This window comes from Henckelia pumila, unplaced genomic scaffold, assembly GCF_033568475.1.
Source record: "Henckelia pumila isolate YLH828 unplaced genomic scaffold, ASM3356847v2 CTG_461:::fragment_3, whole genome shotgun sequence".
Classification (NCBI taxonomy): domain Eukaryota; kingdom Viridiplantae; phylum Streptophyta; class Magnoliopsida; order Lamiales; family Gesneriaceae; genus Henckelia; species Henckelia pumila.
Window position 1 is genome coordinate 10,621,931 of NW_027331831.1, and position 68,732 is coordinate 10,690,662.

The 68,732-nt window shown below is 36.0% G+C and overlaps 5 protein-coding genes and 1 long non-coding RNA gene across 6 annotated transcripts; 3 read left to right on the plus strand and 3 right to left on the minus strand.

Moving 5' to 3' along the window:
* Positions 1–1,582: 1,582 nt before the first annotated feature.
* Positions 1,583–3,812, plus strand: LOC140871424 (pectate lyase-like). Its single transcript, XM_073273923.1, has 4 exons — positions 1,583–1,951; positions 2,151–2,796; positions 2,921–3,163; positions 3,257–3,812. Exons 1-4 carry the CDS (start codon positions 1,746–1,748, stop codon positions 3,485–3,487), a joined length of 1,326 nt encoding a protein of 441 aa, XP_073130024.1. The 5' UTR covers positions 1,583–1,745; the 3' UTR covers positions 3,488–3,812.
* Positions 3,813–3,822: 10 nt separating this feature from the next.
* On the minus strand, positions 3,823–7,358 carry LOC140871425 (uncharacterized). The gene is made up of 8 exons (XM_073273925.1): positions 7,086–7,358; positions 6,889–6,944; positions 6,064–6,226; positions 5,835–5,923; positions 5,403–5,535; positions 4,900–4,992; positions 4,519–4,621; positions 3,823–4,420 (listed from the first exon to the last, which is right to left on the minus strand). The coding sequence occupies exons 1-8, from the start codon at positions 7,257–7,259 to the stop codon at positions 4,122–4,124; spliced, it is 1,110 nt and encodes a 369-aa protein (XP_073130026.1). The 5' UTR covers positions 7,260–7,358; the 3' UTR covers positions 3,823–4,121.
* Positions 7,359–7,471: 113 nt separating this feature from the next.
* Positions 7,472–22,030, plus strand: LOC140871426 (uncharacterized). Its single transcript, XR_012147707.1, has 3 exons — positions 7,472–7,712; positions 9,578–9,669; positions 21,660–22,030. It is a non-coding gene; the product is annotated as an uncharacterized lncRNA (long non-coding RNA).
* Positions 22,031–25,947: 3,917 nt separating this feature from the next.
* LOC140872162 (WRKY transcription factor 72A-like) lies at positions 25,948–28,327 on the plus strand. The gene is made up of 4 exons (XM_073274944.1): positions 25,948–26,110; positions 26,219–26,770; positions 26,883–26,996; positions 27,317–28,327. Exons 1-4 carry the CDS (start codon positions 26,027–26,029, stop codon positions 28,109–28,111), a joined length of 1,545 nt encoding a protein of 514 aa, XP_073131045.1. The 5' UTR covers positions 25,948–26,026; the 3' UTR covers positions 28,112–28,327.
* A 2,174-nt stretch (positions 28,328–30,501) lies between these two features.
* LOC140871888 (uncharacterized) lies at positions 30,502–33,206 on the minus strand. Its single transcript, XM_073274629.1, has 4 exons — positions 33,087–33,206; positions 32,546–32,988; positions 31,250–31,853; positions 30,502–31,060 (listed from the first exon to the last, which is right to left on the minus strand). The coding sequence occupies exons 1-4, from the start codon at positions 33,159–33,161 to the stop codon at positions 30,602–30,604; spliced, it is 1,581 nt and encodes a 526-aa protein (XP_073130730.1). The 5' UTR covers positions 33,162–33,206; the 3' UTR covers positions 30,502–30,601.
* A 4,585-nt stretch (positions 33,207–37,791) lies between these two features.
* Positions 37,792–47,953, minus strand: LOC140871844 (uncharacterized). Its single transcript, XM_073274582.1, has 4 exons — positions 47,825–47,953; positions 47,293–47,735; positions 38,445–39,048; positions 37,792–38,250 (listed from the first exon to the last, which is right to left on the minus strand). Exons 1-4 carry the CDS (start codon positions 47,933–47,935, stop codon positions 37,792–37,794), a joined length of 1,617 nt encoding a protein of 538 aa, XP_073130683.1. The 5' UTR covers positions 47,936–47,953.
* Positions 47,954–68,732: the final 20,779 nt, after the last annotated feature.

The following is a 68,732-nucleotide window of genomic DNA, read 5'->3' on the forward strand; positions in this document are numbered from 1 at the left end:
TCTAGATTTTAGGGCTCGATCGTGAGATTCATGAACACATATAAATGAAGATTTTATGCACAAGATGAAATGAAGCAGCCGCACAACACAACACAAAAATTTAGAAGAGCTTGAGCATGAGAAATTTGAAGAAGAAATCTGGGCAACGCGAAGAACATCAACTGGAACAAATTTGGGCAACGCGAAGAAATTTAAGCACTGAATCATAATTTCTAAACATCATCCAACTAATTCAATTGTGTGAAAGAAAAAGTTTAAAATATAACAAATGTAAACAAATATATTAACATAAACAAAACTCTAGAATTGGGGAATAAAGATTAGCTAGCATACAAGATAACAAATTAAATCATGAACAATATTACGCAACATCAACCAATCAGAATACAAAATAATCCTCAAATGTGGTTCGATCAAATTCAAAAGACTATTATGTTGTAAACCTCTGGAAGATTTCTTATCCGACAGACCTAATTTTATCGTCTTCTTCTGCTTTCTAACGCTCAGGATTTTCTTTGCCTTCACATCTTCAGTCGATTGCTTCTTAACTCTCGAAATTTTATCATCAAATTTTCTTGTACATCTCGGATTATTGGAAAAAAAAAATTATGGGAAAAGAATGAGAGTGGAAGACACAATATTGCCGTTATAAATGAGGAAGATGGTCAATTTATTCTTAATACATAAAGGTTATTTTAGGGTTTAAAATAAAAAATAAGGATAGTTTGGTAATTTATAATCTAAAAGGGAGTTGGAAAATATAAATGACATAGATCAGGGACTGCAGAATTAGATTGGCTGTCATGGGTACTGACCACAAACCGAAGTTTAGGTTTGGGGATTTAATCCCAATTTACCGTATTTTTGGCTATTATAATTAATGTTTTGAACTTATAGGAAAAATTTTCAATTGAGTCTCTATGTTTAAACGAGATTATCAATGATATATTCATATATTTCACAGAAGTTGAGTTCATATAGTTTTGTGATCTTAACGATCAACATGTACCAGGACTCCAGGAAATGTCATTTATTTGAGAGATGTTACGAAAATGGTGATTGCGGCATTGAGAAGAAAGAAGTAATTCTACAAAATAAGGAGATAACATTTTATATCTCATTAAATATATAAAATGTCATGATAGAACAAAATACTTTACAAAAAAAATTTATTACACAAATTTCGTAATTTTAAGTATTATGCTACACACGCGTTACACACGCAACGCGTGTGCCTCCGTTGCTAGTAATAATAATATATTAGGTCTCTTGTGAAAAGAGTTAATGATATCCATATTTACAATAAAAAGTAATAATTTTGATGTAAAAAATAATATTTTTTTATAAATAATATGAGTGTCATGAAATTAACTCGTAAAACCCATCTTTTTTTTTTTTTATCAAATTGGAAAAACCCTTCCCGTGCCATTTAAACGGTAACCGTTGGTTAACGATTAACTCCCAGCCTCTGTTTCCTATTGGTTCTCCATTGTTCCCTCCTTGTTTTCCTCAAAAGACAAGTTGCAGTAAATATTTATCCACCATTATATTCTTGCTTTTGTAGATTGTACATAAATATTAACCAATTTCTTTCCCAACGTTTGGGTCTTTTTTTTCCCTCTTTAGAAGAGACAAAAACCGAATCACTGGCACAAAATTCCCAGTGATTCGAGTTTTCTTGAAAATATAACATAAATAAATTTTCAAGAAAATTATAAAAATAAGACACATCTCTCATATATATAATGGCGCTAAGTCATTGTAAATTACCATTAATAATTCTCTTCTGCCTTGTTTTTCTTGTGGATAATGTACCAAAATCTGTAGCTAATATTGCAAATTACGATGAGTATTTGCAAAAGAGATCGGAGGAATCTTTCCAGGATTCATTGAGCGCATTTAACCCGAATCCCGAGGAACTTACGGATCAGTTCAACGAACAAGTTGGAGAGTAGGTCTATGATTTCGGTCCAACTTTATTTTTTAAAAATAATCATGGTTTATTTTTATTATTTAAAACATGCATGTAGTGTTAATTTTTTAAAAAATATATATATATTATATTTCATCGATGTTATTTTGCTTCCTGTCTACAAAATTTCAACTATTTGGCAATGTTTGTTTTCATATTGTTTTTTTTGCATGTATAGGGTATTGGTAAGCTCGAATTTGACGAGGAGGAGCCTCAAAGAAAGCGACTGCTCGGCAACGAACCCCATCGACAGGTGCTGGCGATGCGACCCCAACTGGGCCAAGGACCGGAAGAAGCTAGCTGATTGTGCTAGAGGCTTCGGCCACCATGCCACGGGTGGCAAGGACGGTCGGTACTACGTTGTGACGGACCCCTCGGATGATGACATGTTTAATCCGAAACCAGGGACCCTCCGGCACGCGGTCATCCAGCCGGAGCCGCTGTGGATCGTTTTTGATCATCACATGATCATCACGCTAAGGGAAGAGCTCATTTTCGAAAGCGACAAAACCATTGATGGAAGAGGTGCGGTTGTTCACATTGCCTATGGGGCTGGTTTGACCCTGCAATTTGTGAAGAATGTTATCATACACAATATTTGGATTCATGATATTCTGCCGTCAAATGGTGGCATGATTCGGGATTCACTGGACCACATCGGACTCCGTACGAGGAGTGACGGTGATGGGATTTCGGTGTTTGGTTCAAGCAACCTATGGATTGATCATGTGTCCTTGTCTAAGTGTAGTGATGGGCTCATTGATGCGATTGAGGGTTCCACTGCTATCACCATATCCAACTGCAAATTCAACAACCACAATGATGTAAGTTGGAAAATAACCTTGAATTGAATTTTCCCCCCTGATTTGCCTGTTGTTTCTTGAAAAACCTTAAAGGATATGATTCTTGAATCCCTGAATGTTCATACTTTAACACATTGTGCTGCAGGTGATGCTCTTGGGTGCCCATGATATTACTACCAAAGATTCAATCATGCAAGTCACAGTAGCATTCAATCGATTCGGAAGGGGTCTGGTGCAAAGGATGCCAAGGTGCCGATGGGGTTTCTTCCACGTCGTGAACAACGACTACTCCCACTGGGAAATGTATGCCATTGGTGGCAGCGCCCACCCCACCATTCTCAGCCAAGGGAACCGGTTCAGAGCCTCAAATGGCCCCTTCACCAAAGAGGTAAAAATAATAGATCTAAACACACGTTTTTAGAAACGCATATCAGACATCTGAACAAGAGTTTCTAAATCATAACATGCTCATCCCATTTAGGTGACGAAGAGGGATTATGCTACCAAGGACGAATGGATGAAATGGCAATGGCGATCAGAAGGCGACAAGTTCATGAATGGAGCCTACTTTGTTCAGTCTGGGCCTAAGTTCAAGCACTCAAAAAGTCCTTTGAAAAAGAGAAATATGGTCAAGTTCAAGCCTGGTACCTATGCAGGAAGGCTCACACGTTTTGCTGGTGCACGCAAGTGCATTGAAGGCAAACCCTGCTAATTTACTCGTACATAAATATTGTTTCATTCCCATTAGGATCTTGATGAATAAATAACACATTACAAGATTAAGATGGGGAAAAAAGAGAATGTTATATGTACAGACCCGGCTGCTGTTCTAATCTGTTTCCGGTTTATCTTAATGTGCTCTTTTTAATTGCAAGGGCATCCCATCTGGTGTTCTTCTCACCTTAAGCTTGGGTAGGATTAAATTAAGTTTTGCACTCCTTTTATCTGTAGGATTGGAAGGGCCCATTTGAATTGGCACCGTTATACATTTTTGTCGATAGTTGACATAATGTTATAAAGAGACTGCAGTTAAGTTATTCTAAGCTCATTTACCAGAAGTTCTTTCCATGATGTAAATTCCACTCCAAAGATCACATAAACACAATCACAAAAATTAAATCCATAGATGACACGAACCAGTGTACATTCATGTTCTTTGATCAAAATCTTGGTCAAATTCAGAGACCTCGTGAACTCGGGATGAAAGGTGAAAATGTCAAGAATAACCTCGTATAAAGCTTCAGAATTTTGGGTGAGGCCTGCAATGTCAGTCCTGTAGTGTTTTTCATTTTCTGGATGAACAATTCCTTATGTTGTGCCCTTCTTCTCTCCAAAGAGACAGCATGTCAAAGTCCTTCTGGAGAAGAAGCATCTTCATTTACAGTAACAGTCGATTCTACTTCAGCCAGATGTGGACAAGTTCTCCTGTTATGACCACTTTGACCACAAATCTTGCAATGATGAATCTTCTGTGCCGTGATTTTTTGGTCGCTTGTTTTAGGTCTACGACATGTTCTTCTGTTATGCCCCTTCTCACCACACAAACGACATCGGAATTGTCTGAGAGCAACTCTGACCGTAGATTGTGGACAATAGTTTCTCCTGTGACCCTCACCTCCACAATTATGGCAGTAAAATTTTACCCCTGCGAAGAGAACATTTATTGATCATAATAAAGAAATATAGAACTATAAGCTGCTTTGAACTCGGTGAAAATTGCTAGAAGGAATGAAAGAAACAGACCTTTCATTGCAATGCTTCTCTTGTGCCGATTCTCTGGATCACTAAAGTAATCTTTCATAGATTCAGAGGCACGCTTTCTAGCATCAGCAGTCCCCTTGGTTTTCTGCACAAGTAATACACATGCTCACTGAGCAATAATAGAATATTAAAGCATTAAACGGGGAATAAAATCATGCGCAAAGTTATTCACAACATAAAAGGCTTCAAGTTCAGCAAGGAACAAAAAATTGACAAGAGGATAATATGTTATGCAGGATGCACATTCCATGATTTGCACTAAATTTGAAACATCAGGTTTGGGAGAGAGAGTGGAGAAAGTCGGGAACATGAGTTCTTTAAAAAAATACGAAATATAAATGTAGTAAGAATCTCAGCAGAAACCTTGATAGCCGCCGCTCGTTGGGCACGTAGCATAGGATCCCCATGAATTAGCTTCATCCTTTTACTAAATATTCCAGTTTTCGCGTTTAGGCTCTGCAATCATGAACTAAACATGAAGATTAAATTTATGATCAGGAAAAAATTATTAAAAAAATCGTGTATTGATGTGTGATTAAATCCTATGCAACCATAAAGACACAAAGGACTAAACATCAGCAACATTTAATGGGAAACACTTGGAGTTAAGGAGTCTAGTTTTATGCTGAAATCCACTGCTACCTCGAAGATTAGATTAGTTACGTTTTATTGAGATAGATTAGTAGCTTCTAATTAACACATCCTAAAGCTTACCAGATAAAAAGAAAATAAAACACAAATCCAGGCATTCGAAGAGTTGCAATGAAGAGATTATAACAAGAAAATCGAAATATCTCGCAAGGAAGAATGCAACAAAGAGGATGAAAATTATATAATGCAGAGGTCCAAGAGAAAGGTCAACTAACTTTTAAGGATCTACTGATCTTCAAACTGACTTCGGGAGCAGTAGGGTGATAGACTCTCTTGGTTCTCCTTCTTACATCTAGCTTTATATCCAAGTTGTCAACTTCATCATCTTCCTTGACTTTTAGTGGAGAACTGAAAATGCATTCACATTAACCAGAACTACTCAAAACAAAAATTCTAAAATGTGATATTTGAACTTGTTAAAGAGTACCAAGAAAATGCAAAAACCGTGACAAACAGAAACCATCAAGTGGCTAACATAAGTAAGAGGAATCAATTCCGCAATCTTTTGAAAATGGGTTAAACTTCCAATTTTACTTGATCAATTCAAGTATAAGCATATTGTGTTACAGATTGAATTGAATCGTGCATGATTCATCAATCATGTGTACATACACAATGTAGGCTAGTAAAACATTGTAGTCATATACATTGAGTGGGCTTTCTCCCAAGGTTGTTCATCGATGTACTCCTCCCAGATAACACAATCCCCAAGGCACTGATTGCAAGTCACTATACCCTGTTACAAATCGACAATACAGAGTTAGCTAAACATCTTAGAAGGAACATTTGCAAGTAATGCAATTGACCACATAAACAATTTGTGCTGGCGATAGCCAACCACTGTAACATGTGTGGGTAAATCAAACTACCATTTACCTTTCCATTACATTTCAAACAATCTGATCGTGACCTTTCTACTCCACATTCGGTACATGGAGTGTAACCTCTTCCCCGGCAAATTGGGCAAGGTAATTCTCTAATGTATAGGCCATTTGGACCAAACCATGACCTTGGTTTGGATGTAGCAGAAGCAACCTTCCTATATAAGAAATTATAAAATAACTGTGATATAGTCACAAAGTGGAAGTATCCTCCCTATGAAATCCATTAACGTTCAGCACCTAAGGTTCACCATTTAAATCACTCGGTACAATAGATTCTTGCCTTAAGGGCCTTGATCTGATGATAGATTACAAGTTCCCATCTGTCAAATTAGAAATAACTATATTGATTTATTTAAAATTAAATCTCTTTCATTCTTAAACAAATCATATGTTATAAACACCATAAATTTGTATTGTATAAGCAAAGCATCAACTACAATTGCAAGCATCCCTTGAAAATTTACAGCACTGAATTTTTCTTGTTATACCCTCAGGCTCCATGCATTATTAAATCGCAACAGAGAATCCACATACCAACATAATTCAAAACGAACTCCGAAAATAACATATCTGATATTCCACGGCCATTATTTCCCTTGCCACGAAAAACATAAATTTTGCTAAACAATGTCCAACAAGAAATATAATTACTGTAATCCAGTAATCTAACTCAGCCAAAACCTTAGATAAAAATGGTTCATTTTATCAAAATTAATTATATTTTGTACAATAATGAGCAGATAGATGTAGAAATACAAAAAGCAAGAACGAACAAGATTTACAAAAATGAAACAAAACACCACGAATTTGGCAAGACCTTGATTGCAAATCAGCAGACAGTCCAAACAATTCTTCGGAAGGATCATAGCCCAACTGCAACAGCATAACCTCATATCATTATCACCCAAAAAAAATCAAGAGAAAATGCAAACAAAAGAACACATTCAATATTGTAAGAAACAAGATTTTGTTTTCTAAAAGCCCTGACGCTTGCTTTCTGGGTTAAGTATTTACGTGTGGTTTCGTAGGGGAAGAAGAATTATCATCGTGGATGGATGATGCGACAGGGGAAGGAACAAAAGTGGAGATTCTCCTAGAATGTGGCAAAATCCAGTAGCGGCGATTATCACGGTTGGGCCGCCATTGAGAGACTATGAGGCGGAGTGATGAGGACCATAAAGATGACATTTTTGTGACATTAAAAAGAGCAAAAGAAGATTACTTGACTTCCATGGATGGATTAGATTGCTCAAAGGTGACAGAGGTGATGAATTTGTGTGGCGCACAAGCGACATGGGATGTGGCCATTTTATTTGAAGATGAATGGTGGGGTCCCTTGATCTTATTATAAAGTCTCCAAATTAATAATTTATAATATCTATAATAAGGTTTGATCACATCATTTTGGTAGTTAAAAGTTTGACCCATTTTGCTGACTCTCTCGTCTCGTATATACCAATGAATTCTCCTCTCGAATTCCCTCTAGTAAACCTCTCCTCTTGTAAATCCACCATATCCACCCCAAATTATGCCTACCAGAAGAAAGAAAAAAACGCCCCTTTGATTGGTAAAGATATCTCAGTATATAACAGCTCAAGAACAACGTCAACGGCGACGGAGGTTCTCTGCTTATGTTTAACGGTAAAGATTTGATTTTGGCCTCTGGGTTTTGGTGGGCAGCTTCTTTCACCGCTTTCTGGTCTCTTTTATCTTATTTGAAGAATCGTTTTTGCCTGTGTTTAGAAGAGCTGATTTTAATTTTTAATTGAATTGTTGTGTTTTAGAATCAGAGTGTTATGCAGGTGGACTTTTCTGATTGAGTGTTTATGATTTTTTTTTCATTTTTCATTCTATAGGCATCAGGCATTTCACACTTCACGTGCTTTAGGTTGTGCTTTGGCTTCTAAAAAGCACTTCTCGGTTTTTTATTAATAAAATTTTTAAATTTTGTGAAATTTTCACTTCTTGGTTTTTTATTAATAAAATTTTTAAATTTTGTGAAATTTTGTTAAGAGAAGCTGACAAGGATTCCTAGAAGTTCTTCCAAACACCATTACTACTTTAATAGGCGCCATGAAATTTCAACAAATCGGGGTGTGTTGTTTGTCGGTGTTATTGGTAATTTTTCTTGAACTTTGTGCGGCTGAAGCTGCATTTGGCTTTCTTATCCTGGTGCATTCATAACCGTTGGACGGGAAAATTTACCCTGTATTGGGGGCCGGGTGTATCATAGTTTTAGCCGGCTGAAGCTTGTCTGAGTTTTGAATTTTCCCGTATATGTTGAGAAGCCAAAAGAAGAGAAATAATGAAATTCTGAGAATGAAGGCCTACGGGCCTATTCATTAAGCTGTCTAATTGAATCTGATTTTATCATAAGAATGGTTGGTTGCAATTTACCTCACTAAAGTCAAGGATTAAAAAGGAACCTGTTACGGGCTAAAGCCTAAAAGAGGGGGTGCCGAAGAGATAAGTAAGAAAGTTCAATCATAAAGTATGTAAACACTAGAAGGAACTAAAAATAGGGAGGGGGAATAAAATAAAAGTCCATCTATAGGAAGAGGGACTAAAGGGGTGAACCAGAAACAACAAGAAGGGAGACTTTACGCTCATCAGGAGTTCTTGAATCGTTGAGAGAAGAGACTCCGTTTCAGACGTGGAGAGCCGTAACACCTTCTACGCAAATGTGGATAAATCATGCGGGTGACTGTCTTGCCAGAAAATGAGGAAAAGAGCGTAGGGAAGCAGAGGAACAGCCATAAACTCATGTGGCTCAACTGAGTGTGGTACTTTGGTGCTCGCCCTTCTTTTAATCTCCTTTGCACACATGCACCCCCTATTTTTTATTCCTTCTAGTGTGTACATGGCTACATGCTTTATGATGAGTTCTAAGGATGTGACAGAACCCTTCCATATTGCAAGGATATCCAACTTTATGTAGTTTAGCAGGAACAACAGATACACATAACATAAATTTCATCCTTTAGAATCATGGGAAAACATGTAGGAAAAGTGTTTCTTATCTCTTTGTAAGGAATAGGATAAGCCTGTGTAAATTTCCCTTAATTTTGATAGGCAACGGGAGTTCAGGCTGGTTTTTGTGCGCTAAGTTCCTATGGACTTTTCAAGTTTGATTATGTCGCGCATCAAAAGGTTTCACGTGTTAATTTTGATAATGCTGGTATCCCTTGCACACATGTTTGCATGCATATTAAGTTTTAATAAATTTAATTAAGTACATTAAATTTTTATATAAAATGTAAGTATGTTAGTATACTTTTTCTAAATGTTAATTTTGAGCTTTTATTTTGTTATATTTTATTTTTGAAATAGATAGAATACTCACTTCAGTTAACCATTATTACTGATGGACAAACCAGAAAACATGCATTTGGTGACCATGAATGCCACACATCTTTAATATTTAGTATAGAGATATATCTGTTATGGTTTGTTTGCAATTTTTTTTATACCCCCTTGCTTATATCTGTTCTTATAAATCCCTGCAGTTCTTTTCCATACCTCTGAGGCTGGAATGCATTTACAAACTTCACGATACCTGGTGATACAAATCATCTAAACAATGTTAATCCTACATCAGGCATGAACAATGTTAATCTTAATCAACTTGACCATTTGTTTTGTTGACCTTTTTCATTTTCTTGTACACTTACCTGTTATTGGTGCACTTTTCTTTATTTTTGTTCCTTATTCATTCTTCACATTGTCACTACTAATGACATTGTGTTGTTATATGTTCTGATGACCAGAAAGTAGAAATAGGAATTTGGAAACTATTCTTTCACTGAATTTTACAATTTCAAAGTAATCATATCCCGTGTCATTTCCTATTGACTGCTATCAGATGCTATAGTTCAAATCATCAACTTGTGAATTGTAGCCAACCATGATGTCCTAATCTGTTCACCTACTTTAATACCATTGGCCAATGTTTTGAAAGCGTTTAACACCATAGATTAGTTATCGGTGTTAGCTACATAGGTTGAGGTGATTTTACCATTGTGGCCTGATTTTGACTCACTAAAAAGAATTGTATGTAGTTTTCGAATTCAATCTCAATTATATATTCAAGAAAATAAAACAATTAGGTCTCTTGAGTACATTCATCCGGGTTCTGGGGTTAAATATCATTGAAGAGTCATTTAGAAAATGCCCCTCCTGTTATCGCACGAAAGAGGTATTCAATATTTTTGGCTTAAGTTTATGTATTTGATAAGTGCATTTTGTGCACTTAATTTGTATATGATTTTTACTTGACTTTTGTGATTTATTGAGAGATATTGCGTGAATTGCTGTTGTTTTTGTATTGTAGGAAATAATGGACTTTGATGAAGATAAGTGGAATATGCCTAAAAGATAAGAGTTTAAAGGACGAATCAAGAGTTGAAAGAGAGAAGAAAAAGGCCAAATTCGAGGTGAAGGCGCGCCTGCGCCGAATGAGGGGCGCCCGAGTGCCGGATTAATAGTGTAGTTCCTATTGATCCTATTCAAAATCCACTCTTCCGAGTGCCGGATTCCAAATAAATATAACAACTCAATTTATGGCCAGTAAATTGAGAAGACATTCAATTCTAGAAACACAATTAATCTGCAGAAATTCAACTCATTAAAATTAAAGATTCATGAATATGTCTCAACCAAGCTACGTCAACCTCTAGACTAGAAAAGTTTAGTTCATACTCAAATTCAAAACAAACCAAATCATGTTTAATAATTCAAACATAATTCCACAATCAAAAGAAATAAATTAAGATGAAATAACAAATCTGTAGTCTTTCTTCCGTGTCCGGTTGAAAAGCTCCGTCTTTGTTCCAAATATTCTTCAATCCACGATCCAAAATCTTACAAAATAATGCTCTCAAAAGTGTTGTGTGTATGACGGCTAGATAGATTTTCATATGACCCAGAAAAACTCCTTTTATATGCCCTAGAAAACGTCCAAAATATCCCAAGAAAAACCCAAAAGTTTCCATAAAATCTCGGACTCCTCAAATCTGAAAATCCGAATGCGCGGGCGCTCAGTGGACACACGCGGGCACGCTTTACTCTCGCATATTCATTCTTCAAAAATAACCAGACGGTGCGGGCGCGCCTCTTCCTTGCATTTTCTCCCCAATTTCTTCACAAACAGCGCGGGCACCCCTCGTTCGGCGCGGGCGCGCCTTCACCTCGAATTTGGCCTTTTTCTTCTCTTTTTCAACTCTTGATTCTTTCTTTAAACTCTCATCTTTTAGACATATTCCACTTATCTTCATCAAAGTCCATCATTTCCTACAATACAAAAACATCATCAATTCACGCAATATCTCTCAATAAATCACAAAATTCAAGTAAAAATCATATACAAATTAAGTGCACAAAATGCACTTATCAAATTCTCCCAAACTTGTACTTTTTTTCGTCCCGAATAAAACTAACACAAAACTCAAAACTCCCCACACATATGAATCAACTAGAACATCAAGAATTATTATGGATTAATGGCCTCCGTATGGATTTCAAAAACAATTCAAAGCTAATCATATCCAACCTACTAACACTTGAAAAATTATTTATCATGAAAAACAGCTCAACCTTATAAACTCATAAACTCCGCAACTCACGTTTCAAAATACTCTTCTCTGAACTCAATTCAAACATTCACAGATCATGAGGACTTTTAAAGGTAACACATGATCAAAGTAAGGAAATTAAATCAAAAACACAAACAATCGGGTTAATTCAAATAAAAGTAGTGTGTGCGTGTTTCGATCAAAAATTCATACTCATTAAAAGTGTTAATCGACAATCCATAAGCTAGACTATCGCAACCCCTCTCCACTAGTATATTAGGCAACTGTGACTCGGTCAATAGGACTTAATCGGCTTATAATATAAGGTTTGGCTCATGACTACAAATAAAGTAATAAGAATTGAAAAGAGGGAGTAAATGATGTTCAATATCTAATTTCCTCTCCTTTTCATTCGAATTTCACACTTTTTCTTCATCCCATTGATTTTTTTTTCTTTTCTCAACTTTTTCAAGTCTTTTTCATCATTTTTTTTTTCACTATTACATTCTTCTTTTTCAATTCTTTTTCACCACACCATTCCATATTCACAAATATAAAATAGGAGCACATAAAATTCTAACATTCAAATTACTCCCTTAAAGATAGGAAATAGTGTTTAGGCTATTCATAGGTAGTTAATGTAGGACCTTGAAACGATGACGAACGAGGGTTTATCACACGTTTGCACGCATTCATTCGATTTTCAATAAGGCTCAAACAAGGTACTAGGGACAACATGCATCAAAAGGTAGCTTGAAAGGCACAAACGAATTTCAGAAAAATTGCCTAAATCATTCCTAATCAAAGTTATGCCCGTATTTCGCCTCGAGGGGTGTCCGAACTAGTTCTAGACAAGTCTCAATCCACAATTATATCATACAAATTCCAATCAGTGCAGAATAAATAATCATCAGCAGTAAACGATGATTTTCAACAAATTCTCAGCATGTACCTCAAGTACTCATATAATTCGTGAAAGCTCAAATGGGCAACTAGGGATAAACATTTTTCAACAAAATCAAGCCCAAAATCCAAACAATGCCTCAATCATCTCTATGTTTGTATGTTTCAAGATTCAGATGCAAGCACAAATCACAGAGTGCATAGGAGTTCAATCATTCACTTGGTTCCATTCATTCAAAATTTTGGTCAGATAAGTGGACAGTCATGAATTTCAGTGACAAAACAAAAATCTCACATCATTGGCCATCTTTCCATGTCATTCTTGATTTCTCGAAAGCATTCACCAAAAAACCAACTCACAACGCAACAACAGTTTTTATTTCAATTAATTTCATCTCACCACCAACAATACACAATATTTCCTAAAAATCAAAACAACTAAAAGAAAAACAACAAAACAAAAGCAACAAATTTTCAGATTTTACAACCCCCCAAACTTGGTACATTCATTGTCCTCAAGGAATAAAACAAGAAAACATAAAGAACATGTACCTTAGACGACGATCGTCAGTGGTCGTCGCCATCACCAGCATCATGGGCATCGTCGGAAGGGCCAAAAGTGGGTGGCCACTGTGGATACGGAGGGAACGGGTGAACCGAACTAGCAGCATGCGGAAACTGATGGCTCAAACCGCCTGTGAAATCCATCACATAATCCATAAATACACCAGTCTGCTGCTGAAAACTCCGGAACTCTTGTCGGTGCTGGTGCAACTCCTCCTTCAAAACAACAACACGGTCAGGTGCGACAGGGGTAGGAGCCGCAGGCCGGGGTGCAGGGCCTCTCCTTGCAGCGGCTCTCTCATTAAACTCTTTCCTTTCAACTCGCTCTCTCTGCTCAGAAGTAGAGATCATCCGGAATGGTGCATGACAAACAATAGGAGCGATACGTTTCTGCAGTTCTTCGTTTGGGCTCCACTCCACCCCTGCCTCTTTACATAGATCAGTGATAATAGCCGGCAAGGCAAACCCACCAGTCGTTTTACCAGCCACTACACCTTGAATTGTTTCTTGGCAAATTTGCCCCAAGTCAATAGCTTTTCCCTCCAAGATACAATACACCAGAATAACTCGTTCCTTGGTAACCTCATGCTCGTGATCTGTCGGTTTGAGTCGATCACAAACAAAATTTAGATGACAAGTGATCACGGCCCAATCGCCACTCCGCTCTTGGAATAAATATTCGGCTCAGAATCGCCGAATAATCCACTTCATTGGCTTTGTACTCCGCATACTCGTCATGGAACACCGGCGGAAGGTTATACATGGTATTGATAGTATGAGCGTAAAAAAAGACCAACTTCCCGCGAACTGGAATTTTGAACTGCATATGTTTGACCTTCAAGTTCGCATAGAATTCACGTTCCAATGGAACAACGGCATCCTGTGGTGGTTTAGCAAATTTTTGCCACTAACGAGCAACCACAGCCCGGCCAATAGTACTCATTAAATTATCGTTCTCAAATCCTATGACATATCAAAACCACGCTCAGGTAGAATATTTTTCCCTAACAAGCGTTGATAATGCTCTTCAGCAGTAGCGTTCCAAAAACGCTGGGGTTCTGGAGCCGAAGTGGAAGTAGAAGAAGAAGCAACAGATTTCAATTTTTTCTTTGGCGCCATTCTTCAAACACTTGATATGCACTCCAATCAACAACAACTGAAAAAAATTTTAACAACCGTTCTCCCCCAAACTGGATTAGAACCCACAATCAACAATTCACAACTCCCAAGCCAATCCACACGCCACAATGTTGTAATCAACACACACTTCAAAACTATTCCAAGGGCAAACAATTTAAACACCGATCACGCACAACAGGATTTGGACTTGAACAACACCACAAATAAGAACTTACGCCGGATCGTGATAGAGATAGACACTAGGCAATAGCTTCGGCCTGTTTAAGCCGACAAAAATCGACTTCTTTGAGTGCCCGGTGGAACTGGGTAACAACGACCCGCCGTGAAAAGATTATGGGAGAGAAGATGGAGGTTAGAATTCACGGACCAATGGAACAACGGCATCCTGTGGCGGTTTAGCAAATTTTTGCCACTGACGAGCAACCACAGCCCGGCCAAAAGTTTCCATAAAATCTCAGACTCCTCAAATCTGAAAATCCGATGGCGCGGGCGCTCAGTAACACGCGCGGGCGCGCCTTACTCTCGCACATTCATTCTTCAAAAATCACCAAACGTTGCGGGCGCGCCAAGGTCGGCGCGGGCGCGCCTCTTCCTCGCATTTTCTCCTCTCCTGCTTCACTTTCAACCAATTCCTCTCTACCCTAATTCTCTACATCTTTATTCCATCCTCACTCCGCCAGTTTCTCTGCTATTCAGAATTTACATCTCGGCTATTCCATCTCATCCTCCCATACATCTAGCCTTCATCTTCTTTCCCATACTCTTCTCAAGGAGGGTCGTGGTTACCAAGCTACACAGGGCGCTAGGGATACTTGAATTTCTGTGGGATAACAGGGGCAACCAGTGCATTGTCTTTTACTCTATCACGATCCGGCGTAAGTGCTTCGTTATTGAAATCTCAAATTCGAATTGTGTGGTGACTATCAAAGATTTCCGTCTAGTGCCGTGAATGGGTATTGAAGTGTTGTGTTGATTAACAAGTTGTGGCGTGTGGATTGGCTTGAGAGTTGTGAATTGTTGATTGTGGGTTCTAATCCAGTTTGAAAGAGAACGGTTGTTAAAATTTTTGTCAGTTGTTGTTGTTGATTGGAGTGCATATCAAGTGTTTGAAGAATGACGCCAAAGAAAAAATTGAAATCTGTTGCTTCTTCTTCTACTTCCACCCCGGCTCCAGAACCCCAGCTTTTTTGGAACGCTACTGCTGAAGAGCATTATCAACGCTTGTTAGGGAAAAATATTCTACCTGAGCGTGGTTTTGATATGTCAATGGGATTTGAGAACGATAATTTCATGAGTACTATTGGCCGGGCTGTGGTCGCTCGTCAATGACAAAAATTTGTTAAACCACCACAGGATGTCGTTGTTCCATTGGTCCGTGAATTCTATGCGAACTTGAAGGTCAAACATATGCAGTTCAAAGTGCTAGTTCGCCGGAAGTTGGTCCCTTTTGATGCTCATACTATCAATACCATGTATAACCTTCCGCCGGTGTTCCATGACGAGTATGTGGAGTACAAAACCAATAAAGTGGATTATTCGACAATTTTGAGCCGAATATGTATTCCAGGAGCGGAGTGGCGATTGGCCGTGATCACTTGCCATCTAAATTGAAGAAGACAGAATTGATTGCTAATGCTAACCTCTGGCACAATTTTGTTTGTGCTCGATTCAAACCGACAGATCACGAGCATGAGGTTACCAAGGAACGAGCTATTCTGGTGTATTGTATCTTGGAGGGAAAAGCTATTGACTTGGGGCAAATTTGCCAAGAAACAATTCAAGGTGTAGTGGCTGGTAAAACGACTGGTGGGTTTTCCTTGCCGGCTCTTATCACTGATCTATGTGAAGAGGCAGGGGTGGAGTGGAGCCCAAATGCAGAAGTGCAAAAACCTATCGCTCCTATTGTTTGTCATGCACCATTCCGGATGGTCTCTAATTTTGAGCAGAGAGAGCGAGCTGAAAGGAGAAAGTTTAATGAGAGAGCCGATGCAAGGAGAGGCCCTGCACCCCGGCCTGCGGCTCCTACCCCTGTCGCACCTGACCGTGTTGCTGTTTTGGAGGAGTTGCACCAGCACCGACAAGAGTTCCGGACTTTTCAGCAGCAGACTAGTGTATTTATGGATTATGTGATGGGCTTCACCGACGCTTTGAGCCATCAGTTTTCGCATGCTGCTAGTTCGGCTCACCTGTTCCCTCCGTATCCACAGTGGCCACCCACTTTTGGCCCTTCCAACGATGCCCATGATGCTGGTGATGGCGACGACCACTGACGGTCGTCGTTTGAGGTACATGTCCTTTATGTTTTCTTGTTTTATTCCTTGAGGACAATGAATGTACCAAGTTTGGGGGGTTGTAAGATCTGATAATTTGTTGCTTTTGTTTTGTTTTGTTGTTTTTCTTTTAGTTGTTTTGATTTTTAGGAAGTATTGTGTTGCGTTGGTGGTGAGATGAAATTAATTGAAATAAAAACTGTTGTTGCGTTGTGAGTTGGTTTTTTGGTGAATGCTTTCGAGAAATCAAGAATGACATGGAAAGATGGTCAATGATGTGAGATTTTTGTTTTGTAACTGAAATCCATGACTGTCCACTTATCTGACCAAAATTTTGAATGAATGGAACCAAGTGAATGATTGATCTCCTATACACTCTGTAATTTGTGCTTGCATCTGAATCTTGAAACATACAAACATAGAGATGATTGAGACATTGTTTAGATTTTGGGCTTGATTTTGTTGAAAAATGTTTATGCCTAGTTGCCAATTTGAGCTTTCACGAATTATATGAGTACTTGAGGTACATGCTGAGAGATGATTGAGGCATTGCTTGGATTTTGGGCTTGATTTTGTTGAAAAATGTTTATCCCTAGTTTCCCATTTGAGCTTTCACGAATTATATGAGTACTTGAGGTACATTATGAGAATTTGTTGAAAATCATCGTTTACTGCTGATGATTATTTATTCTGCACTGATTAGAATTTGTATGATTTAATTGTGGATTGAGACTTGTCTAGAACTAGTTCGGACACCCATCGAGGCGAAATACGAGCATAACTGTGATTAGGAATGATTTATGCAATTTTTCTGAAATTCGTTTGTGCCTTTCAAGCTACCTTTTGATGCATATTGTCCCTAGTACCTTGTTCGAGCCTTATTGAAAATCGAATGACATGCGTGCAAATGTGTGATAAACCCTCATTCGTCATCGTTTCAAGGTCCTACATTAACTACCTATGAATAGCCTAAACATTATTTCCTACCTTTAAGGGAGTAATTTGAATGTTAGAATTTTATGTGCTCCTATTTTATATTTGTGAATATGGAATGATGTGGTGAAAAAGAATTGAAAAAGAAGAAGGTAGTAGTGAAAAAAAAAGTGATGAAAAAGACTTGAAAAAGTTGAGAAAAGAAAAAAAAAATGAATGGGGTGAAGAAAAAGTGTGAAATTTGAATGAAAATGAGTGGAAATTAGAGATTGAACATCATTTACTCCCTCTTTTGAATTCTTATTCCTTCGTTTGTAGCCATCAGCCAGACCTTACGTTATAAGCCGATTAAGTCCTATTGACCGAGTCAAAGTTGCCCAATATACTAGTGGAGAGGGGTTGCGTGAGTCTAGCTTATGGATTGTCGATTGACACTTTTAATGAGTATGAATTTTTTTATCAAAACACGCACACACTACGTTTGTAGCCATAATAATTCTTGATGGTTCTAGTTGATTCATATGTGTTGGGAGTTTTGAGTTTTGTGTTAGTTTTGTTCGGGACGAACAAAAGTTCAAGTTTAGGGGAATTTGATAAATGCATTTTGTGCACTTAATTTGTATATGATTTTTACTTGACTTTTGTGATTTATTGAGAGATATTGCGTGAATTGCTGTTGTTTTTGTATGGTAGAAAATAATGGACTTTTATGAAGATAAGTGGAATATGCCTAAAAGATGGGAGTTTAAAGGAAGAATCAAGAGTTGAAAGAGAGAAGAAAAAAGCCAAATTCGAGGTGAAGGCGCGCCCGCGCCGAAAGAGGGGCGCCCGCGTTGTTTGTGAAGAAATTGGGGGAGAAAATGCAAGGAAGAGGCTCCTCTCCTTCTTCACTTTCATCCAATTCCTCTCTACCCTAATTCTCTACATCTTTATTCCATCCTCACGTCGCCAGTTTCTCTGCTATTCAGAATTTACATCTCGGCTATTCCATCTCATTCTCCCATACATCTAACCTCCATCTTCTTTTCCATACTCTTCTCAAGGATGGCCGTTGTTACCAAGCTACACAAGGCGCTAGGGATACTTGAATTTCTGTGGGATAACAGGGGGCAGCCAGATACTCTTCTCGACAGCTTATCTTTTCCGACTTCAGACAGATGAGCAGAAATAATGACAGGGCAAGTATAATTCTCACCAAGGAATGCATAACATAAATGTTCAGGCAATTCTTTAAGATCATGAGTTTCAGTAGATACCTTAGGTGCACTATTTTCCAATGCTTCAGCTTCCTTAGTACTCACCATTTTTTCTTTCGGAGCTCCCTCAAGGAATGCTTCTTGTTCATGTATCTTTCAATCCTCTTCCTTATCAAATACCTCATCCGCCACCAAACGTCTTTCTAGTGGATCAGTAATGTCTGCACATGAAAAAGAATTATGAGAATTAATAATTTCAATACTTTTACATGTACTTACCTCGTTTGGTCCCCTCATGATGTGATAAATATTGAAAATCACAGCTTCACCACCAACTCGAAGTGTGAGCTCTCCCCTCCCTTGTGGACGTCGATTAGCGCGCGTGCAGTAGCTAGAAAAATATTCAGTACTTGTAATTATAATAGTCCTAATTTTATTTAGAAAATTAAATTTTAGAGATTTGCTGAATAATTAAATAAATAGAAAAAATTATCAAGCTCACATACACACAATTCTTAAAAGATTATCAATCAAAGAGAAATGGTCTAGAGGTTTTGATTTCACCTGGTCTCGACAATATTCATTCCTAAATAATCTATTTCATGAATTTCTTTCAATTAATAACCAAGAACACTTAAATTATTCTATTTCCCTCTCCCGAGCAACAAATAGAGTATATCGATTACAGTTCAATTTCAATATTCCTATTAAAAATCTAGTTGTATTGATATGTGTAACACGATGTTCCTTATAGGTTCTATTAAAGACATACACTCTCCCGATCTATATAAACAATTAATAGTGTAGTTTTTATTGATCCTATTCAAAATCGCTTCTCCCGAGTGCCGGATTCCAAATAAATATAACAACTCAATTTATGGCCAGTAAATTGAAAATACATTCAATTCTAGAAACACAATTAATCTGCAGAAATTCAATTCATTAAAATCAAAGATTCATGAATATGTCTCAACCAAGCTACGTCAACCTCTGGACTAGAAAAGTTTAGTTCATACTCAAATTCAAAACAAACCAAATCATGTTTAATAATTCAAACATAATTCCACAATCAAAAAAAATAAATAAAGATGAAATAACAAATTCGTAGTCTTTCTTCCGTGTCCGGTTGAAAAGCTCTGTCTTTGTTCCAAGTATTCTTCAAACCACGATCCAAAATCTCACAAAATAATGCTCTCAAAAGTGTTGTGTGTATGGCGGCTAGATAGATCCTCATATGACCCAGAAAAACTCCTTTTATATGCCCTAGAAAACGTCCAAAATATCCCAAGAAAAACCCAAAAGTTTCCATAAAATCTCGGACTTCTCAAATCTGAAAATCCGACGGCGCGGGCGCTCAGTGGACACGCGCGGGCGCGCCTTACTCTCGCACATTTATTCTTCAAAAATCACCAGACGGCGCGGGCTCGCCTCTTCCTCGCATTTTCTCCCCAATTTCTTCACAAACAGCGCAAGCGTCATTCGGTGCGGGCGCGCCTTCACCTCGAATTCGGCCTTTTTCTTCTCTCTTTCAACTCTTGATTCTTCTTTTAAACTCCCATCTTTTAGGCATATTCCACTTATCTTGATCAAAGTCCATTATTTCCTACAATACAAAAACAACAGCAATTCACGCAATATCTCTCAATAAATCACAAATGTCAAGTAAAAATCATATACAAATTAAGTGCACAAAATGCGCTTATCAGTATTTTATTTTACGAGACCATTGCAATTGACGAGTAAAAATTTGGATTATGCGGTTTAGGCTCTAATTGATAAATTTGGTAGAATACGGCAATCTGATTCTTGATTGGCCTCAATATGTATCTACGACATTCAGGTTGATTTCTTTGAAATCAAAGCATTGTGTGTTGATATTATAGTACATAACCAATGAGCTTTACTCTTATCATATAATTTTCCATGTTCATAGATCAATGGCGTCGAGTTGATTGCTACTGAAGTTAGAACTGAGTACAAGTAAAATAATTTCTCCCTATTTATGATGAGTGCTTATATATGTGGATGGAGCGGGTCAGACTTCAACCAAAGTTTATTAGAACAGGTCCCTTGGTGTGATTTCCCAAGTATCGGTATAACTTAAATTATCATTATGCTGAAGTTGAATAACTGTAGTTTGTATGGGATTTCTTTAATATACACAGTAGTATATTTATAACCAAGTTGGCAATTTTAATCTTGATTTACATGTAGCGACATCCTGTGTCTCGGTCTATGTTATGACGATTATGAACATGTCATACACACACAGACGCTTGAAAAGTGTGCATCAGTCAATTTATCTGCCAATTGATGCGCAATTTTCGTTAGAGCTAAGCTCCTAAAATTACAAATGAAGAGTTGAATACTTGGAATCTTGTTAGACAGGGAAACCATGGCTCTATGATGTCTGTCATAACATATAAATAATCACCTTTTTTATTATTTTGGATTCAATCCATGCCATGGCTTAGTTGAGTTAACCTCAATTAGGTATTTTTATTGACTTAATGGCTTGTCATATTTCGTGTATGATTATATAATAGACTCGTCAAAGGGTTATCCATATAGATTAAGGGAAAAAAATTCCAATTGCAATCGAGAAGTCGTCGTTTAGATTATCTTATTTACATGCTGAAGGTCAATCTAACTCTTAAGATATCATAGATACACGCAAAATAGTCAATACTTGTTCTTAAATCAGCATCGGTTTACCTGTTTAACAACTTGGTTTTGTTTACAAGAGAATCTAAGTGCATTCTGCAAGTTGTAAAGATTTAGATCTTTAATTAATTCAGTTCTCGATTAGAAAAAAACCAAGTATGCTTGTAGTTATATGTAAACAAGAACATCTTTATTTAGCTGTCACACTTCATAATGCTTCATTGTCTGGCTAGCTGTTAAGTTTATTATTGTTTTCATTACGAATTATTTTAATCACGAAATGAGACGACCATTTACACACAAGAGTTCGCATGGTCTCTGAGAAAATGTCTTATGTTGTGTATGCAGGTTCTTGAAGGCGGAAGGGACGAGATTCTGGTTATTGTATGCACCTAGATTTCGCCACTGGATGCTGTTGGAAGATAATTTTCAAGTGTGTTGTGCTCTTGTAGATACATGGATGTGTTTATATAGGTTTTTTGTTTTTCCAGGATGGCTGCGTTCGAGCTCTGTGAAATGGACTACTCTCTATCGTTGCACCAATTAGTTGACCTTTTGCACTATTTGGTGGCTATACATGTATCTCAAAATTTTCTTGAATTTGTGCTTCGTTTGGTGATTTTTGAAGATGAATGATATTCTCTATATGTATGTGAATCTGTTGCGTGATATCTTTTTTTTTTTTTTATGATTATATTTTCTAGGATAGAAAATATCTGTGAAACGGGTGGATCTCATATATATCTAAAGAAAAACAAAACATTTTATAATGAGTTGGGTCATTTTGTGTATTTTTTAAAATTATTTTTTTAATGTGTGAGTATATTATATTTTAAAAATCACATTCAACATTAAATTTGGTCAACTTTTGGTGTTGACATATCTTGTGATGACAATTTGACTGTTAAAACAGAGTACTACTTGCTATTCAATTATGGAATAGTAAAAGGTTCCTAATCATATTACTCGCAATAATTTAATTAATCTGACAGTAAATCTAAGCACCGCCCTAATTTTTTGGCTTTGAAAAAGACTAATGTGTGGTTAAAGAATATACACACTAATACCCCTAATTAAAAAGTCCATAACTGTTTGATTAATAGTTGTTGGATGATAATACACATATTCAATTATATATCTTTAATTAAATACTCATTATATCAAATTATTTGTTTTGAAGGGGAGGAAAAAAGGCATATTTCAACAAAAAATATAAATTAATAACATATGATAAGATGATATCATAATTAATATATTCAAGGAAAATAATATTTTTGGTACTATATATATTTGTCGAATTTCGGAATTAATCTTGTATATTTCAATTTTTGATAATTTTAATTGATTTTTTTATCGGAACTGTTGATGCGACACTACAGATGTCAATGTGCATATGTCCAACATCGTACCACATCGAGACAAAAAACTAAAAATTGAATAAAAAAATATTAATGTTAACTAAAACTTAAATTTGACAAAATATAAAGTATTAAAATCGCAAATAGATAATTATATATGACTAAAAATACTTTTTTTTCCCGATTTGTAAATATAGATCTTGAATATACAATAATCAATATGAGCTTCTCTGAATACGCACGATTTGTTTAGCTTAAAATAGTGTAGCACTGAAATATGTATTTAGCAATGCCATTAAAAAGGTATAATTAATAATTAAGTTTTCCAAAGTCCAACCACGTTAGTTGAAATGACTAGATTCAGGAACAATTCTTTGGTCCACTTGACGCTTTGCAAAGACCAAATTTAACTTATATTTTTCTATTGCATATTCCCAATAAAAAAGGGCATCGAACAAAAGGCTTCATGTGTTCTCTTTCTTTGAATTGAATTAATTAACGTTGGACGGCGTTGTGTTGCAGCTTGCAAAAATCTAGGACAAAATATAAATTATTTGTAAAATGAATATACAAAATAATAATTTTAATTTTCTTCTAGTAAGTTGGCCTATATCGGATTTTGATAACTTAATTCGTGAAATATATTTTGATGTAATAATTCGATTTTGTTTGCTCTCTTAATCTTTTTTAAGAATAGTACTGACTTGACATCGATCGGATGATTTTTCCATTTGAAATATTAGAGATTAAGAGATATTGCGTATATTTTAAGAGAAAGTATATGTATGCACAACTTAAAAATTTGTTCTTTTCAAATGAAATTATTACTCGGCTTAGTATTTGTTGGATCTGGTCGTTTCATCAGAAGTCAATTGATGATGCATGACTTAAGCAATTAATCACTACATAAATATGGTTTATTAAATGGTAATATGTAATCTAGAGGAATAAATTATATATATTTGATCCACAGCATTAGTACGATCCCCTATTAATTATATTTTAATTATGCGGTTGGATTTCATGAACATCGCCTCGTTTAAAGTCTTAGGAAAGGACATAATTACATATATATGTTGGCGTGAGTTATTTGATCCATTAATATACTATTATTAAAATGAAAAATAATGTACGTCAAAAAAAATGAAAAATAATGACCAAATGCAAGGTATATATAATTTCAAATTCTGATGTTTTATTTCTCATAAAAATGTTATATATAGGATGAATGATATACATATAGTTACACGTAATCTTTAAAATTACAAAACTATCTCAAATACACTTCTAAAAGAGTTAGAGTATAGAGATGGCAATGGGAAGTGTGATCCCAATCCCCGATTTTTGTTATCGGGATTCCCCGTCCCCATCTCCGCAAGACCAAATCTTCATCCTTGCCCCATACTCGTTTCTATCTAATTGAAGAAACTCCAAAACTAACAACACAAAGATTAAATTTCATTATATTTCATCATCGCTCAAATAATATAGAAATGCTAATGAGAAAGACTCGATTTGTCATCTGCATCTCTGCATTATTCTTGACCCAACCAAAATTAAATCATCACCACCATCATTTACTTCAAATATTGGATGAGTTGACAAAAAATACTCAAATTTAATTAAACAGTATTGATACAAGAATTCAATTATATAAATAAATTAATACTAATATTATTTAAACATACAAACATTGTAATTCATAGTTTAATAAACAAAAAACATGAAATCATATCATTATCATTAGGGCGATAGTTCAATCATGAACGAGATTTGAAGGTTATGGATTTTGATTTTTTGAGTTAATTGTTAGGAAAAGTTATTGTTATTGTTATTATTATTATTATTATTATTATTATTAGGGACTTTAGGAGGGTTTGGGATGAGGATAGCTTCTCGCCTTCTCCCATACTCGTCCCAAATTTGATTCGGATATTTTTCAAATCTTCAAGCACGAATCCATACCCGAAACTTATCCTCAAACCCGTCTCTCATTTTGGGTTTTCCCATTGGTAAAAATTTTCATCATTAACTGTGTGTAACATTCTTTGGACATCTAACATAACTCTTTTTCTAATATGTTAAACTTAGAAAATTGGACATTATTAGCAGTTTTATTTAGATGGTATTATGTGAGATAAGACTTGAAGATTTGAAACTTTGAATTCTTATCCACCATGCATGCAATTAAACTCCATTTAATATTGCGGACCATATACATTTACATGACTAATAGTCAAATAAATTCAAAATAAAAGTGGTAATAAATATTCATGGCCAAACGCCTGTTCTCTTATAGGAAATTGAGCCATTTTTGTGTACGAATCGTCAACTAAAACCTGTTGAATTTATACAAACCATACAAAACCTAAGTGTCGCGCTCGATAGACTTTCTTACATCTTGATTTAAATTTTGAGTAGTTGAATTTTCGCATCGTCAAAATGTAAATTGCATCGACCCATTAGAGATTTCGACAAAAAGAAGCAACTTAAAATCGTTATGCAAAATTATGTATATATATAGTTCCCGACTGATCGATGCACGCCAAAACTGACTGATCGATGCACTAAAAAACGAACGACTTTTTTAGAATGATAGAAGGTAATTTATTATTAGGAAAAACTGCAAATTTGGTCCTATATGTTTGTCACTTTGCGATTTTGGTCCTCTATGTTTTCATATTTCAGTTTTAGTCCTGCATGTTCTGAGTTTTGACAATTTCGGTCTTTTTTACTCGAAAATACTTACGTGACACTGTACACGTCAGCTCCACATCAGCACTGAATTGGTGTCACGTCAACGCTACATCGGAAAAAAAGACTAAAATTGCCAAAAAAATAAAGATAATTGACTAAAACTAAAATATGAAAATATAAAGTACTGAAATCGCAAAGTGCCAAATATATATACAGTACCAAAAAAGCAATTTTCCCTTATTATTATTATTATTATTATTATTATATATATACACACACATCTATATATATTTATAACTTCAACTCGATCGACTAGTTATTTATTGTAAAATATATAAGAGTTGGCCATTCTAATTAAAAAAAAAAAAACAAACATTAAAAGAGTTGACACTCTTGAAAGTTGACAATTTCGTATTTTGTGTGTGTACATAACATGCTAAGGTAAGCTCTAGGGTCTGACTTTTCTAAAAAATTTGTATCTATTTATTTTATATATCATAAAAGTCAAAACTCTGGACTCGTGTATTATAAAATGGCATGTGTTTTTCATACGTAACATGCAAAAATCAACAAGAAAACAAAACAAGAAGCTAGCGCAGAAGCTAAGTTTGAAGAACAAGTTTACAAAGATTTTTACGTGGTCATATAGTCCGAAAAAAGATGAGCGTTAAGGAAGAAGATATGATGATCTTTTCGGGGCCGCAGGCCGTTGAAGAAAGAATCACACAAGGAATTCATCAGGAGGTAATTGTTAATTTTTATTTTTATTTTTATTTTTTGGGAAATATTCAAGATTTTCAATTATGATTTTGGGGTGTACTTCGTGTTAACTTTAATTTGGTGATATTGCAGGAGGATAATCTGAAATTAACTAAAGCGAAGATGGATGAAGTTGCAGAAGAAAATAAGAAGCTGAAGTTGACTTTGTCGCAGATGATGAAAAATTACCAATCTTTGAAAATGAGTTTTGATGGCATATTCAAACAAGATGATCATCTCATTAAAGCTAATAAAGATTCATCTCCCAAGCCTGATGAATCAGAAGACCGGTCCGAGCTCGTTTGTCGTCTAAGCCTAGGGAGTTTTTCAGGTCAAGAAGATTGCAAGAAACAAGACAAGAAAATTAATCAAGAGAACAAACAGCTTAAGGAGCTTGTTAAAGCTGATGGACTTGAACTGGGATTGGACCACAAATTCCATTTATGTGATTCTGGTGAAGCAACAAAGAATTCGAGCTCGGAGAACGACAGCGTTGATGAATCAAAGGAAGAAGAAATCGAGGCCGCTAAAGGATCTGTTAAAAGTTTGAAAAGTGCAAGAAGTGCTACAAGTGATGAAATCTTGGAGATTAATCCTGTGAAGAAGCCTAGGGTTTCCGTGCGAGCTGTGTGTGACACTCAGACGGTTAGTTATCGATTCATACGTTTCGGATCATTGATCTTTGTTGATTTTTTTTGTTATTCGAGTCAAAAGGGTATAATCCTGAAAAGTTTGAATTTTTTAATCTGTACTTCAGATGAACGATGGATGCCAATGGCGAAAATATGGACAGAAGATAGCGAAAGGGAATCCGTGCCCTCGAGCTTACTATCGTTGCACAGCTTCAACTTCATGCCCTGTAAGAAAACAGGTATGTGAATTCTTCAAACACTTCTCAAAAAAGTGATTTGTTATGTTTCATGTATCTTGAAAAATAATGGTGAATTAGTTAATATAATCAGAGAGTAAACCCTAATTTGTTCTATTACATGCATAGTTCACATGCATAGAGTAATGTTTATCCATATTTTATATACCTTGTGTAAAATAAATTGTTTTGACTTTCATATAGGGAGGGATTTGAGATTGCACTTTTAAACAAGATAAATTTTTGTATTATTTAAATTAAAAATAAGTTATTAAATTATATGATCACTCCACTAATCATTTTATTGCCAATTATATTTCCAGGTGCAAAGATGTGCAGATAATATGGCCATACTAGTCACCACCTATGAAGGAACACACAACCACCCTCTTCCACCTTCTGCCACAACCATGGCGTCGGCGACCACCTCAGCCGCCGCCATGCTCAACTGTGGCTCCTCGACCTCATCTCCGCCAAGACAAGGAATCTTTTCCACCTCCTCCGCCACCGCATCCAATTTCAATACATTTAACTTTTCTTCATCAAATAGTACTCTCACATCATCCTACAGTTTCCCAAGAGCATCCATCTCCACTTCTCAAACACACCCCACTGTTATCCTAGACCTCACCCCACCAAGCCACACCTCCATTCCATACAACAAATACAGTAATTCTTCAAGCTTGTATTCTTCCTTGCCGCGATCTTCTTCAACCTGCCTCAACTTTTCATCTGTACCCCATTCGGATTCTGGCTCTGTAGGGGTTTCTAAAACCTTGTTTCATGCCGAAAGTCATGCGTCGCCTTATTCTCAGCCTTATGTTTATAACAAGAATACTCAGGAAGACGTTTTGAGTATTGATGGAATTGGCGCTGCGGCTAAGGCTATTACTCATGATCCCAAGTTTCAAACGGCATTAGCCACTGCAGTCGCATCGCTTCTTGGCAATGGAGGTGGTGTCAATAATGTTCAAGGAACAAACTCAGGACAGAACCTTACGTGGGGTGAGAATTTTGGTCTGAGTTTTTCGCAGCCATCGTCAAGAAATGGTGTTGCTGCGTGTGCCACTAGTTACTTGAGCAAATATCTCGAATCATTGAATCCACAGCAGAAGTAAATTGGCATCTCTTCCTTGTATTTTCAAGATTGGGATCAAGAATAAGGACAAGAAAATGTTTTTTTGTGCATTTAATGCTGGTTCCAAGGTCAAATTTTCTCATGTTTCACAATGTTTTTTTAGCAATGTTAGGTGATGAGTCGTGTAAATGATGTATTTGATGTTTGTGAGACATTCAAACAAGAACTGAAATGTGCAGTTTCTTAAGGATTTATTGATCCCCTTAGGTTGTACTACAACTTTGTACTAACTTTTGGTATAAGATTTCCAAGGAAGATTCCACTGCTTGTATCTCCTTTTAACTTTCAACTCAAAAAATCAACAATAGTTGCAATGAAAATGTAAGGAAATTGATGGGAAATAGAGCGTTTGAAGGTTGAAAATACACTCGGCCGCATTGCCTAAAACTTCAAGTTTTCTTATTCACTGAGTGTGTAATAAGTCTAGCAAGAGTAATTTCAAACAGGGCAATGCATAGGGATAATGTCTTTTATATTTCAAGAATCACTCTATAAATGCAGTTTTAAAAGGCATGAATGTACCTTTTACGTGACCTTTTAAACGACCCGTTAATATATTCACGATTCATCGCTCTGTTCGTTGTGCTTTACAAACTCTGTATTGGATCAGATCACACCAGGAGTTCCCCCAAACACTTCAGTGAGCGTGTTTCTTGAAGAGAACACTCAGTGAAGGGATTGAGGGAACTCTAGGGGAAACCCGATGACTCATTTCGTTTCTTGGATGGTTGAATCAATTCATGCTGCACAAGGTATATATATAATGTGCTGAAATGTTGCACGATTCATCTTTCGGCGTGCTATGGTTTTAGAACTTTGTATTGGATCAGATCACACCAGGAGTTCCCCCAAACACTTCAGTGGGCATGCATGTTTCTTGAAGAGAATGCTCAATGAAGGGATTGAGGGAACTCTAGGGGAAACCTGATGACTCGTTTCGTTTCTTGGATGGTTGAATCAATCATGCTGCACAAGGTATGTATAATGTGCTGGTATGTTGCACGATTCATCTTTCGACATGCGGTGGTTTTAAAACTCTGTAATGGATCAGATCACACCAGGAGTTCCCCCAAACACTTCAGTGGGCATGTTTCCTGAAGAGAATGCTCAATGAAGGGATTGAGGGAACTCTAGGGGAAACCTGATGACTCGTTTTGTTTCTTGGATGGTTGAATCAATCATGATGCACAAGGTATATATATAATGTGCTGGTACGTTGCACGATTCATCTTACGGCATGCTGTGGTTTTAAAACTCTGTATTGGATCATATCACACCAGGAGTTCCCCCAAACACTTCAGTGGGCATGCATGTTTCTTGAAGAGTGCTCAATGAAGCGATTAAGGGAACTCTAGGGGAAACCTGATATGACTCGTTAATTCTGTTTCTTGGATGATTGAATTAATTCATGCTGCACACGCTGTATATATATATATATAATGTGCTGGTATGTTGCATATAAAGATGGAATATTTGTTGAACTGAGCCTTCCAGATCTCCAAGGGGTGAAAAACTTGACGATTAAAGCTTTTGTATCCGAACCTAGCCTCATCGTTGGGTCAAGTGAAGAAAAAGTGTTTGATATACAAAAAGTTAGAATCTTTTCAGCACAAGAATGTTCTATCTTCTTATATATCATTCTGTGATAGGTTAGTATCATCCTCATGTTATCTGTATATCATATATATCCTGATTCAGCATGCATGATGGCTTGACTATTAAGTATTAACTAATTCACATGCTATTAAATTTGTAAATGAAAAAGGAATATTGACTCAAAGTATTAGTAGACGTGGCCTCTACATCAACTGAACCCGTTGCATGTTTTTCGTCACAGATCAAAACAGAATTCTACTGGAAAATGTAATCCGAAAAGCGGTGGACGGAAAGATGGAGATTTTGTGGTCACTTGCTTGGAAAAATATTCCCTTTTTATTATTTAACCTGAATTCATGGCCAGGTTCAAGCACTCATATGTATTTAACCTTATTTCACTATGAGGAAAAGTGGTCCTCACTCCTCCAAAGCATATATGTCTTAGACGTCATGCATGCAGTCTTTCCTACCGGTCGGAAACATGAATTCGTGCTTCTTTCTTTTCTCCAAACATGGACTCAACTTCTTTATAAATAGATGCATTACATGGTGTATTATAGCATCAGAAAGAGTTAACGAAGAATCGGGTTTCCTCTCGAGTTTCCTCGAAACACTTCATTGAAAAGCATTCATGCTTCCCACTGAAGTGTTTGGGGGAACTCCGGTGGTCAACTGATATTGAAAGTAATAATGGATTTTATCCATCTTTTTTCTTGTCTAGAATATTGCTATATGTGACATGAGATTCAGAGAGCAATCTTTTTATATGTAATCTTTTATTTTCATTTATTGTTTTCCTTCTCATATACATCTGATTGAAATGCATATATAAATCATTCATTTGAACAAGTCTGCTTTATTTTTTTCCAGTGAACTATGGAAAACAAAAGGCAAAAAGATATTTCCCACTATTCCAAGTTGGATGGAACGTTGCCTGGCCAATGGAATATCCTTGTCCAATATAAACGCAGCCGTAGCTGGCGGATGCTCCTCCAAAAATGGTAGCACCGGTCTTATACGACCAGATGATGGCACCTGTCGCTGCATCCATGGCATATACAGGTCCGGTAGGTGCGACCGACCCTGCAAACAGGACTCCATTCACTATAGTCACTGGCCCGTGGGCAGTGTCATTGCTCGGATCCGCGGTGGTCCAAAGAATCTGCCCTGTGTTGGCATCCATTGCCACCCACCCACCTGCTGTTGTAGTCTGAGTGGACGGCTTGAGCGTAAAGGGGAGCCTATCGGCATTTACAATATTTGTATAAACCCGTTTTCCATCTGTGGCAGCGCCCCACACCCCCCCTCCTTCCAAAGATCCTGGACCTGCTTTCTGTCAAAAAAATTATTGAAACATGTAAATTATGTTCACTTGAGATCCAGCAGGGGCAACAGTTCAATCTTTCTGCTATCAATCTCAAAAAAATTTGTCATTTTGCATGTAATATATGTAAACATAAGTTTCACTCCCAAATCTTGGTTCCGCCCCTGATACTACAGCGATTCAAAACAAGAAACATACCCTGGACCAAACTATATCCCCTGTGTTTCGATCCAAAGCCCACGCAAATCCACTCTTCTGCACTGCCACCACGATATCGCGCAACCGTCCATTCGATAATATAGTCAGTAGCATCGGAGCCTCTCCGAAATCAGCATCCAGATTCGGGCCTGTGGGGCAATCGGGGTTGTTAGGAACCAGACAAGCGAAATAGAAAACATCGTAACCACCGAGCTGCTTAGCCCAAACAATCCTCCCCGAATAAATGTCGAATGCCAAGATGGAGTCGAAGTGAATATCAGGCCCGAAACATGGATCAGGACCAGTTGGAGGAGTCGTTTGATTATTTAGCCGGGCCTGACACTGTTGCACGGCAGATGGAGCAATGTAAAGATTGCCGGTTCCGGCGAAGACGAGGCCTCTTGTTATGTCAATGGAGGGGCTGCTGCCCCATATGGCTGCGCCGGAATATCCACCTAGCTTGCCGCCGTTAGCAGGAAGTGTGTATGTTTGCCACAAGATTTGTCCTGTTTTAATGTCCAGTTTCGCCAGGCTTCCACGGAAGGTGCAACATTGTCCCGCTGGCAATATTTCTTCCAGGGATGATACTCCCACGTACAAGTTCCTGGAATCACATAATTTTGTTACCCAAATCTCTGTCACTATTGCTCACTAGTAGAAAAGAAATCTATCTCAAAAAATAAAAATAAAAATAAAAACAACAACAACAATAATAATAAATCTCTGTTTTAATATTTAAAAAGAACAGAGGTATATATCTAAATTTATGACGAAAATTGAATATTCAGAATTTCCGATGGTAGATACATCAAAACAACCGAAATTAAAAAAATTATTGTCCCAAAGCTAAAAATTTAAAAGTTTATTGACAAAAAAGAAAAGAAAAGAAAAAGACACAAGTTACTACAAAAAAATACATTTTCCCTTTGTTTTATTCTCTCATTTGTCAAATTTTGGTATACACCAACTTTGAGTCGGCCTATTTTAATTAGTCTAATTGCGAATATAATATCGGATACATCAATAATTTTCGACATTACGTAGACATTTTTTAATATCGTATAAGCACTCCAACAAAACATGAATTAAAAAAAAATTAAAGTTACTATACCAAAATCAACTATCAAAACCGGGCCAAAACCAAATCGACATGAAATTAGTGCAAAGAAAATAATTAAAAGTATAGCTTTAGCAACTTTTTTCTAGGCGACAAAAGGCATATTATATTTATTATTTACCCTCCAATAGAAAAAGAAAGTGAAATACAACATCACAAGCATGTAAAAGAACAAGTACCCCAGATAAAGAGTTCCAGACTGAGTGATTTGGCTCAAGGGACCTGGATCTAACTGAGTAGACCACACAAGCTGCCCGGTGGCTCGTTTCACCGCGACCACGTAAGCCGGCCCGTAGACCGCCACAACCAAGAGATCATCAGCCACAATCGGGGTGGCGCGTGACACCGTTACGTTCACGTACCGCCCTGAGGGAGGTATGCCCGTTAGCTGCCCTAAACTTTGTTGCCAAATCAGCGTTCCATTGAAAGCATTCACTGCATAAAGATTTCCATTCCACGATGGGAAATAGACCACTCCGTTCGCTACCGCGGGCGTCGCGGTTATGTCGAATCCTGCGTTGAAACGCCATCGTAGTTTCAATCCCTTCACCGTGATTGGATTGATTATAACTTCATCAACGGCGTTCCTTCTGTTTGTTATGTCTCGGCCATGATTATACCACTGCAATATTTGAGAAAACTTTTATCAAAGTTTCCGAAAATTAATTAAATTAGTTATACGTACAAGAGTTTTTATTGTTAAATTTTTTTGTGGCGTACTTCGGCTGAAGATTTGTGTGAGAATAGAAATAGAGACAAGATTACTGAAATAATGGAAACAAGAATGCAACTCATGTTTGAGTTTGACTCAAAAAATCCGAAAATGGGAAGTGGAATGCATTTATAAATATCAAAATATAAATATAAATATAGAAACAATGGCAAGTACGTGGCGAGGCCTGCCGACTCTATTGAATGTTATCGGGAGAAAAAGTCTTGCAAGTGATTCCAGAGACGCAGAGCAATTGTAATAATATGGGAAATACTTTTTTGGGTCTAATAAGTTATCTATTTTTTTTTGTTTTGGTCTATTAATTTTTTAAATTTTGGTTTTGATACATTAGTTTTTAATTTTCAGTGATTTTGGTCAACTTGCTGACGTGTCAGCTAGACACGTTAGCATTTTCTGATATCATTTCAGCATTTTTTGATGTCACGTTAGCATTTTTCGGTGTCACATTAGCAGTTTGACCAAAATACCAGAAAACTAAAAGTTAGTGTACCAAAACAAAATTTGAAAAGTTAATGCAGTGTTTTTATAATCGGACCGGTGATCGAACCGGTCTACCTAAAAAAACGGTCCAATCGATCAGACCGTTTTAACCGGACGGTCCAATCGGAAAACCGTTTATATAATATAATATAATAAATAATATATTTTGAATTTTAAAAACTCAAAAATATATTTAAATAGACAAAAAATATATATTTATCATAGTTTGAAAGATAAATAAAGATGTAAATATATTCAAATATTAATTATAGTTATAAATTATTTAAATAAAGAAATATTTAATTTTAAAAAAACCAATAATTATTAAAATGATTTTTTTTAATGAAGTAAAAATTTCAAATAATAATGTATATACATAAAAAATTAAATTTAAAGTTTTAAAAATAAAAAATTTAAATTTTCAAAAAAATAAAAAATAAAAAAAATTCGAAAAACTGGTTCAACCGGTTTTTCGGTTATTGACCGGTCCAACCGGTTCTTGACCGGTTTTGACCGGTTCTGACCGGTTGGACCGGTTTTCCAGTTCTTAGGGGAGAACCGAACCGGACCGGCGACCGGTTCGGTCCGGTTTTAATAACACTGAGTTAATGGACCAAAACCAAAAAATTGCAAAGTTAATGGACGGAAAAAATATTTTCCCATTGTAATATTAATTTGTTGAAATATAATTTTTTTCACAGACAAACGTATTTTTATATATTTTCTGTCAAAGTTACTACCTATATAATAATTTGAAGGAATATTTCAACGTATCTGTTTAATTAGTTCGTTATGTTAAAACTTAAAATTAAGTCTATTTCGGTTTTAAAAAACAATTTTGGAATTCTAATTCGCATTTTAGCCATTATTTTATGAAATTGGTGTAATCTGCAGTGTTACGAAGAATAGAAAAACTAACTTTGGATGGGAAAAACAACAATATCATTTAAACACAATTTAAATGTAAAGATATCAAAATCATGATATACACATATTTTTTTAAAAAAACACACAATTAAAAAATTTTCATTTATGTAGTTTCAACTTTCAGGCTATCAATTTATATATTAAACCGATGCAAAGAAAGTTAAATCTACTCCTATGTTAATTCCACTTGTATAATTCTTTTATTAAAAAAAAAAATAGCAACGTGCTCGGGTAAGGGCGTTGCGATAGAGTTGAAAATGAAGTTGAAAATTTTGTCAAATTTGGTTGCTCATAACGTTATCATTACGTAGTGCCAAACTTTTTCTTATTTTATATTATTTGACTTAGTGGTTGACGAATTGTGGGCATCTAACTCATGAACTCTTGGGTTTTTTTTATACTAAGGAGTAAGGATAAATTGTGGACATAAATTAGGAAATTTTTTAGTGTAAGTTTTAGGTTGTACTCAATCTTATATTTTGCATCACAAGTTATAAAAATGTTTTTTTTAATGGAAATAAGATTGTTATAATTGTGTCTCGAACTCGAAACATCTCTCGTACTTATGACCTTGATGACTTTGATGTCAGATGAGCTAGCTACACATCATCAGCAATTATAAAAATACTATTGAATCCAATTATACATATCTCGTTAATTTTTTATTTTTATATCACCCTTGAAAATGAAAAATGTTATAGCGTAACATAAAGCGTATATTTAACATGATTCAATAAATTAACAGTTAACACCCTCTCATCATCAGATGTTGAAGATGGAGATAATCAATTAGGAGCATCTCTCTCTCTCAGCTCTCTTTCTCCCTCTCCCACACAAATAAGTACTACGTTCGTCTCAACATGCATGTCTAAAATTCACCATCAACCTTCATTTTCATCTGTACCCCATTCGGATTAATCTGGCTCTTTAGGGGTTTCTAAGACCTTGTTTCATGCCGAAAGCCATGCGTTGTCTTATTCTCAGCCTTATGGTTATAACAAGAATAATCAGGAAGACGTTTTGAGTATGGATGGAATTGGCGCTGCGGCTAAGGCTATTACTCGTGATCCCAAGTTTCAAACGGCATTAGCCCTTGCAGTCGCATCGCTTCTTGGCAATATTGGAGGTGGTGTCAACTGTCAATAATGTTAAAGGAACAAACTCAGGACAGAACCTTATGTGGGGTGAGAATTTTGGTCTGAGTTTTTCGCAGCCATTGTCAAGAAATGGTGTTGCTGCGTGTGCCACTAGTTACTTGAGCAAATATCTCGAATCCCTGAATTCACAGCAGAAGTAAGTTGGCATCTCTTAATTCCTTGTATTTTCAAGATTGGGATCAAGAATAAGGAAAAGAAAAATGTTTTTTTGTGCATTTAATGCTGATTCCAAGGTCAAATTTTCTCATGTTTCCCAATGTCTTTTTTAGCAATGTTAGTTGATGAGTCGTGTAAATGATGTATTTGATATATGTTTGTGAGACATTCAAACAACAACTGAAATGTGCAGTTTCTTAAGGATTTATTGATCCCCTTAGGTTGTACTACAACTTTGTACTAACTTTTGGTATAAGATTTCCAAGGAAGACTCCACTGCTTGTATCTCCTTTTAACTTTCAACTCAAAAAATCAACAATAGTTGCAATGAAAATGTCAAGGAAATTGATGGGAAATAGAGCGTTCGAAGGTTGAAAATACACTCGGCCGCATTTCCTAAAACTTCAAGTCTTATGATTCATTGAGTGTATATAAGTCTAGCAATAATAATTTCAATGAGGACAATGCATAGGGATAATGTCTTCTATATTTCAAGAATCACTCTATAAATTCAGTTTTAGAAGGCATGTATGTACCTTTTACGTGACCTTTTAAACGACCCGTTGGCTATATATTCACGATTGATCGCTCTGTTTGCTGTGCTTTACAAACTCTGTATTGGATCAGATCACACCAGGAGTTCCCCCAAACACTTCAGTGAGCATGTTTCTTGAAGAGAACACTCAGTGAAGGGATTGAGGGAACTCTAGGGGAAACCCGATGACTCATTTCGTTTCTTGGATGGTTGAATCAAAAAATGCTGCACAAGGTATATATATAATGTGCTAAAATGTTGCACGATTCATCTTTCGACATGCTATGGTTTTAGAACTTTGTATTGGATCAGATCACACCAGGAGTTCCCCCAAACACTTCAGTGGGCATGTTTCTTGAAGAGTGCTCAATGAAGCGATTAAGGGAACTCTAGGGGAAACCTGATATGACTCGTTAATTCTGTTTCTCGGATGATTGAATTAATTCATGCAGCACACGGTATATATATAATGTGCTGGTATGTAGCATATAAAGATGGAATATTTGTTGAACTGAGCCTTCCAGATTTCGAAGGGGTGAAAAACTAGACGATTAAAGCTTTAATATCCGAACCTAGCCGCATCGTTGGGTCATGTGAAAGAAAAGTGTTTGATATACCAAAAGTTAGAATCTTTTCAGCACAAGAATGTTCTATCTTCTTATATTTCATTCTGTGATAGGTTAGTGTCATCCTCATGTTAACTGTATATCATATGTATCCTGATTCAGCATGCATGATGGCTTGACTATTAAGTATTAACTAATTCACTTGCTGTTAAATTTGTGATGAAAAAGGAATAATAACTCAAAACAGAATTCTACTGGAACCCGTTGCATGCTTTTTCGTCACAGGTCAAAACAGAATTCTACTGGAAAATGTAATCTGAAAAGCGATGGACGGAAAGATGGAGATTTTGTGGTCACTTGCTTGGAAAAATATTCCCTTTTTATTATTTAACCTGAATTCATGGCCAGGTTCAAGCACTCATATGTATTTAACCTTATTTCACTATGAGAAAAAGTAGTCCTCACTCCGAAGCATATATGTCGTGCAGTCTTTCCAAACATGAATTCGTGTTTCTTTCTTTTCTCCAAACATGGACTCAACTTCCTTATAAATAGATGTATTACATGGTGAAATATAGCATCAGAAAGAGTTAATGAAGAATCGGGTTTCCTCTCGAGTTTCCTCGAAACACTTCATTGAAAAGCATTCATGCTTCCCACTGAAGTGTTTGGGGGAACTCCGGTGGTCAACTGATATTGAAAATACTAATGGATTTTGTACATCTTTTTTCTTGCCAGAATGCTATATGTGACATGAGATTCAGAGAGCAATATTTTTATATGTAATCTTTTATTTCATTTATTGTTTTTCTTCTCATATACATCTCATTGAAATGCATAAATCATTCCTGCTTTATTTTTTTCCAGGAAACTATGGAAAACAAAAGGCAAAAAGATATTTCCCACTATTCCAAGTTGGATGGAACTTTGCCAGGCCAATGGAATATCCATGTCCAATATAAATGCAGCCGTAGCTGGCGGATGCTCCTCCATAAACGGTAGCACCGGTCTTATACGACCAGATGATGGCACCTGTCGCTGCATCCATGGCATATACAGGTCCGGTAGGTGCGACCGACCCTGCAAACAGGACTCCATTCACTATAGTCACTGGCCCGTGGGCAGTGTCGTTGCTCGGATCTGCGGTGGTCCAAAGAATCTGCCCTGTGTTGGCATCCATTGCCACCCAGCCACCTGCTGTTGTAGTCTGAGTGGACGGCTTGAGCGTAAAGGGGAGCCTATCGCCATTTACAATATTTGTATAAACCCGTTTTCCATCCGTGGCAGCGCCCCACACCCCTCCTCCTTCCAAAGATCCTGGACCTGCTATCTTTTAAAAAAAAAATAATGAAACATGTATATTATGTTCACTTGAGATCCAGCGGGGGCAACGGAGCTAGCAATCTTTCTGCTATCAATCTAAAAAAAATTGACATTTTGCATGTAATATATGTAAACATAAGTTTCACTCCCAAATCTTGGTTCCGCCCCTGATTCTACAGCGATTCAAAACAAGAAACATACCCTGGACCAAACTATATCCCCTGTGCTTCGATCCAAAGCCCACGCAAATCCATTCTTCTGCACCGCCACAACGATATCGCGCAACCGTCCATTCGATAATATAGTCAGTAGCATTGGAGCCTCTCCGAAATCAGCATCCAGGTTCGGGCCTGTGGGGCAATCGGGGTTGTTAGGAACCAGACAAGCGAAATAGAAAACATCGTAACCACCAAGCTGCTTAGCCCAAACAATCCCCCCCGAATAAATGTCGAATGCCAAGATGGAGTCGAAGTGAATATCAGGCCCGAAACATGGATTAGGACCAGTTGGAGGAGTCGTTTGATTATTCAGCCGGGCCTGACACTGTTGCACGGCAGATGGAGCAATGTAAAGATTGCCGGTTCCGGCGAAGACGAGGCCTCTTGTTATGTCAATGGAGGGGCTGCTTCCCCATATGGCTGCGCCGGAATATCCACCTAGCTTTCCGCCGTTAGCAGGAAGTGTGTAGGTTTGCCACAAGATTTGTCCTGTTTTAATGTCCAGTTTTGCCAGGCTTCCACGGAAGGTGCAACATTGTCCCGCTGGTAATAGTTCTTCCAGGGATGATACTCCCACGTACAAGCTCCTGGAATCCCAGAAATAAAGGGTGATGCTACATGTTAGGTTACATATTGTACTTAAAATTTCCAAATTATTTCTTCATTTTATTTGAAAAAACTTTTTCGAAAATGCATCAAGCATAGTTATGTAATTTCAAGTGCAATGTGTAATCTAAAAAAACAATAATAATAAAAAAATTTCTGTTATATATAGATGTAATATAGTTGATTGATTTGATTGTAATTTACCTTTTCTACACTAATCTCTCTACCCTATGAATAGAGGTGTTTAGTCCATATATTAAACACTCATCTTCTTCTATTATATACTCTCTTGTCTTTTATTCTCTCATCTTTCTCTACTAAATTTATAACACGTTATCAGAACGAGTGCTCTAGCTTCAAGGTAGATCTCATAAATAATTTTCATTTGTAATCTTTGTGTGGATGCTCTCGATAAAGCACAATATGTAATTTTCATATTGATGCTCTCGAAATAGCACAAATATTATTATTATTATTTTTTTTGCCAATAGTTTCAATGATCCGGTAGTAGCACAATATTAAAAGTTAATATTGATGCTCTCAAAGTATCTCATATTTTATGTTCATATTATGCTCCTGAAGAAGCATTAATTTTAATTTTATGTTGATGTTCTTGAAGTAACACAACATATTTTTATTGAAAATCTCGATAGATCTATGGATACAATATAAATATATAAGATTTTCAATATTCCTGAAGAATATTATCCAAAATCTTAAGTTTATCAATATTCCCGAAAAATATTGACTTTTATACACTTTTATACTTGTGTCTTATATTGGGATATTATATTTTTTTTATGCATTTATTTTTACTCGATATTAATTATTATTTGTTTATGTGAAGATTTATCATTCTTAGGAAAGTTAATAAATATGATTCCATAATTGTGATTAGATGCTTGTTAACATAATTATATATATATATATATATATATATATATATATTTATTGCATGTATATATAATTATTTGTTAACTAATTTTATAACATTGTTCAATAAATTAGTAAATAACATAATTATTTATTTTGTACATTTTTCTACACGTATATATTCAATCTGTTATATATATATATATATATATATATATATATATATAAAATTTATTGTTATCCTTAAATTCGTTTGTTTTTTTTAACAGTCGCAATGTCAAACATTACAAAACTTGAATTTGAAGCTCTTGACATCAGTGGAAAAAACTATTTGTCATGGATTTTGGATGCTGAGGTTCATCTTGTTTCTAAGGATCTTGGAAACACAATAAAAGAAGAAAATAATGAATCCTCGCAGGATCTTGCAAAATCTCTTATTTTTCTTCACCACCATCTCGATGATGGATTGAAAGCCGAGTATCTCACTGTGAAGAACCCACAAGAACTTTGGAAAAATCTTAAAGAAAGGTTTGACCATCAGAGGAGTGTAGTTCTCCCAAGAGCTCGTTATGAGTGGATCCATCTTCGCCTACAAGATTTCAAATCTGTAAGAGATTATAACTCCGCATTATTCAAGATTTGTTCAAAGCTCAAACTTTGTGGAGAAAATATTTCTGATCAAGATCTACTTGAAAAAACTTTCTCCACCTTTCATGCTTCAAATGTGCTCCTGCAGCAGCAATATCGTGAGCGTGGATTTAAAAAGTACTCTGAGCTTATTTCCTGTCTACTAGTTGCTGAACAGAACAATGAATTACTATTGAAAAATCATCAATTACGCCCAACTGGCTCTACACCATTTCTTGAAGCAAATAAAATATCATTCCCTGAAGTGAATGCCAACTCAACTCAAAATTCCCATATTAGAAGAGGACGTGGGCGTGGGCGTGGCCATGGTCAAAACAAAAATTACCAGCAACATGATGAAAAGAGACAGAAAACAAACCACCAGCAGTGGAAACCGAATAATGAAGAAGAAAAAGGGAGAAACATGAAAGAGTATGAAGATAAGTGTTTCAAATGCGGAACGAAAGGGCATTGGTCTCGTACCTGCCGTACTCCAAAGCATCTTGTGGATCTCTATCAAAATTCGATCAAAGGAAAGGGAAAAATAGAGACAAATTTTACTGATGATGATGACCCTGTTGATATAACTCACTTGGATGTCTCTGATTTCTTTGCACAACCAGACGGAAATATTGATCATTTGATTGGGGGTAGTGTGCTAGAAAATATAGAGTGATCAAATTCTGCCTTTAATGCTTTCGTGTCCCTAAGATTAGTGCTTTTGGATATCTATGTTTTTTTTCTATAATAGTCAGATTTATCTTTTTGGTTTTGGTTTTATTCAGTACAATTTTATTTTCAGTTGTAATGGTGGTTAATGTTTTGAGAACTTTATTTAATATAATTTCCTTCTTATGAATATTGAAGTTGTAACTTAATCTATTATGCATTTTTTTTAGATTAATGGGAGAATACCAAGACATATGTCTAACCGATAGTGGTACAACTCACACCATCCTTCAAAGTAAACGGTATTTTGTGGAAATAACATTAGCTGAAAATAATGTTATAACAATATCGGGTGCATCAAAAATTATTATTGAAGTTCATGGAAAGGCAAAAATTATTCTGTCAAATGAGACAATTCTATATATTGAAAATGTGACGCCCGGGGCTGAAGAGGCAGAGAGTGATCGCCGGTGCCAAGAGGTTGCACGGACAATGAGCGGCTCCTGGTAGGCTTCTAGGCGGAGGGAGACATGAATGAACCGATCCCGTGCCGGAATGAGAGGGATTCTGAGACTGTGTAGGTATGAGACTACATGGTTGAGGAGAGCTTAAAAGATTTCATATGTGCTACTCATATCAAGAAGGTGCATCTTCTTTTCGGAAGCTCATCACATAAGAACTCCAAAGTTAAGCGTGCTTGACTTGGGGCAATTATAGGATGGGTGACCCCCTGGGAAGTTTTCCAGGGTGCGTGTGAGTGAGGACATAAGCACGCTGAAAAGACCCGTCTTGATACAGTGAAGCGTTACAAATGGTATCAGAGCCGACCTCTCTTAGTACGGTATGGTTCGGGGACGAACCAAGCGGAAGCTGGTGGGCATGTGACGCCCGGGGCTGAGGAGGCAGGGAGTGATCGCCGGTGCCAAGAGGTTGCACGGACAATGAGCGGCTCCTGGTAGGCTTCTAGGCGGAGGGAGACATGAATGAACCGATCCCGTGCCGGAATGAGAGGGGATTCTGAGACTGTGTAGGTATGGGACTACATAGTTGAGGAGGGTTTAAAAAGATTTCATATGTACTGCTCATATTAAGAAGGTGCATCTTCTTTTCGGGAGCTCATCACATAAGAACTCCAAAGTTAAGCGTGCTTGACTTGGGGAAATTATAGGATGGGTGACCCCCTGGGAAGTTTTCCAGGGTGCGTGTGAGTGAGGACATAAGCACGCTGAAAAGACTCGTCTTGATACAGTGGGTCGTTACAGAAAATGCACTCTACGCTAGCAAATCCAGTAGAAATTTGCTTAGCTTTAAAGATATCCGCAGAAATGGATATCATATTGAAACATTGAATGTAAACAAGGTTGAATACCTTTGTATTACATCTATGATATGTGGTAAAAAACATATAAAAGAAAAATTACGTGCACTCTCTTCTGGGATGTATTGCACAATAATAAAGGCAATTGAGGCAAATACAGTCACAAACAAGAAGTTTGTTGACAAGAAAACTTTCATATTATGGCACGACCGACTTGGTCACCCTGGGAGTTCAATGATGCGAAGAATAATAGATAATTCGCGTGGACATCCCTTAAAGAATCAAAAGTTTCTCCTAAATGGTGACTTTTCATGTGTGGCTTGTTCACAAGGTAAACTAATTATAAGGCCTTCTCCAACAAAGATTGATGTTGAAATTCCAACATTCTTGAAAAGAATTCATGGGGATATTTGTGGGCCTATACACCCATCATGTGGTTCATTTCGATACTTTATGGTATTGATTGATGCATCAACTAGGTGGTCACATGTTAGTTTGCTTGCAACTCGAAATATAGCTTTTGCAAAGCTACTTGGGCAAATGATTAAAATACGAGCTCAATTCCCTGACCACTCAATTAAGGCAATTCGCCTTGATAATGCTGCTGAATTTAAATCACAAGCATTTGATGACTTTTGTATGTCAATAGGGACTTCGGTCGAGCATTCAGTAGCCCATGTCCATACACAAAATGGTCTTGCAGAATCCTTTATTAAGCGACTGCAATTAATTGCAAGACCGCTACTCATGAAAACAAAACTGCCATCTTCAGCCTGGGGTTATGCTATCATACATGCTGCATCGTTAATTCGTGTAAGACCAACTAATTACCACCAATATTCACCATTGCAACTTGCATATGGTCAAGAACCTGAAATTTTTCACATTAGAGTATTTGGTTGTGCGGTACAAGTACTTATCCCACCTACACAACGAACCAAAATGGGTCCCCAACGTAGACTTGGAATTTATGTGGGGTATGAGTCACCGTCTATCATTAGATATTTGGAACCCTTAACAGGCGAATTGTTTAATGCAAAATTTGCAGATTGCCATTTTGATGAAACAAATTTTCCAACATTGGGTGGAGAAAAATTGTATCCTGAAGAACAACGAAAAATCTTTTGGAATGAGAAAACATTATCTCATTACGATCCCAGAAACAATCAATATGAGCAAGAAGTTGAAAGAATCATTCACTTGCAAAGAATTGCAAATCAATTACCTGATGCCTTTGTTAATACAAAAAATGTAACAAAGTCACACATACAAGTAGAAAATACCCCAGTGAAGATCAATGTCCCTGCAGGACATATAATACTTTACCTGCAAATGAATCTAAAATACGCCAGAAGCGTGGTTGACCGATTGGTTCAAAGGATACAGTACCCAGAAAAAGAAAGGTACAAGAAAAACAAGGTTTGAAAACTCTAGAAGAAGAAACCTTACATCAAAATAAAACAGATGTGGATAACGTGATCCATGAAGAATCACAACCACATGAAAATATTGAGACTTCAACAAATTATTTGATATCTCGTAAAATATGAGATCGCAGAAATACGAACATCGATAATGTGTTCGCACTTAACATGGCTCTTGGTATCATGCAAGGTATTGAGATCCCGAACCACAATCTGTTAAAGATTGTCAACAAAGAAATGATTGGACAAAATGGAAGGAAGCTGTACAAGCTGAATTAGATTCTCTAGAAAAACATAAAGTGTTTGGACCCGTAGTTCAAACACCCAAAAATGTAATCCCCGTAGGATACAAATGGGTGTTTGTGCGAAAAAGAAATGAAATGGCGAAATTGTAAGATACAAAGCCAGACTTGTAGCCCAAGATTTTTCTCAAAGACCTGGAATCGATTACGAGGAAACATATTCACCTGTGATGGATACCACCACTTTTTGATTCTTAATTAGTTTGGCTGTATCAGAAAATTTGGATATGCGACTTATACATGAAAATCCCTAAAGGATTTAAACCATCAGAATCAAGTGATACAAATCCCAAGACCATATTCTCAATTAAATTGCAAAAATCGTTATATGGATTAAAACAATCTTGTCGAATGTGATACAATCGCCTTAGCAAATATTTACTACAAGAAGGTTACACAAATAATGCTATTTGCCCATGCGTTTTTACAAAAAAGACGGATGAGGATTTTGCAATCGTGGCAGTATATGTAGATGATCTAAATCTTATGGAACTCCCAAAGAGCTCACTAAAACTGCCAATTATTTAAAAAGTGAATTTGAGATGAAAGATTTGGGAAAAACAAAGTTTTGTCTCAGATTGCAAATCGAACATTTATCAGAAGGAATATTTGTTCATCAATCTTCATACACAGAAAAAATATTAAAACGCTTTTACATGGACAAATCACATCCATTAGCATCACCAATGGTCGTACGATCACTTGACACTAATAAAGATCCTTTTCGTCCACTTGAAGATGGAGAAAATATCATTGGTCCTGAAGTACCATATCTTAGTGCAATTGGTGCATTGTCATACCTTGCAAATTGTACTCGACCAGATATAGCATTTTCTGTCAACCTTTTATCAAGATATAGTTCTTCTCCAACCCGAATACATTGGAATGGTGTAAAACATATATTTCGTTACCTTCGTGGTACAACTGATATGAGATTATTTTATTCGAAAAAATCAAATTTCTCTTTAATAGGATATGCAGATGCAGGCTATCTTTCAGATCCGCATAAAGCCAAATCCAAAACGGGTTATGTGTTTACACGAGGGGACACCGCTATTTCATGGAAGTCAACAAAGCAAACTTTGACAGCTACATCATCAAATCACTTTGAAATCATTGCAATGCATGAAGCAAGTCGAGAATGCATATGGTTGAGATCTATAACTCAACATATTCAAGAATCATGCGGACTACCAACAACGAAAGATAGCCCGACGACTATTTTTGAAGATAATACTGCTTGCATTGCACAACTAAAAGGAGGGTATATCAAAGGCGATCGAACGAAACACATTTCACCAAAGTTTTTCTACACGCACGAACTTCAACAAAAAGGTGATATTGATGTCCAACAAATCCGTTCAAGTGACAATGTAGCTGATTTATTCACAAAGGCATTACCGATATCAACATTCAAGAAATTGGTGCAAAAGATAGGGATGCATCAATTAAAAGATATTCGGTGATTGAAATCAGAGGGAGTATCAATTGTTGTACTTTTTTCCTTCGTTCAGGTTTTTTCCACTGGGTTTTACTGACAAGGTTTTAACGAGGCAACATTGGACTCTCTATCAATCATCTAAGGGGGAGTGTTATATATAGATGTAATATAGTTGATTGATTTGATTGTAATTTAACTTTTCTACACCTCTACCCTATGAATAGAGGTGTTTAGTCCATATATTAAATACTCATCTTCTTCTATTATATTCTCTCTTGTCTTTTATTCTCTCATCTTTCTCTACTAAATTTATAACAATCTCTGTATTATTATTTTTAAGGAAAGAAAAAGACAAGAGAGAAGGTGCATCGAAATTTAATAATCATTAAATGGTACAAACCCAAAAATCATGAAAGGACAGTGAAAATGTTTTAGACATGAGATTTTTTTTTTTTTTTTTTACGTGGAAAGCCGCAGCCGCTACTTTTTGGTGCGCTCTGGGTAAATCACCAGACTAACGCAGTAGCCTGCAAATTACGTCAGTCAGGTAAATCACACTAGGCAAGCCTTGTGTGACAGGCTAGTCCAAGAAGGTATTGGCAGGGAAATCGAACTCCTGACCTATGACCAAGAGTTCACTTAATCCACCAACTTGGACACCCCTTGGGGTTAGACATGAGATTTTTGACAATATACTCTAGGGGAAATATACAAATTTTTTGGTTTATGTAAAAATATCTTTCTTTTTTCAATTGTTTTTTTAATTTTGGTCCTTAACTTTTCAATTTTTGGTCTTGATACAATAACTTCTAAATTTTGACTATTTTAATTGATCCATCTACCAAAGGAAAGTTTCTTCAAAAAATGCTGCTTAGATGGTGCATGGCTAAAGGGATGTAGCCAAAATTTGTGGATTTCTTGATTTTGAAAGGAAATAAATTTACTTGAAAAGAGCTTAAATGACAAATTTTAGAAGTTCTATGCATTCCATTTGAAAAAGTCAACGATCATGATATTTTAGCAACCACCGAATCAGCGTTTATGAAGAAAATTATACATTCCAATGGTAGATAACCAAACTGACCGAAATTGAAAATTCTTATACCAAAACTAAAAATTTAAAAGTTAATTGACCCCAAAAAAAAAAAAAAAGTTACTACCAATAATATTTTTTCCTTTTGTTTTCTTCTTTAATTTGTCAAATTTTGGTATATATGCACAAACTTTCGGTGGTGCTCGGCTATTTTAGTCCAATTACGAACACGACATCAAACACATCAATATTTTTTTGACATGATGTGCGGTATTTTTCAGTAACATCAGAGCAGTACTCCAACGAAACATGAATAAAATCCCAAAAGAATTAATTAAAGTTACTATACCAAAATCAACTTTCAAAATTACTTAAGGCCCAAAACCAAAACGGGATAAAAATTAGTGCACAATTTTTCAAAAAATTAAAGTACAGCTTATTTCAACTTTTTTTCAAGGCGACAAAAAGCATTATAATTACCCTCCAATAGAAAAAGAAAGTGAAACACAACATAACAAGCATGCAAAAGAACAAGTACCCCAAGTAAACTGTTCCAGATTGAGTGATTAGGCTGAGGGGACCTGGATCCAACCGAGTGGACCACACGAGCTGCCCAGTGGCTCGTGTCACCGCGACCACGTAAGCCGGCCCGTAGACCGCCACAACCAAGAGATCATCAGCCACGACCGGGGTGGCGCGTGCCACCGTTACGTTCACGATTTGTCCTTGGGGAGGTATGCCTGTCAACTGGCCCAAATTTTGTTTCCATACGAGTGCCCCAGTAAAAGCATTCACCGCATAAAGGTTCCCATTCCATGAAGGAAAATAGACCACCCCGTTAGCTACCGCCGGCGTGGCACTTATGTCGAATCCTGCGTCGAAACGCCATCGTAGTTGCAATCCCTTCACCGTGATTGGATTGATTATAACTTCATCAACGGCGTTCCTTCTGTTTGTTATGTCACGGCCATGATTATACCACTGCAATATTTAAGAAAACTTAGATAAAAGTTTGTGAAAATTAAATATATAAACAAGAGTTTTTATTGTTAATTTTTTTTGTGGCGTACTTCGGCTGAAGATTTGAGAGATAGAGACAAGAGTATTGAAATAGTGGAAACAAGGATGCAACTCATGTTTGAGTTTGACTTAAGCATCCGAAAATGGAAAGTGGAATGCATTTATAATTATCAAAATATAAAAATAAATATATATAGAAACAATGGCAAGTAACAGAGGCGGATCTACACGAGGACCCGTGACTCCCCCGAAAATTTTAAAAATAATCAGTATTATATATCAATTTTTATTAAAATATGTATATATATTTTAGTTATCTATTCAACCTTAGGTTAGACATTTAGCCTAGACTAGACTAGACTAGGACTGGGAAAAAAAATACCAAAATACCGTCATATCGTCTATATCGTACTGAAAAAAAATCGTATATATCGAAAATTTCGATACGGTATGATACCGAACCGAAATTTTCGATATCGGTATCGGTATAGGATTTGCGAAATTTTGGTATACCGAAAAAAATATAAAAAAAGTCGGTATACACGTTATCGGTGTGATACCGCGTATACCGACATTTTTTTTTAAAATAGTTTAAATTTTTTTTTAGAATGTCGGTATACACGGTATCATACCGATACCGTACCGAATTTCGGTAAGAACGGTATGAATTTATGTCATATCAAAATTTCGGTATACCAAAATTTTTGGTACGGTCCTTAGACTAGATAGCATGAGCTTTTCTCCAAAGCTTAGGAGACCATGGTTCGAATCCTCTTGTGCAAATTTCAATTTTTTTATTTTTATTTTTATTTGTTTTGGGCTCAAGGATTTATTTAGCTAGGCATCTTCAATTTTTTTAATGGGTCAGTTTTAATGATTGAACAATAATGCCTATTATTGTAGCGACACAACCCGGATCCACTACCTAATCAGAGTTAAAACATAATTAAGCATGCATTAAATAAATTACTGCGCAAGACTTAAATAAAAACAGACCGGCGGAATACAACCGGTTAAATAAAACCAATATACAACCAAATCGAATTAAATAATCCTAAGGACAATTAAAACCTACAGCTAATCCTGTTGTCTTCACTGGTCACTGGCTACTCCAAGCTCCTGGTTCTCAACCCTGCACCTACACCTGTCCCGTCGAATGGGGTGTCCAGATACACAGAAAATACTGGACGTGAGCTTTAAGCTCAATACGAAAGCACGGGTAAACATACAAACATGATGCGTGCAAATGACAGGGTATCCATATCTGGGATAACTGCATATAACTGCTCAAAATGGCGCCTAGGACATGAGTGGCATAACCCGGGAATCAATTCCTGCGTACACTGCTCATTCCTATCGGACGCGGACCGTATCCTACAGATGCCAATGCCGGCTAACCCGTCGGTCGCAGGGCGCTTGACATCAACCGTCCGAACATGACTGAGCGACCCTACATGGCTCATATCAAAAGATGGACATGCACAATATGATATGAACATGTTGTAGAATAATATGGCACACAATGCAACATATAAGCATGCAAACCCGCTGGCTATCTCAGTCAGTACTTACGTACCTTATTACAGACAGTCATAGCAGTCCCACTCTAGGTTCTCAAGTCTATCATCAGCTCTATAATGAAAATACTCATGCATCATTAATTAAGCTCTAAAAGTCTTAACTAAGCTATTGCATACTCCTAAATAATTTAAGGAGATCATAGCTATACCTGCGTCCGTCGTCAGCTCGCTGATAGCGACTGCCTCAAACTTAGGCACAGCTCCGCTACAACTCCAGGATCACTCCGCTACTTCCGGATTCCCAATAGGGCGACGCCTAGAAAGCCTAATACTAGCTAAAGGAAGAGAGGAGAGGAGGAAAAAGTGCAAGGCGTTCGGATCGTCCGAACTCACATTCGGATCCTCCGAACCAGTTCGGAGCGTTCGAACCCTCCGTCCGAACTTTCTCAACCAACCATGTGTCTAGCTTCCCGAGGACGCCTGCCGACACGAGTTCGGAGCCTCCGATCCGTCTTCGGATCATCCGAACTCACCCTTGTGACGTCACCAATGATGTATTATTCCAGGACAGCTGGTCATGCACGATCGGATCGTTCGAACTCTTCAGACCCTCCGATCCTTGGCTCCGTTCCCAGTTCGGATCGTCCGAACCTTCCGGACCTTTCCGACTATTTCCGAGTGTTCTGGATCCATTTTTGGACTCCGTTAATCTATCAGGAATTTTCATAATCATGTTTTAATTAATCTAAATATGATCACATGATTAATATACTGATCATTAATCGTTAATTCTGGATACTGGTCGCTACAATTATTAATCCTTAGTTAAATTAAAGTAATTTTTTTCATGTATTGACGTTACCCGTTGATATTTCTTATAAAACTAAAATTTTACTTTTAATTAAAATTTTATTTTAACTCACTTTTTTAGTACTTAAAAAGGTCTAAAAAATTAGTTTAAAAAACATACTTCTCAACTTTAAATTACATTTTAAAAATAAAATATAAAATGACACAAAAAATTAAAATTTTTATTAAGTTCAAATTTGATTTCGCTAATAATGACAGATCTGTGCGGACTTCGAAAAAAAATTTCTCAATTATTTTTATTTATATATATCTCACACTAATGTAAATTTTAGAAAAATAACGCATATATCACAGGTCAAAAGAGCAAAAATAATAGTCATCGCTGAAAATTAATAACTTCGACACCGCCACATATTATCGTCGTTTAATATACGGCTTCCCAAAATCTTATATCCTGGATCCGCCCTGGCAAGTAGCTGGCTAGGCCTGCCGACTCTATTGAATGTTATTGGGAGAAAAAGTCTTGACAATCCAGAGACGTAGAGCAATTGTAATATTAATTTGTTGAAATATAACTTATTTAGCAGGAAAACGTATTTTTATATATATTCTGTCAAAGTTACTACATATATATTAATTTGAAGGGAAATTTGTTATTTCATCGTCTTCTATTTCAACGTATGTTACGTATCTGTTTAGTTCGTTATGTAAAAACTTAAAATTAAGTCTATTTTCCGTTTTCAAAAAACAATTTTGGAATTATAATTTGCATTTTAGTCATTATTTCTTCGCGAGATCGGTGTTATCAGTGTTACGAAGAAGACAAAAACTAAATTTGGATGGGAAAAACAAAATGTTAGTGTATGCTACATGAGGAGTGTTTCACCCCCTAATTCAATATCATTATATCATGTGAGTCACTTGTATTTTTATAGAAATTGACATGTGTGTGTATGATCCAATGACTAATATTTGACCACATTATGGGAGGATAAATACTCCAGATGTAGCATAGAATAATCCAAAAACTACAATTACAACAACATTTAAACACAAAAAAATTAAATGTATAGATATCAAAATCACGATATACAAATATTAAAAACAACCACAATTAAAAAGATTTCATTTATGTAGTTTCAACTTTCAGGCTATCAATTTATTAAACCGATTAAATTAATTGAAAGAAAGTTAAATCTTCTCCTAAGTTCCCCTTATATAATTCTTTTTTTAAAAAAAAAAAAATAGCAACGTGCCCGGTGAGGCCGTTACGATAGAGTTGAAAATGAAATTGAAATTTTTGTCAAATTTGTTACTCATAACGCTATCATTACGTAGTGCCAAACCTTTATTTTATTTATTGTTATTATTATTATTATTATTTATTTTTTTTGACTTAGTGGTTGAGGAATTGTGGGCATCTAACTCATGAACTCTTGGGTTTTTTTTTTTTTTGAGAGGTAAAACCTGTAATTTTATTTTTTATAATCATCTATTACAAGTTTAACCAACCACGATGAAAACTCTTCATTTCTCCAAACAAAAGGGGACTGAGAGGAAAAAGAAAAAACAGCAAGACTATGAGCCACATTATTTGCCAAACGGCTAACATGAGCAATGTCAAACTCATTGAAGTTCCGAATCCTTTCTTTTATCTCTTCCGCGCATAAGCCCGTATACCCCAAATTTTTTTCATCAGGCGTGACTGCTTGCACCGCTAATAAAGAATCCGAAGCCGCCTGAATGTTCTTGTAGTTGCTCTCATACACCAATTTTACCCCCTCCAATATGGCTAATAATTCGCCATGTACCACTGAAATCGACTGTGTGATTTGTTTTCCAAATGCTAGAAGCAATCTTCCTTGATGATCTCTCAAGACTCCTCCCACACTATAACGGTTAGTAGCCTCATTAACACTAGCATCACGTTCAGCTTAAACCTGCCCAGAATCGGTGGGATCCAGTGTACCTCTAGATGTCGATTGCCAACCATAGGGCACTCGGATCTTGTACGTTCGCGACGGAAATCAGAACGCAAAGCTGCACTCCAAGTTATGTGTTCAGGCATTTGCATATTGCTCTCCCCATGTATGCACCGTTGTCGCTCTTTCCAAGCTGCCCACCCATGAATGGCCATGTCCTCAAATTCTGACTTGGTTAATTTACTCTTCATCCATAGACAAAAACCAAGCCCATCTTCTCCTTTTACATCTTTCACTAGATGTGCAAATGGAGTATGTTTCCAAAAACCTTTCATTGCAACACATTTGAATAATGAGTGACAAGTTGTGTCCAATGGAAAGGAACAGAGGGAGCAATGGCTATTGAACAGAACATGATGCCACAAGAGATTATAATTTGTTGGGATACAATCATGTGCCACACTCCACCAAAATATTTTCACTTTCGGCGGTATGGATAGTTTCCAAAGGAACAACCACCACTTTTCATTTGGAGGACTCGACTGATGAGTTGGTGTATCAAAGAGACCCCTTTGTCGTCGATAACCATCTCTAACTGAATATTTTCCTTTCATATCAAACCTCCAGTAATGACTGTCAAGTGGTCTTGTTCCGAATAGAGGGATTTTGAGAATCTCCGTCGCAATGTGTGCATTAAACTCATGAACTCTTGGATTTCGAACTCGAGACATCGTCTCATACTTATGACCTTTGTGTCAGATAAACTAGCTACACGTCATCAACAATTATAAAAGTATTCTGAATCCAATTTGAAAATAACGTTGTACGCGGTTTGTTATGTGAAAACATACAGTGTTGTACTTGGTGTTGTAACACCAACGACAACTCAATGCAGCGTAAATTAAAGCGTAAATAAAACACAAGTAAATAATTTTACACGAGTATAAAAACTCGTGCAGGTGCCTTAGGGCTTAATATCACTAGAAAAAGTAAGATCAATCTTACAAAGCAATACTAGTGATTTTACAAAATATCAATAAATCCTAAATTTCTCAACAAGTTGAGAAATCAAACTTGCATCCTAAATAAATCAAAGTAAAATAAATCAGATGCAACTCCCGTAGCCTAAATTGAAGAAACACAACAAATCTTCGAACAACACAGTGTTCACAGTGTTGTCTCTGATGCCTTCAACACTAACGACAACACGGGAACAAGCAACGACAAAGGTTGCAAAACCTTGCTTCAAAAATCTTCAATTCTTTAACAGGATTTCTTCAGTCGATGTGCATGGAATTGTACGTCTGAAGCTCTATTTTTCTTGTGCGTGAAAACCTTCTTATATAGATTGGAATCCTAGTCTTGAAGGTTTCCTTAGATAGAGTCCTACAATAATAAGGAAACATGTTTAAGTAGAAATTAAACTCTATCAAATATACCAAATCATATCTTGATAATATCGATCGATAATATATCTAACAAATACCTTATCAAGACATAATTGAGCATGACAAATATATTTCATAAGATATTCGAAATATACACAAGATATTTGCCAAATATTTTAAATTGTCTAGAAAGCAAAATCAATTATTATTTAATAATTAGGACCTAGAATATCAAGGAATTAATATTCCTTTCAATCTCCCCTTTTTTCTTTCTGGACAAAACCTAGCACAAATAAGAATAAACATAAACTCCCCCTGAGTTTAAAATACTTCTCCCCCTGAATTTGTAAGTCTTCCCCTGAAGGTGTTGTCCCTCGTGTTGGCAACACCAAGAATAACATCAACTTTAACACTTAAAGATTTTATAATTCACATCTCAGAGCATAAGTGAGGTAGAATTAGTTAGTCTAGTTAAAGCATATCAGAGCAATTAAGGAACATAACTAGAGCAGAACAAGAACAAAACAAAAACAGTTATATTAAACATTAAAACAAAACTAAACAACTAAGCAAAGATGAGAGAAAAAGCAAAATCTAAAACTGATCACTATCGGATCCCTCTTGAGCAGTAGCTTCATCCTCAGCATCTTTTGTCCCAGATGGACCAACTTCATCATCTTGTGCACTAACGTCTTCCTGTGCTTGAGCAATCTTCTCCTCAGCACGAGTCATCAAAAGCTGAATAGTGACTGTTGTAAATTCCAGAGGAGTAGGCACTGTTTCTTCAGTGTTTTCACCTGTGTTGGAAACACTGAGTGCAACATCAGTAACATCAGCAGCGGGAGTAGGAGTGGCAGTCCATGGCAAATCAACTACTCGATTTCCATTGAGTAGTCCAGCTGCAATCCTTAGAATCTCCGGTTGATCGGACAAATCTTCAGTAATGTTGCGAATAAATCCTTGAGATTCTAATACACCATAGATCAAGGACGGGAAGGGCAGCTTTGTAGACTTGAGGCCTCCATCAGCAAACTGGAGCACTGTCCTAAATACCAACTTCCCAAAATTAAAAGGAGTCCCAGTCCCTATGGCATAAAGTACAAACGCATGTGGCCTTGTTATCATAGTAGAGTTTGATGAGGGCGTCCAATTCTTCACAGCAGTTTTGTGAAGGACCGAATAGAATGAAGTGAGCTTGGCTGCAAAAAAGTGGTCAGAAAATTGCTTGACCATGCCACTAGTTAGAACAACAATGACTTCATTGATATCTAGATGATGTCCTTCATCAACTTCAGGGGTTGAGTAGATTGAATTGATCACGGCTGGAGTAAACTCAAACAGCCTACCCCGAAGGTATACCAAGCCATACTTAGCCGAGTTTGGATCTTCAATTCTTGCAGTAAGGTTGGCATACAATTCCAGAACTACTCTCTTGCAGTAGGGCATCACAACAACTACAGTAGAATAAATCTTCCTAAGCTTGAAAAAATCAGTCAAATAATACCTGTTGTAGGATTCAACATCGATGTTCTTTTCATCCAACAACCCTCTGTGTATATAGAGGGGCCATACAGCAGCAACATCACCAAAATAAAATTGGATAGAATGAGCAGCTTCAACATCATATCCATCATCAGCAGTGTTGTCTGTGGTATTGACAACACCAACCGCAACACTGGCTTCACCAGCAGAAACAACCTCTTTCTCTAGAGGTTTTTCATTAGCATCCATGCTGAAAACATCATCAGAGTCTTCTTCATCTTCGATATCAGCACTTTTATCGGAAGATTCAGCATCAAAATCGGCAGAGGAGGAGGAACTATATTCAAGATGTGATTTTTATGTAGCAAATTCCTGCATCATCTCAGCATCAGGTTCATCATCAGATTGATGAACAGTAGGGACAGAGGGAGCAGAATTCCCTTGCTTGAGACTCTCCAAAATTTGTGCCAAAGTGGCATCTTCATCAGAAAAAAGAGTCTCTGTAGGAGCAGGTTGTGCAATGTCTGCTTTCTTGGCTTGAGCAGAAAGAGGAACCTTATCAGAAGAACTCGAATCGCTGCTCTCAGAAGCAGATTCAACAATCGGAGCAGAGGTAGAGGTGGATGCAGTGGGTGAGGGTTTCTTGCGAGCCACAAACTCGTAATCCGCATCTTCAGAATCATCACCCGAGGTGTGATCTTCTTCGGCCATGGAGATGCGAGGACCCATATAAAACCTCTTGGACTGAGTAAAATCGGGATTATACCCAGCTTGACTCTTTGATATTCTTGCCATCGGTGGAGGAGGTTGAACTCGATTGAGGACATCAAAATTTGGCAAATTTTCCACTTCGATCTCGTTTCCAGGTTTGCCTGGTGCGATAACAACAAGAGGAACAGGTTCCATGGGAACTGGAACGATCAGCAACAAAGAATCAGATGATGGGTTTTTTGGTGTTGTAACACTGGCAGCAAAATCGGGATTCACATGCCCCATCTTGCTTCGGATATCTTGAGGATCAAAACCTGCCATTGAAATTGAGATTTGAGAGTGAGAGAAAAATAGGTTTTGCAGAAAGAGAAATCGGGATTAGGGAATTTTGAGAAGATGATAATGCCCGATACAGAAGGAACCAAAAATATATATACCCTATCACAAACGGTAATATTTTTCCTAACAAACTCATAATTACCCTGATTTCCTTATCTCACCAAGTTATTAACGGTAACTTTTCCTAACGGCCGAAAAACAACAAATTGGAATTAAGAGATATAATCCCATAAATAAGGCAATAATCCGAGATATATACATCAGCCCAAATATTTCAAAATTAACTCCACATCATCTTAACTCGACTAAAACAAAAATCAATCACAGAAATTCTATTTTTAGTAAATAGGGTATTTCATCGAAATTTGTCTATTTGGAGCCTTACCCAAAAACAGAACCCTATTAACAAAATGCATATGCATGACCTAGTTTATGCCTAAAACAGAATGTAACATAAAATAAAAATGCAAGTGCATGAACATGATATGTTTACTAGTATAGTGTTGCCTCTTGTGTTGACAACATCTTCAATAACACCACAGTTTTTCAAAAGGAATTTGGGATTTACACACTTGATTACCCTTGTTTTTAGAAAATTTCCCGAAATGATAGCCTGCATACTAAAAGAACAGTCTTCATTGGACTCAATTAGGTAGCTTTTTCCATTCTCTTTCGATTTTTAATAAAGTTTGTATTTATGACATTGGTCATCAAACTTATTAAAAAGCTGAACATTGAATTTGCGAAACCACATTTCACATGGGACAAGAATATGGAATACACGTACATCCCTCAATTACTTAGTGGTTTAGTCAGAGTTCATAGACAAAAGGTTCAGTGTGCTTAAAAAAATTTTTGCTGAAAAACTTGGCATCAATTGAATCACTGTAACAAAGATTTAAACACTACACATAACAATGTGAATGCAAAATGCCTAAATCCTAAATATGCATGGAAAAAAAAAACAACAGTGTTGTCTAAGGTGTTGTAACACTGGAGACAACGCCAACAAAGGATTATAATGCACACATGCTGAAAGACCTCCGAAGGATTGAGAATCTCTCGAAATCTAATGATTTAGTAAAAATATCTGCCAATTGGTTATTGGTTCCAACAAACTCCATTCGAATCATACCTTTTTCTAACAAATCTCGAATAAAGTGATGACGAATTTAATTGTTTTTTGTGCGTGAGTGTTGAACTGGATTTATTGATATATCAATAGCACTCGAATTATCACAATAAACAATGGGGGGTTCACTCTTAAAACCATAATCCTCAATCATTTGGTTCATCCAAAGAAGTTGTGAACAACAACTTCTGGCTGCTACATATTCAGATTCAGCAGTCGAAAGTGACACACAATTTTTCTTACGAATGTAACATGAAACCAAATTATTACCAAGATAAAAATACCCACCCGTAGTGCTTTTTCTATCATTCACATCACCAGCCCAATCAGCATCACTAAAACCTACAAGATTAGTGTTGGTTTCCCTTGTATACCACAATCCCAAATCCGATGTACCCGAAACATATTTAAAAATTCAAATAACAGCTTTTAAATGTGTTATCTTTGGATCAGATTGGTACCTAGCACATAAACACAAACTGAACATGATATCAAGACGACTAGCATTCAAATACAAAAGACTTCTTATCATGCTGCGATACATGGTGTTGTCAACACCAGCCGCAACACTATATTTTTCTAATTTCTCACTCGAGCCCATTGGAGTTTACATGCTCTTAACATTCTCTTTGCAAAACTTTTTCACCAAATTCATACTTACTTTGACAAAGAAAATATCATCACCCAATTGCTTAACTTGCAATCCAAGAAAGTAAGTTAATTCTCCTATCATGCTCATTTCAAAAGTAGAAGATATGCATTCAACAAAACTATCAATATGATTTTGAGAAGAAGCACCAAAGATAATGTCATCCACATAAACTTGAAAAATAAGAATTTCACCTTTGGCCTTTTGAATAAAAAGGTTTTTGTCAACCTCACCTTGTTTGAAGTCAATTTCAATTAAATACTCGGTCAACCTACCATACCATACTCGTGGAGCTTGCTTCAAACCATAAAGTGTCTTCTTCAACTTTTAAACATGATCCAATGGATGTGGATCTTCAAAGCCTTTCGGTTGCTTCACATACACTTTTTCCTTTAAAATGTCATTCAAAAACGCACTTTTCACATCAATTTGGTAAATTTTAATACCCATATGACATGCAATAGCAACAAATAGTTGGACTGACTCAATACGGGCAACAGGAGCGAAGGTCTCATCAAAATCAACCCCCTCAACTTGCATGTACCCTTGAGCAACCAACCTTGCTTTGTTTCTAATGATGTTTCCTGATTCATCAGTTTTGTTTTTGAAAATCCATTTTTTACCAATGACATTCCCATGATCAGGAGGTGGAACCAAAAATCACACATCATTTTTGACAAATTGCTCAAGTTCCTCATACATGGAATTTACCCAAAATTCATCATTTAAAGCATCATTGACATTCTTAGGTTCAACATTGGAGACAAAACAAGAATGCATTACCTGTGAGTACACGAAACTCATGCATAATAACCCAACCATCTCGTGGTAGTCAACTTTGTCCTTAGCTCGGGTTTGTCTAGTTCCATGTACATCTCCAATAATATGTGATGAAGGATGATTCACTACAACAAAAATGGTCATTTACAACAATTGAAAGACAACGTTTTTTTACAAAAAGCGTTGTAAAAAAAATAAACACAACACTTTTAAGTAAAAGCGTTGTGTTTGTCTTTTTAATTTACAAAAAGACAACACTTTTTATGTCATCTACAATGCTTTTTAAAAAGCATTGTAGATGAGCATTTTTTTTTATGTAACCATTTTTTTTTATCACAAAAGAGTGATGAACCCTGACAATCCCAAATCCCCCAATCTAACCCTTCCCGTCAAAGCATCACCCCATCTCGATTTTGCCACCATCGTCGTCTATACGCCGCCTGAAAATGGGCGACAACCTACATGAGTTGTATCCTAGCCATAGATGAACTCAACCATGACTTGAATCAAGATTGAGAGATCGAAGCCTGTAACGAATAGAAATGGTGTTATTCGATTCGCGATGTCCAATCCTTTCTTCTTGGATTTCAGGATGAGTTGTTTCATTTCCAGCTCAGGAAGGATTTCGAGGTAGCCTAACTCTCTTCTAGTTATTTTTATATCTGTGACCAGCCCTTCTCCGACGATGCAAACCACCACGCGGCTGCCGTTTGCCCACTTAATTTCTGTCCCAGCTCAACTTTGCTTTGATTATGGATGTTTTCAGCTCGTTTCCAGCTCAATTTCCAGCCCTTACTTTGTATTTCATAGGATGTTCGGAATTGAGAATTTATGTTGATTTCAAATTGTTTTGTCTTAATTATCGCACTATATTGATTATTATTTGTGTTATTTGTTATGGGCTCAAAGTTTGGACGAGTTCAAGGTATAATTTTGGTTATGACCTTGTTTCTTGATCAACCGTGCTTCAAGTGAGAGTTTATTGTTTTTACTAGATCATTTATGGTGTAAAATTGATCATTTCCAGTATGTTTATTATCCATTTAATCTAATGAACTATGGTTTAATTGGTCATTTTTGGTATAAACTTATTGTATTTTTTTTCAGTACGACCTTAATCTTTCAAAACAAAAAAAGAAAAGAAAGAGAATGGGATTTGCACAGCTACATATGTGGGTAAGTACATAAATTTAATTTTTGTAGCTTGTAGGCTGTCTAGAGTTGCATGTTGGTATTTGGATGAGGCAGCATACATGAAAGTGTGGTGGTTGTGATAGTCGGATGCAGGGGCTGGAGAGTTTGAGTGTGGCTTGTCGAGGTGGACTGGGGCATGGTGGTGGCGAGAGGCTACTGCATGAGGGTATATGTAGGTGTTGCACTCCTGTAGCAGGATCGCAGCCTATACGCAACTTCAAGTCGTCGCGTCTTCGATATTAAATTAAGAAAAGAGTATTTTGAATGTTTTTTTTTTTTATAATTGATCAAATATTTTCCTTTTTAACTTTTTCAGGGGCTTCTATTATCCTTGCAGAATTGGCCATGGAGGCTGGTTTGCCCGATGGTTTCCTTAACATTGTTCATGGCACCACTGTACGTTTATGTCAGTGACCAATTTGCATGATGCAACATGAACATTCTTTATGCCAACGCTGTGCAATATGGTAGACAAGAATTATGGTATCTAACACCTCTCTCTTAGAAAATACTATCTCATCTATAATGTCGGCAAAACAAAACTATATTACTATACAACAGTTTGTAAAATTTATGTTTAACACCAGAGATACATTTTATTTTCATTGTATTTTGGATGTGACCATTTTTACCTTATTTTATAATTTGATGTGTCGACTCCTTTATTTTAGCAGTTCTTGTCAGAGGAAAAGTTATGTGTACCACTGCCGCAGTCTTTGAAGGTAAGACTTTACTCTCTAGCGACTCAAATATCAGAGAAATAGTAAGTTTGCTGAAATTTATCATACACTTGCTCCTATATATAAGAAGATACTTCTGGTGGCCTTTACTTCAAACTTTATATTGATTGTATATAAAGTTCGTTCTTCAAAAGCCTCAGTGTTATGTTTTGGCATGTAGGACCATGGAATCATGCAGCATCTCCACCAAGGTATTAATACCCTCCTGAACATGTTTTTAATTTCTACTGTTATTTATGCTCTTTTACTGTTTATGTTTATGCAGCTTTTGATGGACTATATTCAGTTATGTTTGCAGCTTTTGATGGACTTATATGTCATTCTAGGGTGGAATTTGTGACACTTGACATGATTGGGTTTATTGACATTTTAAAATCCTTGAAGCATTTAAAATCAGTTGGGACAAGCGAACAACCTAGCTGTTGATCATTTGGTCTAATATTGTGAAAGTGGGGATTTCAAAACCACTTTTTTACTGGTTTTGATTTTTTAGAGATTGATGGTTAGCTTTCTCTGTTTCTAACTTCTTGAATCTCTTTGTTGTTGAGTCTATACCTTCCACGCTAAGTTAGTTCATATTCTACTTTATTATTATTATTCTTTTTTTTGACACATATTCTAATTTATTTTATATTTCATAACTTTGAGTTGCATTAATCCTTCGTGGATGGAAGTTTTCACGGCCTCTTGTGTATGTATTATTTGAAGTTAGATAATGTTTTTGAGTTTAATTCAAATGTGTTGTATCCAATTGTTTCCTGTGATTTTTTTGGTCCAAAGGAATACATTTGTTCATTTGCTGATACTACTCTTGTTACTTAAATCAAAGAAAAAAAGATAATCTATTTGATTGGATCCTAGTTGCTCATTTCTTTGGATCCAGAAACACAAAAATTTTCGAAGGACGGTTATGAAGAGAACATGCAAGTGAACAATCTAACTCCATCCCTGCTTTCAATATTGATTTTTCCTTCCCTCACTAGAGGCTCACCAAGCTGCATTATTAAATTTTTATCCAAAGCTTTGAATTATTTAAATTTTTATGCCAACTAATGAAGTGGACTACCTACGTGGAAGTATAGTTTATTTCCTTATGCCTTATGCTATATTTACCATGGCGTTTAGTTGTGTTGATCGGAAGAGCAGTGATTTAGGTCTAGGAAGTTTCCGAAGAGAATACTTACAGACTGACTGTGCTGTTAATGAGGTAAATATGTGTTTAAATGGATCTTTTGATAATTCCAATCGCTTACTGATAATTTCATAATTCGTAGTTCATTTGATAGTTTCAATCGCTTAGTGATAATTTCGTCATTTGTTTTTCATGTTCTTTTACTGATAAATATGTGTTTAAGTTTACTTTTTATTTTAATATATTCATATTTGTTTTATGTTTGTTTTTATTTTTAATAATTTACAGCATGGAGAAAAAAATTAAAGAAAAAGAGATTGTTGCGGCTTTTATAAAAGCTCGGGATGCTAACATGTGCTGAAATGAGGAATCAAAGTTTTTTAAGATTAATGCATATTTTTTTCCTAGTGTTCATTAATTTAAAATTCGATTATTTTTTATATTTGAATGATATATATTATTGAAATATTGTATATTAAATTTTATTTTAGAAATTTTTGAATTTTGAGTGATTTATAATATTGAAAATTTGTGATTTAATTTTTTTGTTTTTTATTTAAAAAAAGACAACGTTTTTTATGTGTTGTCTTTACCAGAAACGACAACGTTTTTTTATGAAACGACAACGCTTTTTATGCGTTGTATTTACCAGAAACGACAAAGCTTCTTATCCGTTGTCTTTGCCCAAAACGACAACGCTTTTTCCGAGTTGTCTTTGAGCATGGTCTTTTACATCACTGGCTACGAAAACGCTTTTTCGGTGACATTAACAATGCAGAAAAAGCGTTTTCTTTCACCTTTTTTCTTGTAGTGATTTTTCTGTATTTTGCTTGGAATGCCCTTTTAAGTGGAAAACTCAATTTCCTCATTATTTTGAGAATTTTCTTCATGGACAGTTTCTGGAGGAACCAGTGTTGTGTTTGGTGTTGTAATATCAGGGACAAAACTGTGTTCTTCGAGATGAATTTCCAGCAAGCCCTCAATATCATCTTCAGCAGTTTTTTCTTTGAGATCTGCACCATCATCAAAAACAACATTAATAGATTCCATAATTATTCTGGTTCTTAGGTTATATATTCTATATTCTTGACTATTAGTAGAATAACCAAGAAACAAACATTTATCACTTTTGGAATCAAAATTTGTCTAGGTGATTTTTATCATTCAAAACATAACACACACAGCCGAAAACAGAAAATAATTGAGATTTGGCTTCTTTCCCAAGAGTTTCTCATATGATGTCATCGAAGAACCACTTCTCAAGTAAAAACGGATGGAAATATGACATGCTGTGTTTAATACTTCTGCCCAAAATCTTTTGGAGATATTCTTTGAGCTCATCATCACCCTAGCCATCTCCTGCAAAGTTATATTCTTCCTTTCAGCAATTCTGTTCTGTTAAGGAGTTTTTGGAGCAGAGAACTCTTGTGAAATGCCCTTCTTATCACACAAAAAAGAAAAAGATGAATTCTCAAATTCCTTTCCATGATCAGTTTTGATCGTTGCTACTGTCAAAGCATGAAGGTTAGTAATCTTAGTAAATAACTTCTTAAAAACATCAAAAATGTCTGATTTTTCTCTAAGAAATCTCACTCATGTAAAACGAAAAAAATCATCAACACATACCAAAGAATACTTTTTACCTCCATAACTTTCAACTTCCATCGGACCCATCAAATCCATATGTAAAAGTTCAAGACACCGTGTTGTCCCACAGTGTTGTAACACGGGGTGCGAAACACGTGTTTTCTTACCTTTTTGGCATGCACCACAAATTTATGGAACACCCAACTTTAAATTTGGAAGACCTCTGACAGTTTCAAACTTACTCAAATTCTTTAAAGTCTTTAAATTCACATGTCCAAGATTTTGGTGCCATAGACTAAACTCATCAATCTTTGAGTGTCTACAAGCCAATTCCTCACCGAGTTGGTAACAATTATCAGCTTATCTTGTACCTGTGATAACACATCGATTAGCATTATCAAAAACTTCACAAATATTCTTATCAAACTTCACATGCAAGTCATCATCACACAGTTGACTAATTAAAATTAGATTTGCATTAAGTCCTTCAACATGTAACACATTATGAATCTTTGGAAACCCTTCCACATTGAGTGTTCTCTTGCCAACAATTCTTCCTTTTGCACCACCTCCATAAGTCACTCTACCACCATTTTGTTCAATGTAGTCCGTGAGGTGATCTTTCAAACCTGTCATGTGCTGAGAGCTTCCACTATCAAAGTACTAGTTTCCTGCAGCGTTAGCTTTCAAGGAAGTATAAATAACAAAACACTTAAAATCATACTTTTGTACCCAAATTTTCTTCACAGTAGGTTCTCTTTTGCCAGTGTTGCGCTTGGTGTTGTGCAACACGGGAGGCAACACCTGTTTGGATTCCCACACTAGATAGTCATTTTTGATCTTACGACAAAACATCCTGATGTGACCAGGTTTGAGACAGTAATGACATACAAAAGGACGTTTCTATTGTTTTGAATTTTGGGTAGGAACAAACTTTTCAACAATAGGTTTCTTACCTTGTGAATCAACTGAAGGTTAGTTCAAAGAACCACTTCCTTCCTTCAAAAATACTGGTGATTTAGAAGATGAACTAATTTCAAACACACTATCTTTAAAACCAAGTCCAAACTTATCATCTTTACCCATAGTCAAAAGAGAATCAAGTTTGTTTGAACTTGAATTAAATCTGGAAAGAGTTGCTTTTGCTTTCTTAAGTTCCGAATTTTGCAACTCTAATTCCAGGTTTTTCTTTCTCATGAGAACTTCCAATCTAGCCACAGAAGCTTTCAATTCAGTATTATTTTTAGAAAGAGTTTTTTTTTAACTTGTTCCTCTTGGTCCAATCAGTGTACAACTTGTCATAGAGTTTCTGGATGCCTTCCAAAGTATATACTTCAGCTACCTGTTCTTCATGATCACTGGAATTATCAAGGTTAGAGGCAACAAAACAAACAGATTTTTGAACTGTGTTGCGCCCAGGTGTTGCAACACCGGAGCCAACACCAAGTGGATTGATCTGAAAATTTTTCTTACCTTTCAGCAAAGCAGTAAAAGAAATAAGATCTACATGTTCAGTCTTTTCCTGTTCTTCCTCAGAATCTTCATCACTCAGGGAAATATTCATACCTTTACGAAGTCGATTGGCACATTCATACGCATAATGCCCATATCCCTTACATTACCTGCATTGAACATTATCAAAACTCTTACTTGATGACTGATTTTTACCTTCATACCTTTGACGTGGTCCTCGAGTAGTAGTTGGTTTCTGAGGCTTCTCCGAAGTATGTAAACTAGCAAATTTCTATGGTTGTGCACTTTTCTCAATTTTCTTCTTTTCTTTCAATAGCTTGAGGTAATCAGTAAATTTTTTTGAGATCAAGGCAATTGAATCCTCTTCGAGATCATATCTTCTCACTCCTGCTTCACTTCAGAAAAATCATTGTAAGTATCATTAAACACTTGAAAAGCAATAGACTTACCTTTGTGATCATCTTCTACTTCCATATCCATCTCATATGTGCGTAGAGAACTGATTAATTCATCCAAACCCATTATAGATGTATCCTTGGATTCATCTATAGCACAAAATTTGGTGTGAAACCTTTTTGGGAGAGAACACAATACTTTGCTCACTAATCGTTCATTGGAGATAGGATCACCGAGAACAGATGCTTAATTAGCAAGACTCTTCAATCTAGTATTGTATTCCATGATAGTCTCACTTTCTTATTCTAAATTTCTAAAATTTTGAAGTTAGGAGACGCATCCTTGTCTTCTTAATACTTGTCGAGCCTTCATAATGAGTTTGAAGTTACTCCCAAGCATCTCTTGCACAAGTACAAGTACCAATGAGATTAAACATATTCATATCCACAGAAGTAAAAATAGAATTAATGAATTTTGAATTATTATTAGACGAAGTGATCTCATCGGCTGTCCATTGTGCTCTTGGTTTGGGTACAGGAATATCATCGTCTCTCATTGGTGGTGACCAACCATCAAGCACGCGTTGATTATATATATATGCTCATCTTCAGTTTACATGGGCCGTAATTTGTTCCATCCAAAATCGGTGGACGAACTGCAACATTCGTGTACGGAGTATCCATAACAAACCTGTAACAAAAACTAGGAACTCACTTAGTAAAGTCAAGTGGTGGCTCTGATGCCACGTGAAAATAACGTTGTACACAGTTTGTCATGTGAAAACATGCAGTGTTGTACTTGGTGTTGTAACACCAACGACAACTCAGTGCAGCAAAAATTAAAGCGTAAATAAAACACAAGTAAATAAGTTTGCACGAGTATAAAAACTCGTGCAGGTGCCTTAGGGCTAAATATCACTATGAAAAGTAAGATCAGTCTTACAAAGCAATACTACTGATTTTACGAAAAATCAATAAATCCTAAATTTCTTAACAAGTTGAGAAATCAAACTTGTATCCTAAATAAATCAAAGTAAAATAAATCAGATGCAACTCTCGTAGCCTAAATTGAAGAAACACAACAAATCTTCGAACAACACAGCTTCCACAGTGTTGTATATGATGTCTTCAACACTAACGGCAACACGGGGAAAAACAATGACGAAGGTTGCAAAACCTTGCTTCAAAAATCTTCTATTTTTCAACAAGATTTCTTCAGTCAATGCGCAGGGAATTGTACGTCTGAAGCTCTATTTTTCTTGTGCGTGAAAACCTTCTTATATAGATTGGAATCCTAGACTTGAAGGTTTCCTTAGATAGAGTCCTACAATAATAAGGAAACATGTTTAAGTAGGAATTAAACTCTATCAAATATACCAAATTATATCTTGATAATATCGATCAATAATATATCTAACAAATACCTTATCAAGACATAATTGAGCATGACAAATATATTTCATAAGATATTCGAAATATACACAAGTTATTTGCCAAATATTTTAACTTGTCTAGAAATCAAAATCAATTATTATTTAATAATTAGGACCTAGAATATCAAGGAATTAATATTCCTTTCACAATTATACATCTCTCATTAATTTTTTATTTTTCTATTATCCTTGAAAATGAAAAATTAATGTTATAGCGTAACATAAAGTGTATATTTAACACGATTCAATAAATTAATACCCTCTCAGATATTGAAGATGGAGATAATCAATTAGGAGAATCTCTCTCAACTCTCTTTCTCTCTCACACGCACAAATATGTACTACATTCGTGTAACCATGTCTAAAATTCACCATCTAAATATTAAAATTTAAGGAGCTAGAAATCAAATTTTTTGCTCTCTCAAATAAGTACTATGTTCATCTAATCATGTCTAAAATTCACCACCAAACTATGAAAATTAAAGTTAAGGAGAAATCAAATGTGTTACATTGGACATAGTTGACAAAACGGGTTAAACTGACCCCTTAGGCGGATGCACCTTAACCCGGGTGACCCAATTTTTTTTGTAAAAAATTGGTGTTATATATATATATTTTAAAATTTTATGTGTTATTTTTGGACTAATGTTATACTAGTATAGGTAGCCCAATTTTTATTTTTTTTTTAAAATATCCCACATTCACTCCTAAAACCGAGACTCTCCGTCCTTGTCTTCTTGCAAAATTTGATTCAATATCACTTTCATCTTTATCAATTTTTGTTGTTAAAGAATATTCCCACCTCTATAAGGTATATTTCTACTTGGTATTTTTATTGTTTTATGCTTTGTGATGTTTCTTGTTTTAAATGTGGCTGCATTTGCAATGAGAGAATTTTTTTGAAATAGAATTTTGGAAAAATTGCATATATTACCCTTGTGAAATCTCGGGTTTGCTGATAACCCCCTATGAAATTTTTTTAAGCTAATAACCCCTTGTGATTCTAGATATGTATCATGCACACCCTTTTCAACTACCCTTGTTTAAAAAAATGAAAATATTAATATAAAATTATTATATATAAGTTTCATAGTTATTTAACTAAAATTTGATTATTTTATTCAATTAAATATAAAATTATTAAAAAAAATTAACTTAATTATTTTTTTAAGTAGGGGTATTTTCGTCATTTTTTAGCTGCAAAGGTTTGCTTGCTACATATCTAGAATCACAGGGGGTTATTAGCTTAAAACAATTTCATAGGGGGTTATCAGCAAACCCAGGATTTCACAAGCGTAATATATGCAATTTTCCCTAGAATTTTTGATTTCGTAAAAAGGCCATTTAGTTGTTTGTTCTATTCAACTTTCTATTTATAGTATATTGTGCACAACAATAATCATATGTTGATGATATGAGAGCATGTACAAGGGCCAATGAAGTTGGGCGATCAAGTCCAACTTCATTGGCGCCCCTTATAATTATTGCGCCCCCTCCAAGGAGCAATGAAACTGCACGCGAAAGTTTCGGTGGGCCCCACGCAAACACTCTCCGTGCGATGAAGCCCACCAATCTTGTTTTTCTTATTTTTTTCCACGCGAGGCCCACTAATATTGTTTTTCTTTTTTTTAAAAAAAAAAAGAACATGGATGGGATCTCAACTATTATTTTAATTCATAAAAATGATTTTGATTAAAAATAAATGAAATAAATTGTAAAAAAACAAAAAATTTAAGAATAATTAATAAAAATATTTAAAAAGGTCAACAACTATATTTTTCAAAATCAATGAAATTTTCTTTTTATTTACTTGTGTCAAGTTTAATTCATCTGTATTTTTTTCATGTTTGTTTTTTATTTTGGAATATTATGTATGCTTTTAAAATTATTTTTTTATGTTTTAAAAAAATATTATTTTTTATTTCTTATATTTATGTGCATTTTTTAATGTAATTTTTAAATTTAATTATGTTTATTTTTAATTTGTTATATTTATGTGTATTTTTATTATGTTTTAAAAACATTATTTAATTGATTAAAAAAAATATTATTTCTACATCATCACTACAACATCACCACACTACTGTAGGAACATACAATGAAGTTATCAATGCTGACATCATCATGCGATCAAGTTATCAATTTCACCACACCAACTTTCTCACATCCTTGTACATGCTCTGATGTCGTATTGAAAACAAATTTGCATTATGGTCAAATTTTTAGTCAAAGATTTTCAAATCTTACGAGTTCCATAAAAAAATATTAAAG

What these genes read in the sequence shown, in the direction of transcription:
- LOC140871424 (XM_073273923.1), top strand. Translation starts at nt 1,746, where the DNA reads ATGGCGCTAAGTCATTGTAAATTACCATTAATAATTCTCTTCTGCCTT. An exon ending in TTCAACGAACAAGTTGGAGA is followed by an intron (nt 1,952 to 2,150) that starts GTAGGTCTATGA and finishes TTGCATGTATAG; the next exon opens with GGTATTGGTAAGCTCGAATT. An exon ending in ATGGCCCCTTCACCAAAGAG is followed by an intron (nt 3,164 to 3,256) that starts GTAAAAATAATA and finishes CATCCCATTTAG; the next exon opens with GTGACGAAGAGGGATTATGC.
- LOC140871425 (XM_073273925.1), bottom strand. Translation starts at nt 7,259, where the DNA reads ATGTCATCTTTATGGTCCTCATCACTCCGCCTCATAGTCTCTCAATGG. An exon ending in GTTTGAAATGTAATGGAAAG is followed by an intron (nt 5,924 to 6,063) that starts GTAAATGGTAGT and finishes GATTTGTAACAG; the next exon opens with GGTATAGTGACTTGCAATCA. An exon ending in GAGAAGCATTGCAATGAAAG is followed by an intron (nt 4,421 to 4,518) that starts GTCTGTTTCTTT and finishes TTCTCTTCGCAG; the next exon opens with GGGTAAAATTTTACTGCCAT.
- LOC140872162 (XM_073274944.1), top strand. Translation starts at nt 26,027, where the DNA reads ATGAGCGTTAAGGAAGAAGATATGATGATCTTTTCGGGGCCGCAGGCC. An exon ending in CACAAGGAATTCATCAGGAG is followed by an intron (nt 26,111 to 26,218) that starts GTAATTGTTAAT and finishes GTGATATTGCAG; the next exon opens with GAGGATAATCTGAAATTAAC. An exon ending in CTGTGTGTGACACTCAGACG is followed by an intron (nt 26,771 to 26,882) that starts GTTAGTTATCGA and finishes TCTGTACTTCAG; the next exon opens with ATGAACGATGGATGCCAATG.
- LOC140871888 (XM_073274629.1), bottom strand. Translation starts at nt 33,161, where the DNA reads ATGAGTTGCATTCTTGTTTCCATTATTTCAGTAATCTTGTCTCTATTT. An exon ending in CACACAAATCTTCAGCCGAA is followed by an intron (nt 32,989 to 33,086) that starts GTACGCCACAAA and finishes CAAATATTGCAG; the next exon opens with TGGTATAATCATGGCCGAGA. An exon ending in GGGATATAGTTTGGTCCAGG is followed by an intron (nt 31,061 to 31,249) that starts GTATGTTTCTTG and finishes TTTTTTTGACAG; the next exon opens with AAAGCAGGTCCAGGATCTTT.
- LOC140871844 (XM_073274582.1), bottom strand. Translation starts at nt 47,935, where the DNA reads ATGCATTCCACTTTCCATTTTCGGATGCTTAAGTCAAACTCAAACATG. An exon ending in CTCTCAAATCTTCAGCCGAA is followed by an intron (nt 47,736 to 47,824) that starts GTACGCCACAAA and finishes TAAATATTGCAG; the next exon opens with TGGTATAATCATGGCCGTGA. An exon ending in TCTGGAACAGTTTACTTGGG is followed by an intron (nt 39,049 to 47,292) that starts GTACTTGTTCTT and finishes CTGGGATTCCAG; the next exon opens with GAGCTTGTACGTGGGAGTAT.